This window comes from Entelurus aequoreus, linkage group LG07 (genome assembly GCF_033978785.1).
Source record: "Entelurus aequoreus isolate RoL-2023_Sb linkage group LG07, RoL_Eaeq_v1.1, whole genome shotgun sequence".
Taxonomy (NCBI): domain Eukaryota; kingdom Metazoa; phylum Chordata; class Actinopteri; order Syngnathiformes; family Syngnathidae; genus Entelurus; species Entelurus aequoreus.
Genome location: NC_084737.1, coordinates 68,274,565 through 68,346,653, shown reverse-complemented (window position 1 = coordinate 68,346,653; position 72,089 = coordinate 68,274,565). Strand labels below are relative to the sequence as shown.

The 72,089-nt window shown below is 39.4% G+C and overlaps 2 protein-coding genes across 3 annotated transcripts in view; both read left to right on the top strand.

The window, feature by feature from the left end:
* The first annotated feature begins 25,178 nt into the window (after positions 1–25,178).
* exosc10 (exosome component 10) lies at positions 25,179–47,402 on the top strand. Its single transcript, XM_062052228.1, has 25 exons — positions 25,179–25,416; positions 29,627–29,763; positions 29,927–30,050; positions 30,130–30,234; positions 30,314–30,473; positions 30,561–30,669; positions 32,123–32,198; positions 32,803–32,913; positions 32,995–33,138; positions 33,245–33,435; positions 35,066–35,222; positions 36,108–36,256; positions 36,366–36,416; positions 36,543–36,654; positions 36,729–36,776; positions 36,853–36,928; positions 40,306–40,415; positions 40,490–40,582; positions 40,667–40,735; positions 40,826–40,931; positions 43,594–43,667; positions 46,112–46,289; positions 46,382–46,446; positions 47,038–47,111; positions 47,193–47,402. Exons 1-25 carry the CDS (start codon positions 25,219–25,221, stop codon positions 47,221–47,223), a joined length of 2,748 nt encoding a protein of 915 aa, XP_061908212.1. The 5' UTR covers positions 25,179–25,218; the 3' UTR covers positions 47,224–47,402.
* A 10,177-nt stretch (positions 47,403–57,579) lies between these two features.
* Positions 57,580–72,089, top strand: part of srm (spermidine synthase) — a 24,538-nt gene continuing 10,028 nt past the window's right edge. The window contains exons 1-3 of one of the 2 annotated variants that reach the window (XM_062054348.1): positions 57,580–57,805; positions 60,571–60,691; positions 60,775–60,867. In XM_062054348.1, coding sequence (XP_061910332.1) covers positions 57,675–57,805; positions 60,571–60,691; positions 60,775–60,867 — 345 coding nt within the window. In that variant the 5' untranslated portion in view covers positions 57,580–57,674. The remainder of the gene's footprint in view (positions 57,806–60,570; positions 60,692–60,774; positions 60,868–72,089) is intronic. The other variant, XM_062054349.1, reaches the window with a different exon arrangement.

Sequence of the window (72,089 nt, the reverse complement as noted above, 5' to 3'; positions counted from 1 at the left end):
GAACGATCGTATTGATTACTGCGTCGATGCACGCAAATTTTCGGGACTTTGTGCAGATCCCAAATACACATCAGCAGGTACCAATAGGTAAGAAAAGTTGGTTTTGCATAATACTGCGAAATAAAACGGTAGATAATATGTCTCCTAATAGCTGCCATTTTGGGGTCCTTCCATATTAATACCCGCATGTTGAAGCACAGTACGTCTGACTACGGTCCGACAATAAATCAAGCGGTGCGGCTTCTTAGCTTACAAAAGCCGTGCTAAAACATTTTGACCGATTTTTGAGCGCCGTGTGTAATGTTCTATAATCTCAATGAAACATCAAAGTTTTGGGCTTGCTTTGCCCGGTAATTTACTGAACAGGCGTCAACTTGCAGTCCGCACATATCTCTTCTGTGTGACTGCCATTTACCGGTCACACTTATCATTACACCAAATAAAATGGCTTCCAGGTGGTTAAGCACATCTGGAATAAATCTGTACATTAGGCGCACCAGGTTGTAAGGCGCACTGTCGATTTTTGAGAAAATTAAAGGATTTTAAGTGCACCGTACAGTTCGAAAAATAGGGTAATACTTTAAGATGGCACGAGAAACATTCTTACGGTGCAGACTTACATTTTTTCTTGTCATGGCCAATTTGGGGAATTTCTATCTTTATTCCAAAAATAAAGATAACTAATAAAGGACACATAGTCTGCAGGTGACCAAAATTTCACTTACAAGTTCTCCTTATGTATTTTTTGTCCTGAAAATTGAATCTGACAGTTATGTCCCATAATATCAATTAGCTTGTGAGTAATGGCGAGATTACTGTTACTTGAAATGCCCCCTTTTCATCGCCATTCTCGATATGCCGCCCCCTCTGGTTGTGACGTCATTTACAGAACTGGAGCCCATTTCCCTGCATAGACAGTGTGGGTAAAGACATGTAAGATATTATTTTGATCACTTAATTGCATGTTTTTGTCGCCCTGGTCCATTATTACTCCAAAGCTGATATGGTTAACATTATATGAGCATCTTTAGGAAAACATCAGTAGAAGAGGACGCAAAATAGAATACTAACGGCTTAACTTTTTGTTCTCATTTTTGGGCGCCGGTGTCTGCTGCTTTGTCGGAAAAAGGTAATAGTTGCTATTTCTGCTAAAACAATGGTGATGACAAGAAAAACGTGGACTAACATTATTTGCGTCAATGTGAACTTCCTCGCGCCGTAATTGTCTAAATCAGGGGTGTCAAACTCATTTTAGATCGGGGCCCACATGGAGAAAAATCTACTCCCAAGTGGGCCAGACTGGTAAAATCACGGCACGATTGTTTTCTTTGTTTGAAAATAAAACAAGCACATTCTGAAATTGTACAAATCATAATGTTGTTGTTTTTTTGCGGTTAACAGTATATATACTTTATTTGTCGTTATTTATATTTTCTGAATAAAATATGTGATAATGTTCATCAGTCAACTCATTGGCGTTAATTTTCAATCTATTAAGATTTTTTTTTAAATATCAAAATCTAATTATTGTAAGTTATTTATGTAGTTTGATCATTTTCCTCGACTGATGTACTAACATCATGTGGTTTATTTTGTACATATGTAGCGTTATCTACAAAGATACAAAGAATTGCTATTGCTACATCCAGTGGACACATTTAGAACAGCTGTTTCTTTCATTCAAAAATTAGCAAACTCATCCCGCGGGCCCGATAAAACCTCTTCGCGGGCCTGATCCGGCCCTCGGGCCGTACGTTTGACACCCCTGGTCTACATGCTTTGCTTACTGTCCGTTTATATGCAATGTGAACTTCCATATTCTGCTAGTGTATCCATGCTTACTGGTCAGAAAACACAATGAAATACATGTTTCAAATATTTACTTACTTGTATGTGTGAGAGTCCAGTCCATAGTGGATCTAACATAATAGTGTGAGAGTCCAGTCCATAGTGAGGCCAGCAGGGTATCATCTTGAGTGGAGACAAGTCAGCAGCGCAGAGACGTCCCCAACTGATGCAAAGATGAGTGGTCCACCCCGACTTTGGACAGCTAGCGCTTCATTTGTGGGGGGCAGAGCAGAAAAGAAACGGCAGATCAACTGGTCTAAAAGGGGGGTCTATTTAAAGGCTAGAGTATACAAATGAGTTTTAAGATGGGACTTAAATGCTTCTACTGAGGTAGCATCTCTAACTGTTACCGGAAAGACATTCCAGGGTACTGGAGCCCGAATAGAAAACACTCTATAGCCCGCAGACTTTTTTTGGGCTCTTGGAATCACTAATAAACCGGAGTTCTTTGAACGCAGATTTCTTGCCGGGACATATGGTACAATACAATCAGCAAGATAGGATGGAGCTAAATCGTGTAGTATTTTATACGTAAGTAGTAAAACCTAAAAGTCACATCTTAAGTGCACAGGAAGCCAAATAAATAATAAATAAATAATACAAAATAAACTCAAACTCAACTCAACTCAATATACCATGGTAAGCAAACAAATATTTAATGCGATCTGCATCTGGCAAACATATTTGATATTTCCTTTAAAGAAGGGGTGTCCAAAGTACGGGCCGGGGGCCATTTGCGGCCCGCAGCTAATTGTTTACCGGCCCGCCACACATTCTGGAAATACTATTGTAAAAATAAAAAAGAACATTAAAAAAAAAGTGGAATGAGGTGAAATCTAACGAGAAAAACTTGCAATGTTGACACAAAAGTTGCCATGCAGGCTGTTTTTTTTTCTTTTGTCTTTCTTTATTTTTCTTTTTTTGACATTGCTCCAAAAAAAAATAATAATGAAAAAAAATCCATGTTGTAATGAATTATTTTCAGGGCTCCAATTACTTCAAATATTTCACTTTAAAATGTTTTATGTGGTAAAAATTGCATATATTGTGTAGTAGCCATATAAAAAGATCCAAGTTTTCTTTGACAAAAGCACATAAAACAAACAAAAAAATAGTTCCAGCATAAAATTGACAGATCTATCTGAAGTTGATCTCGTAACTTAAGTGTTGAAAGTAAAAGAAAAACCTAATAAAAATGTATCACTTTATGAGTGGGGCACCTTTTGGATCCCAAATATATTTAGTGATTTTTTATTTATCTTTTCACTGTGATTACTCAAAAATATGAAAGAATTAAAATCAATGGTGTCCTGCATTATTGATCTTTTAGGGCTCTAATTACTAAATACTGCATATTTCAGTTTTACTATAAAAAAAACTAAGTTGTTTTTGAAAGAAAAGCCATAAAACATTTTTTTAAATTTGTATTACTTTATACCAACTTGAAGTTGATATAGAGATTTACTGTAAGCGTTAAATAATTTAAAAAAAATAATAAACTGACTTGTTTTTAACATTTTAATGACTGAGACCCTATATGGTCCCCGGGACTCCTAAAGGTAAAATAAATAAAAAATGCATATATTTTGTTATGGTTTGAAAATGAAAAATATCAAAATGGCCCCCACATGCTTTAATTTTTCCGTGTGCGGCCCTCAGTGGAAAAGTTTGGACACCCCTGCTTTAAAGTCTGCACCAAAATGTCATGATTCAGGATTAAGATACTACCAATTATCCTCTGCATTTGACCCATCCCTGTGTTCACCCCCTGGGAGGTGAGGGGAGCAGTGAGCAGCAGCAGTGGCCGCACTCGGGAATCATTTTGGTGATTTAACCCCAATTCCAACCCTTGATGCTGAGTGCCAAACAGGGAGGCAATGGGTCCCATTTTTATAGTCTTTGGTATGACTCGGCCGGGGTTTGAACTCACGACCTTCCAGTCTCAGGGCGGACACTCTAACCACAAGGCCACTGAGCAGTAGTGTATTTAGGGTGTTTTGTCCTAAATCTAACCATCAGGCTGGAATTTAGACCAGCTATAGCGGGAAGACACATGTTTGTGTGTCTCGTTGGATGTATACATGAGGAGGCCGTGATGAAGGACGTCCTAAAAATGTTGCAAAGCGACCATTTCATTGTGTCTTCTCAAAAGTGGAACAAAAAAGTGAGGATGCTTAGCTCACGTTTGGCGCTCATCAAGCTATTTTGTGTTGAGAAACTGTCAGAATATCATTAAGCCTTCACATGTTACATAAGAGGGCACCTTTAAATCTAAATATGTGCAGGTGGAGGATAACTCGTTTCCGAGGCAATAGCCGGCTTTTTGTAGATTCTTAAGCGTCAAGAAACCAAAATGTAACCAGTCGGTGGTTTCTCTCAAAGAACCAACATTGAGTGCATCACATTGTTTTTGTAGCTTTCTATGCTCCTCATGTGTGTACATTATTGCATCAAGGAATGTCATTTATTGATCGAAACAATGTTTACATAGGGGACAACTTTCCGTTTTTATTATGAATATATTTAACGGTATGAAAAAAAAAAAAAAAAAAAAAAAAAAACATTTCTCATTTTAAATGTGTTTTTGGGTACCGAGAAGCAATGGCCACCTCATTGTTGTGTAAAGTAGCAGTACTGTGGCGATGTTTTGATGACTACTGTAAGTGTGAGCGCTTCAAAGCTCTTGCACAATATTGTTTTTTGTAGCTTTTGATTGGTTTACAGTTTGGTTTTCTTCAACAATTCTGCACAAAGGTCAAGTGTTGCTAAAAACAACAACACGAAGATTATGTACACTACCGTTCAAAAGTTTGGGGTCACCCAAACAATTTTGTGGAATAGCCTTCATTTCTAAGAACAAGAATAGACTGTCGAGTTTCAGATGAAAGTTCTCTTTTTCTGGCCATTTTGAGCCTTTAATTGACCCCACAAATGTGATGCTCCAGAAACTCAATCTGCTCAAAACAAGGTCCGTTTTGTAGCTTCTGTAACGAGCTAAACTGTTTTTAGATGTGTGAACATGATTGCACAAGGGTTTTCTAATCATCAATTAGCCTTCTGAGCCAATGAGCAAATACATTGTACCATTAGAACACTGGAGTGATTGTTGCTGGAAATGGGCCTCTATACACCTATGTAGATATTGCACCAAAAACCAGACATTTGCAGCTAGAATAGTCATTTACCACATTAGCAATGTATAGAGTGTATTTCTTTAAAGTTAAGACTAGTTTAAAGTTATCTTCATTGAAAAGTACAGTGCTTTTCCTTCAAAAATAAGGACATTTCAATGTGACCCCAAACTTTTGAACGGTAGTGTATATTTGTGGCGATTTCAAGCAAATGTCCCCCAACTTTTTTCATTCATTTCTTTTAAAAAAAACAAGCGAAAAGTAACACACACTCTTTGAATGCAAGCACTATCTGTTACAAGGTAGTATGACCAAAGCACACTTGATAAGAACATGTGTAGTCTTTTTATACCAATGCAGATTTCTCCTACTGTGACTATTTTGAGGATTCGAGAGTCAAAATGTGTTACGATATGAGAAGTTGCAATTCCCCTCCCTAAGAGAAACAAAACAAAAAAAACATAACAACGCTTGGCCTTTCTGTTCGATCTTCTCCGGTATTTTTGATCTCTGTGAGATTGTCGCAGTATAGTGTTTTCACATTGAAAAGTCATCAGCCGATCTTGATATGCTGAACCTGTGCATGTATAATATTGTTTGGTGCATTTGTGTTTTCTAAAGCAGGAAGTTAATAAAAACACTCAAACCCAAATGACAGCTTTTGAAAATGTTTTTTTTGCTTACATATATAAATATATGTACAGTATATACAAAATATACACACAAAGCTACTCTCACAGTCATTTTCAGCGCCAGCAGCTTCATTGTCTTTCAATGCAGGTAGAATAAAAATGACGCCTTGGGGGTGCCACGGAAGCAATAAAGTGCAAAATGTTTTGAAAAGGCTTATAAATGAGATTAAATGGCAGCCATAATGTCCTATTCAGTGGATGGGGGAAAAAAGACCATTAACCTAAACGTGGTGGTCATTTATATATTGCTGTCCTATTATGAGGGAGTTCATCACATACAGTTGTGGTCAAAAGTTTACATACACTTGTAAAGAACATAATGTCATGGCTGTATTGAGTTTCCAATAATTTCTACAACTCTTATTTTTTTGTGATAGAGTGATTGGAGCACATACTCGTTGGTCACAAAAAACATTCATGAAGTTTGGTTCTTTTATGAATTTATTATGGGTCTACTGAAAATGTGACCGAACCTGCTGCGTCAAAAGTATACATACAGCAATGTTAATATTTGGTTACATGTCCCTTGGCAAGTTTCTCTGCAGTAAGGCGCTTTTGGTAGCCATCTACGAGCTTCTGGCAAGCTTCTGGTTGAATTTTTGACCACTCCTCTTAACAAAATTGGTGCAGTTCAGCTAAATCTGTTGATTTTCTGACATGGACTTGTTTCTTCAGCATTGTCCACGCGTTTAAATCAGGACTATGGGGAGGCCATTCTAAAACCTTAATTCTAGCCTGATTTAGCCATTCCTTTACCACTTTTGACGTGTGTTTGGGGTCATTGTCTTGTTGGAACACCCAACTGCGCCCAAGACCCAACCTCCGGGCTGATGATTTTAGGTGGACCTGAAGAATTTGGAGGTAATCTTCATTTTTCATTGTCCCATTTACTCTCTGTAAAGCACCAGTTCCATTGGCAGCAAAACAGGCCCAGAGCATAATACTACCACCACCATGCTTGACGGTAGGTGTGGTGTTCCTGGGATTAAAGGCCTCACCTTTTGTCCTCCAAACATATTGCTGGGTATTGTGGCCAAACAGCTCAAGTTATGTTTCATCTGACCACAGAACGTTCCTCACGAAGATCTTATCTTTGTCCATGTGGTGTCAGATGAAACAACAAAAATTGAGCTGTTTGGAAACTCAATACAGCCATGACATTATGTTCTTTACAAGTGTACACTGTAAAAAAAAAAATCTGTAAAAAAAACGGTCATCTACTGGCAGCTACGGCTGGCAAACGAAAACCATAAAATTTAAGTAAAACATTGTAAACCAAATAATGATCAAAAGCATTATATTTACAGAAATTTTCATGAGACGTTTTGCAGAAAAATATCGTAATTTTACAGATTTTTACTAAATTATTAAGATCAACCACCTTTAATAAAGTGACGATGCAAACAGTTCTGCAGAAAAATACCTTTTATTCTACAGAGTTTTTCCAAATTATTACGATCAAACACCTGATGAAGTGACAATGCTGGCAGTTCCACAGAAAAATACCATTATTTTACAGATTTTTTTCTGAATTTTTAAGATCAACCACCTTTAATAAAGTGACGATGCAAACAGTTCTGCAGAAAAATACCTTTATTCTACAGCATGGGTGTCAAACTCTGGCCCGCGGGACAAATTTGGCCCGCCGTGTAATTTCACTTGGCCCTTGAGGCGATATCAAATTAACACTAAAGCTGGCCTGCAGATCCTCCCAGGAGTCTTCCAAACGCCAGCCAGCCAGCCAGCTGGCGGGCCAAATTTGTCCCGCGGGCCAGAGTTTTACACCCATGCTGTAGAATAAAGGTATTTTTCTGCAGAACTGTTTTCATCGTCACTTTATTAAAGGTGGTTGATTTTAATAATTTAGTAAAAATCTGTAATATTACGATATTTTTCCGCAAAACGTTTCATGAAAATTTCTGTAAATATAATGCTTTTGATCATTATTTGGTTTACAATGTTTTACTTTCATTTTATGGTTTTCGTTTGGCAGCCATAGCTGCCAGTAGATGACGGTTTTTTTAACAGAATTTTTTTTTACAGTGTAGGCTGCCCACTAAACAGCATTGAAGAGGTGGCAGACAGAAGGATGGTGACAAAGTTGACATCCACAATGTCCAATCCCTCTCACCACATGCATGACACTGTGGAGGCGCTGAGTGTTACATCCACAGCTACCGCAGCTCCTTTCTACCCACAGCCATAAGACTTTACAACACCTTATGTGATTACTGTCATCTTTTTTCCTGATGTGCATTACTACGGGTGTCAAGATAGTGATTTTAGTTTTTTTATGTATACGTAATGCAATTGTTAGTGCGCAAAATGTACCATATATTCCGGACTATAAACCACTTTTACCAAGTTTTGGACCCTGCGGCTTATACTAAGGCGCGGCTAATCCATCAAATTTTCTTCGCTAAGGGCTAAATTGTGGAATAGATTAAGCAAAGAAATCAAACAATGTACTAAAATTATCTACTTTAAGACACTGTTCAAACTTAGTGTTAACAAAGTAAAAATAATCCTGATAAATATATTCAGTTCAGTTTCAGTTTATTTCAAACATGCATACAATACAATGTTATTCATCACACATGTCCAGTTGTTTCATTACAGCACGTCCGAAAAGGAGTAGGAAGAAGCAGAGTTTATTTAATCCTACTCCTTTTCATACCATAGCAATTTTTGTCCAATTTTCTTGTTCTTTGTAACAGAACAGTGAACAAATAAATAATAAATAAATAATATACCATAGTAAGCAAACAAATATTAAATACATAAATAATCTTTGTCTCAATAAAAAAAAAAGAAAAGAAAAAAAAGAGTTCAAGATGTTCATCATAATTCTTGTTCTGTGTACTGTGTGAACACTTATAGTTTGAACAGTCTCTTAAACTGAATCATATTGGTGCTTTGTTTGATTTCTTTGGTTAAAGTTTACACAGCTACCACAACAACGATGATAATGGACTCTGACAGAAAACAAGCACCTAAATTCAGCATCGGCACTACTATGTTCCAAGGGACGACTAAACAAGAGGACCTAGATTCAGGATTGCATCCACCTACACTTATAGAGATTATTGAAACAACATCAAAGTTTGTTGAACAAGAAAATATGGAACTAAAAAATTTCTGCAACAAAGATCACAAAAACCAGGATTTGGAAAATGATATAGATCCAGATACAAATTTTTTCTCCCACATCAGTAATAGTTGTTTTTATTATACAGATGATCAATATAATAGCAACATTGAATGTGATAACAAATTGTCAATTATTCATTTTAATAGTAGAAGCTTGTATGCAAATTACAACAACATTAAGAACTTTTTGGAACACATCAACGAACCCTTCGAAGTGATTGCTGTCACAGAAACATGGATTGATGATAAAAAAGGAATAGATTTTGATCTGGAGGGATATGAACTAAACTACATTAACAGAACCAACAAAAATGGAGGAGGAGTAGCTGTGTACGTGATGAAGAACCTGAACTACAAAGTGGTAAAAAACATGTCATTTGCCATAGATAATATCTTAGAATGTATAACCATTGAAATATGTCAGGAAAAAAGCAAAAACATATTCATCAGTTGTATATATAGATCACCTAAGTCAAGTATAGAAACATTTGAAGAATGGATCAAGGCAACTTACATGGACAATGGTCAAAGAATAATGTTCTTATGTGGTGACTTTAATATTGACTTATTGAACCCCAACAAGCAAAAGTCTATTGATGACATCATTGATACAATGTACAGCATCAGTCTATATCCTAAAATCACAAAGCCAAGCAGAATCACAGGACAATGTGCCACGCTTATTGATAATATTTTTACCAATGATTTTGATAATAACACTACAAGTGGTCTACTTATAAGCGACGTTAGTGATCATCTGCCAGTTTTTACAATATATGATGGAAACTACAAGAAGAACATGGAAGACAAAATGACATTTTGAAAACTATGCACAGAGAAGAGGATGACTGCCTTCAAAATTGAGCTACAAAAGCAAGATTGGGACAATATGTATAATGAAAAAGAGGTTGATGAAGCATATGAACATTTCTTAAACAAGTTCATAATACTTTATGACAAATATTGTCCATGGATACAACTCAGTAACAAGCAGAGAAAGAATAATCAACCATGGATGACAAAAGGATTAAAAAATGCGTGTAAGAAGAAGAATACACTATATAGAAAATTTATAGAACAAAGAACTATAGAGGCAGAAATTAAGTACAAAAAGTATAAAAACAAGTTAACAGACATACTACGATCATGTAGAAAAGAATATTACAGTGAATTATTGGACAGGAACAAAAATAATATGAGAGCAACATGGGGCATCCTCAATAGCATTATTAAAAATGGAACTAAGAGGGACTACCCTCAATACTTCTTAGATGAAAATAAAAAAAATGACAACATAAAGGAAGTAGTTGAAAGCTTCAATAATTATTTTGTAAATATTGGACCAAAATTGGAAGAAAGGATTCCAGACCCAGTTCCAGTTGAGGACTATAATGATACCATAGAGCGAAATCCCAACTCCATGTTCCTCAGTAATGTGACACAGGAGGAAATAGTTACAATCGTGAAAAAATGTAAATCCAAGACTTCAACTGATTGTAACGGGATTGATATGGAAACGATAAAAAAGGTTATTGAAGAGATCTCAGGACCATTAATGTATATTAGTAACCTATCATTTCAAACAGGTACATTTCCAAACAAAATGAAAATAGCTAAAGTTGCACCAATTTATAAGACTGGAGACAAACATCAATTTACAAATTATAGACCTGTTTCTCTACTTCCACAATTTTCTAAAATCATTGAAAAACTGTTCAATAACAGATTAGAAAGTTTCATAAATAAAAATAGAATACTCGAAGAGAACCAATATGGATACAGAGCTAATGTTTCAACTTCAATGGCTTTAATTGAAATTACAGAAGAAATTACCAATGCAATAGATAGTAAAAAAATGTGCGGCAGCGGTTTTTATGGATCTAACTAAAGCATTTGACACAATTAATCACAATATTTTAATCAAAAAACTAGAACGATATGGCATCAGAGGGTTAGTCTTAAACTGGATAAGAAGTTATCTAACGAACAGGAAACAATACGTGAAGCTAGGCGAACACACATCTACAACACTAAATATATCCTGTGGTGTACCTCAGGGATCAATACTAGGACCTAAATTATTCAATCTCTATATAAATGACATTTGTAAAGTTACAAAAGATTTAAAGTTAGTATTATTTGCGGATGATACAACAGCGTTTTGTTCAGGAGAGAACACACAGGAGATAATACAAATAATAACAGAAGAAATTAACAAATTAAAAAGATGGTTTGACAAAAACAGACTATCGTTGAATCTTAGTAAAACTAAAATAATGCTATTTGGTAACAGTAGAAGAGAAAGTCAAACACAAATACAAATAGACGGAATAGAAATTGAAAGAGTAAACGAAACCAAATTTCTAGGTATAATGATTGATGATAAATTGAACTGGAAATCTCACGTAAAAAATATACAACATAAAGTTGCAAGAAACACGTCAATAATGAATAAAGCAAAACATGTTCTAGACCAAAAATCCCTTCATATTCTCTACTGCTCACTAGTGTTACCATATCTGAGCTACTGTGTAGAAATATGGTGAAATAATTACAAAAGTACACTTCATTCATTAACGGTGTTACAAAAAAGATCAGTTAGAATAATACATAATGTTGGATATAGAGAACATACAAACCCTTTATTTATTGAATCAAAAATACTGAAATTCCACGACATAGTGAATTTGCAAACAGCTAAAATTATGCACAAAGCAAACTATAACCTGCTACCCAAGAATATACAACAATTCTTCTCAAAAAAAGAGTAGAAATATAATCTTAGAGAAAAACGTAATTTAAAACATTTGTATGCACGTACAACACTTAAGACCTTCAGTATATCAGTATGTGGAATTAAATTATGGAATGGATTAAGCAAAGCAATCAAACAATGTACTAATATGATACACTTCAAGAAACTCTTCAAACTTAAAGTGTTTACAAAGTACAAAGAAGAAGAACCATGACAAACATTCTAAATTTATTTCATCCATCCATTCATTCATTCTTAAAGTAATCTTACTTATCTCATCATATGAAATATGACTTACTTCACCAATTATTATTATTAAATTCTTACTATTATTTATTTATTTATTTTTATTGTGATTACTTATGGAGTTTATTGTGAAAAAATTGTGAACAGGAAGTGAACAAAAAGTTTTGCAACTGTTATGTAAAGAAAAGGGGTAGGATTAAATAAGCTCTGCTTCTTCCTACTCCTTTTCGAACATGTTGAAAAGAAACTGGAAATTGTGATGTATCATGATGTATGCTTGCATGTTCGAAATAAACTCAAACTCAAACTCAAACTCAAACTCAATCCATTCCATAATTTAATTCCACATACGGTTATGCTAAAAGTTTTAAGTGTTGTATGAGCATACAAATGTTTTAAATTAGATTTTCCTCTAAGATTATATTTCTCTTCTTTTGTTGAGAAGAATTGTTGTACATTCTTGGGTAGCAGGTTATAGTTTGCTTTGTACATCATTTGTGCTGTTCGTAAAGTCACCAAATCGTTGAATTTCAATATTTGTGATTTAATAAATAAAGGGTTTGTATGTTCTCTATATCCAACATTATGTATTATTCTAACTGATCTTTTTTGTAACACAGTTAGTGAATAAAGCACACATTTGTAGTTGTTTCCCCATATTTCTAACTCTATAACTCAGATATGGTAACACTAGTGAAGTGATTTTTGGTCAAGACCATGTTTTGCCTTATTATGCATGTTATTCATTATCATCATTCATAATCTTAAACCTTATTAACAAAGGAAAAAACATATTCATCTCTTGTCGATCGTATTTGTGCTCAAGAATATCTGCCCTTCTCTTGCTTCCACCGACAGATATCGTCCTTGTCCTGCTCAGAGTAGGAAGGAGGACGTCTCCTTTGAGCCCTCATTTGACTTGGGTTCCCATGGCAACGCATCCTGACCTAGGTTGTGTGACGGGACCTCGGCATCTGGCATTTAGTCATTACAAAATGCTGATCTTAGAATTAATAAACATTGAGGTCTTTGCAGGGCTGTCTTCAATACCGCATTATTTTGGACAGTAAGGCTCACTGTTGATTTGTGTCTATTTTTGTATAAAAGGCGCATAAAGGGGTCATACTATGATTTTTTTTTTCTAAATTTAATACACTTCCTTGTGGTCAACATAACATGTAATGGTGGTTCTTTGGTCAAAATGTTGCATAGATAATGTTTTACAGACCATCTTCAAGTCACTTTCTGACCGTTTCTTTAGGATGCAATGTTTTCTGGGCAGGTCATATTTACGTGCCTCCACTTTGACAGCGTCTTCTCCCCGTCATCTTTGTTGTATCTGTAGTACTGTATGCTACTTTGCATTAGCAAATTCAACAGCGGAGGATGAATGCCCCACAACAGGAGGATACAGAAAAAGAAGGAGCTTATTGACTATGGCACGGACTACACTGGCAAATTTTCGGGACTTATGCAGATCCCAAATACACAACAGCAGGTATCATCAATACTTAAGAAAAGTTGGTTTTGCATAATATGTTGAAACACAATGCCAGATAATTTCTACCAATAGGTGCCATTTTGTGGTCCTTATACACACACCATAATAATACCCGTATGTTGAAGCACAGTACGTCTGACTACTGTCGCCATAATGCACCGACAATCCATCACGCGGTGCGGCTTCATAGTTTACCAAAGTCGTACTAGAACATTTTGACAGATTTTTGAACGCCGTGTGTCATGTTTGGTTTTCTCAATGAAACATTGAAGTTTTGGGCTTGCTTGCTTACCAGTACTTCACTTGCTAACGTCATTTATTGAACAGGTGTCAACCTGCAGTCAACACGTATCTCTTATGTGTGACTGCCATCTACTGGTCACACTTATCATCACACCACGTACCACAGCCAGAATAAGTGCAACCAGAATTAATAAATATATATGGCGCACATGGTTATAAGGCGCACTGTAGATTTTTGAGAAAATTAAAGGATTTTAAGTGAGGCTTTTCGTCTGAAAAATATGGTAGTCGAAGATACGTTTCAGAGGAGTCTGATTCGACTACCTTGCAGTCGAATCGTCGGACATTAAACTCCGTGGGATGTAGGCGAAGTTAAAGGGGAACTGCATTTTTTTTGGAACTTCGGCTAGCGTTAACAATAATTATGAAAGACATGACAACGGATGGATTTTTTTAAATATGCATTCTAAATATGAAATAAATGTGATCAAAAATTTGCTCACAGCCATTCAATTCTGCCTTCAAAACCCCTAAAAACACATCCAAATACCTCCTTTAATTAAATTAAATTAATGAAATTAAAGTACCAATGATTGTCACACACACACTAGGTGTGGTGAAATTTGTCCTCTGCATTTGACCCATTCCCTTGTTCACCCCCTGGGAAGTGAGGGGAGCAGTGGGCAGCAGCGGTGGACGCGCCCAGGAATCATTTTTGGTGATTTAAAACCCAATTCCAACCCTTGATGCTGAGTGCCAAGCAGGGAGGTAATGGGTCCCATTTTTATAGTCTTTGGTATGACTCGGCCGGGGTTTCAATTCACAACCAATCGATCTCAGGTCGCACACTCTAACCACTAGGCCACTGAGTAGGTTAGGGCTTTATATACATGATGTAAGTATATATGTAATGTAGTAACGAGCACTTTCATAATAACATTTGATATTTACGTATTTTGATCATTTTAAGCATAAGCAGCGCATTAATTTAAAAAACGCATCACAACGGTTGCTTTTTGTTTTCTTCATCACTGATTACTACTCACTGCAGACTTTATGAGAGCCAACACCCATAATAAAACATCACTTACTGTACAAGGTCTGCTGTCATTAGGATGCAGACTACTTGGATGTTCCTATATTCCCATTTAAATGGGAATATAGGAACTATATTCATACATATTCCAGGTCCTATATGGCTGTCAACGTGTCCCAACTTGTCGGATTATATCAACAGCCACCTTCTGTCCAGGTGAGAGGTATGAGCAGGGAAACGAGGAAGCAGCTGATCAGTCGATGATGTAAACATCTGCACACAGGAAGTGGTCACGGCACCACTATAAATAGTTTGTCTGCGTTAGCGCTTATAATAACAATATCACTAATACTTGGTTAATATTCTAATATTAGAGGTGACAGAGCTTTCGCCGCTGCTGCTCCCAAGCTCTGGAACGACCTACCTCTTGGTGTTAGACAAGCCTCCTCTCTTCCTGTTTTTAAATCTCTCTTAAAAACATACTTTTACACTTTTAACACTGAGTGATATCCATCCTGCAATGGCGCCCCATAATACACCTGCTGTGAACCTGTTTTTATGTTTTATTTATTTTATTTATTTTATTTATTTTATTTATTTATTTTTTATCGTGTTCTGTTTGTGTTGTGTTGTGTTTGCTCGGTTCTCGTATTATCTTTTAACCTGCCCATTGTACAGCACTTTGGCTACCCCTGTGGTAAATTTTAAATGTGCTTTATGAATAAAGTTGATTTGATTTTGATTTGATTCAAGTCACGAAATGTAAAAGGAGTATTGTTGGCACTTTTTGAATGGTTATTTTTCTGATTTTATAATAGTGCACTGCAAAAAGTCAGTGTTCAAAAAGAAGAAAAAAAATACAAAAATTTGGGGTATTTTATTTGAACTAAGCAAAATTATCTGCCAATAGAACAAGAAAATTCGGCTTGTCAAGACTTTCCAAAACAAGTAAAATTAGCTAACCTCAATGAACCCAAAAATACCTTAAAATAAGTATATTCTCACTAATAACAAGTGCACTTTTCTTGGTAGAAAAAAAAAAAGAGACCTTTTCGCTCAATATGTTGAAAAATATTCTTAAATTAAGCAAATGATAGTGCCATTATCTTGAAATAATGATATGCGCTCGGCATCATGATTCTTTTTTCATGCTTAAAGTAAAAAATTATTACTTTAAAAAAGTAGTTTTATACTTGTGAGTGTTGATGACACAGCTTTGCATCAGTTGATGTTCTAGTTTCAAGCATGTTTTACTCAATATAGGTCATAAAATCTCAGCTACAAGCTGCAATATCTTACTGAGATAATTTAGGACCAAAACCCTTAAAACAAGTAAAACACTAACATAAAATCTGCTTAGTGAGAATAATTATCTTGTCAGACAGAAAATAAGCAAATATCACCCTTATTCGAGATATTTAATCTTACTTAGATTTCAGTTTTTGCCATGTGGAGCTCCCGTTGGTTCTACTGTAAAAATACTTTTATTTACGATTATTTAATATTTAAAATGCTTTTTTTTTTTTTAAATCCATCTGCCGTCATGTCTTTCATAATAATTGTGAACGATAGGCAAAATTCCCAAAAAAAAGTGCATTTACCTTCTAAGTACCTGCTGAGGCCCCGCACAGCATGTGTGGGTGAATGGATCATTATTAGGATTGCCGTCGGCACCGGTGCAACTCACTGAAAATTGGACACAACGCAAAACCGGACATGCTCTGCAAGTGTAGCTCTTTTTGCTGGCAAAGGTAATGATCCTTCTGCGGGTTCACACACAGAATAACTTTGTCATGGTGGTACTTGGTAAAAAAAATAAAAAATTATGTGGATTTGAGACCCGTCGAGGCCATGAACTATTTGCGTTTGTTTTTGTTATTGATTTAAAGGTGATTTGTGATGAACATTTTAATCCCTTATTTCCTTGTAATTGTCCATATTTTAAAATGCAAATGTTAGATAGGTATGCAGTGACCCTATAAGATCTGACCGAAACATCCAGAGTCTTACTCGCTAGAATTGGCTTATAGTTAGAGATGGTAATAACTTTGTTTTCCAACCTTGGGAAGGAAGAAAGTGAGGGTGAAGGAAAGTGCAGAGAAGAAGAAGTGGATGATCTTCATTGAACTAAAGAAAGAAATCATCCAAAACATGTCACTAACTTGGCAAAGCAATTTGAGCTTAGCACTGCTCGTGGGAAATTTGTCATAACTCCTGCATTAAAAGGAAGAATGACATCTTGTTTCTTTTTCTTCCTCTTACTTTCATGACTGCACAACATACACACTCAACCAATGTGTTCAGTAATGTTGCTACTTTTCAAAGCTTCTATTTCGTCTTTGCTCTCCTGTCAAGTGATCTAAATTAGCAACACGTGTGGTCTAAATATGTCACTTGACATAACTATGCAATAAATCCAATAAATAAATCAACATAGCAAATATCATATTAAAAGCATATTTTTTAACTGCAATACTGCTAGTCTGCATTATGCTAAAGCAGCAGAATGAGTCGAATGACAGACAAGAATGTTAGAATATGTAAACAGCGGACATGTATCCATTAAAATATGGAGAAGCTGCTGATGATGTGTTTGACAGAGAAGCAGCTCACAGTAGATACTGTAGAAGTCCACCCTTTAAAGTAAATGCTGTACAATATTATTACATTACTTCATAAAACTACTGTAGTTGTTTGTAGTACATTCTATTGTATTGTTTTAATACAATATTTCTTATTAAAAAAAATGTTTTTCATAGGATATGTTACAAGTTAGATTTGTGCTGTTTCAGGGAGGGCACCAATTAAATTGATTTCGATTCATGTCAATCAAATCAAACAATTGTTTCGAGGTAAGGTATCAATTAAACTCGTATCCATTTTTGAATGTTTTTTTTCATTGATGCATTTTTTGTGTTTTTAATGTAGGAATTGACAGTTGAGTTATTATTAAGGGGTGGTTTTGGTACCATAGTCACTTTCATGATACTGAAAACAAAGACATGTATCCAATGTCCTCTCTGGTGGACATGTGGACTTAGTACTATTAGTTTTTCTTATAAAATATTGAAGATGGTTGATGGTTGTCGGACCATTTCAAAAAGACAATAGCGAACAACTAGATGAGGCAATTCCTGAATTAGTTGTGTGTGAATGCTCCAATGCTGAAGTTGAACTGAAATCCTGGATTTTTTTAATTGTTGAAGTAGGGCACACAATTCCAAAACAAGCTGAATATTTCGAAGTTGGAACAGTTTGAATTGATGAATGATTTACATGGACCCTGACTTAAACAAGTGGAAAAGCGTATTGGGGTGTTACCATTTAGTGGTCAATTGTACGGAATATGTATTGAACTGTGCAATCTACTAATAAAAGTTTCAATCAATCAATCAATCAATTTGAATCAGATGAAAAATTTAGAAGTTCTGGAATTCTGAAGAATGTCCCATTGATTTCAATGGGAATATCTGAAAAATGTGGGAATTTCGGGAAAAGCGGGAATTTTTTTGAAAATGATAAAAAAAAGAAAAAACTTGAATGGTCTGAATGAGTTGAAATGGTTGGTGTTGGAATTTTTCAAATTGGTCAAGAAATGTTGAAGTAGTAACATGTTGAATTGAAAAATGGTATTAAGGAATTCCTGGAATTTCGGGAAAACCGGGAATTTTATCCAGTTCAAAAAAGGACTTTGTTTTTTGTCCTGATTAAGAGAAATGTTTTGACGGTGAAACGGTTGAAATGCGTTGAAAAATGTGGAAGGAGTAGTTGCCAGAAAAAAGGGTGGAAATAGGGCTTTGGAAAACCAGGAATTCTGGAAAATCCTGGAATTGTTTTTAACTTGGAAAAAAGGATTTCCAGGATGGTGGAATGTGTTGAAGGTGGAATGGTTCGAATCGGTTGTAAAATGTGGAAATGGTGGAAGTTTGAAAAACGGCCAATTCATTTTGAATGGGAAAAATGTCCCGGAAAACCTGGAATTCTGGAAAATCTGGGGAATTTTTTGAATTTGTCAAGGGAAAGCCCGTGATTCCCGAATATGCTGAACAGTTTGAAGTTGGAACGGTTTGAATCGGGTGAAAAATGTGGAAGGTAGAGCGCGCCAAAAATCTCGAGAAGAAGAAGACGTTGAAGAAGTTTAATAAATAGATGCATTTTGGTGTATAAAACCATGTGTGTCAATGCTTTGGAGCATTCACACAATAACTAAACAAAACAAAAAACGCAATTGGCTCCTATTTCTTGTGTTTGTCAACAACAACAAAAAATTAAAAAAAAAAAAATTTGTGATAATGAAAAATATCAATCTAATCACTGTAGTGTCGACCATACTCTGATACTACAGTGCTGTATACTTGGTATACTGTCGTTATTTGTATCCACCTGCCCACACTTTACATGCAAGAGCTCTAGCTTAGCGGTTTGCTATGTTTATTGTAATCCCCCAATGGCCGAGCTGGGCAAATATTTTGACTCGGGGCCCGGGGCCACATTGAGAGAGAGAAAAAAATGTGTCTGGGTGGGGGCCAATGTGTCTGGGTGGGGGCCAACGTGTATGTGTGTGTAAATTATATATACACATTTATCTGTAAAAATCTGCTGTACAGTATGTGTGTTTGGGTGTCTTTTTTTCAGGATCACTATTACCAAAAGTCACAATGTTCTAAAAACGTTATGACAGACCACCTCAAAAAAAAAAAAAAAAAAACGAAATGGAATGGAATTTTACAGTTTTTTACTGAATGGGACACCTGAAATGTACATGAAAATAAAGAAAGTGGGATTTACAATGTTAACTATGAACAATAAAAAACTGAATATTAACAACTAGAGATGTCCGATAATGGCTTTTTTTGCCGATATCCGATATTCCGATATTGTCCAACTCTTAATTACCGATTCCGATATCAACCGATACCGATATATACAGTCGTGGAATTAACACATTATTATGCCTAATTTTGTTGTGATGCCCCGCTGGATGCATTAAACAATGTAACTTTACCATGAAATGATTAACGTGTACCCTGACTTAAACAAGTTGAAAAACGTATTCGGTGGTAACATTTAGTGGTCAATTGCACGGAATATGTACTGTACTGTGCAATCTACCAATACAAGTTTCAATCAATCAATCAAAAACAAGGTTTTCCAAAATAAGAGAACAACTTCAACTCCAGTTATGGAAAAAAGTGCCAACATGGCACTGCCATATTTATTATTGAAGTTACAAAGTGCATTATTTTTTTAACATGCCTCAAAACAGCAGCTTGGAATTTGGGACATGCTCTCCCTGAGATCATCCTGATACCCACTACAACTATGGGAAATACTATACTATGACTTTCACAAAGTGCATTATTTTATTTATTTTTTTAAACATGCCTCAAAACAACAGCTACAAAAACAATGAAGGCACACAGCTTCAGTCCAGAGTATACTAGAGCATACTTGCCAACGTTGAGACCTCTAAATTCGGGAGATGGGGGCGGGGTTTGGTGGTAGAGGGGGGGTGTATATTGTAGCGTCCCGGAAGAGTTAGTGCTGCAAGGGGTTGTGGGTATTTTTTCTGTTGTGTTTATGTTGTGTTACGGTGCGGATGTTCTCCCGAAATGTGTTTGTCATTCTTGTTTGGTGTGGGTTCACTGTGTGGCGCATATTTGTAACAGTGTTAAAGTTGTTTATACGGTCACCCTCAGTGTGACCTGTATGGCTGTTGACCAAGTATGTCTTGCATTCACTCATGTGTAAAAGCCGCATATATTATGTGACTGTGCCAGCACGCTATTTGTATGAAGGAAAAGCGGACGTGACGACAGGTTGTAGAGACAGTGCCTTTAGGGCACGCCCCCAATAATGTTGTTCGGGAGAAATTCGGGAGAATGGTTGCCCAGGGAGATTTTCGGGAGGGGCACTGAAATTCGGGAGTCTCCCGGGAAAACCGATACCGATAATTTCCGATATTACATATTAAAGCATTTATCGGCCGATATTATCAGACATCTCTATTAACAACATATGAACACTGCTCGGTGGCCTTGTGGTTAGAGTGTCCGCCCTGAGATCAGTAGGTTGTGAGTTCAAACCCCGGCCGAGTCATACCAAAGACTATAAAAATGGGACCCATTATCTCCCTGCTTGGCACTCAGCATCAAGGGTTGGAATTGGGGGTTAAATCACCATAATGATTCCCGAGCGTGGCCACCGCTGCTGCTCACTGCTCCCCTCGCCTCCCAGGGGGTGAACAAGGGGATGGGTCAAATGCAGAGGACAAATTTGACCACACCTAGTGTGTGTGTGACAATCATTAGTACTTTAACTTAGTTGACTTAACTTAATGTCGCTCCTCTTTTACTTCTTAGACCAGCTCCTCGATAGCTGTGTATCTTTTGCAATCAAGCAAAACACAACAAAAATGTAAAAAACAGCAAAATATGAATGCAAAGTGTAATAAACACCTACATTATGATATATTATCACGTAAAAATGTGTTTCCGCCCCGCCCACTCTGCTTTGCTCCTGGTCTGAGCTGCTGTGACATAGATTACCGTAATAACTCGTATAACACCCAAAAGCGCAGATTTCGACAATTGAAATACTTTATATACACTACCGTTCAAAAGTTTGGGGTCACCCCAAACAATTTTGTGGAATAGCCTTCATTTCTAAGAACAAGAATAGACTTTCGAGTTTCAGATGAAAGTTCTCTTTTTCTGGCCATTTTGAGCGTTTAATCGACCCCACAAATGTGATGCTCCAGAAACTCAATCTGCTAAAAGGAAGGTCAGTTTTGTAGCTTCTGTAACGAGCTAAACTGTTTTCAGATGTGTGAAAATGATTGCACAAGGGTTTTCTAATCATCAATTAGCCTTCTGAGCCAATGAGCAAACACATTGTACCAGAACGTGGCTCTGAAAATCTTAACGGGTCGTATTTTTCCCAGGACTGCCCTTTGGTGTGTAGTGTAGCATGTTTAGCTATTCCTCGTCATCTACTCCTCCAGTGATAACACTACATGTACGAAACATAGTTCATTTTCCGCCATAGAGGTGAGGATTAGTTAGGGAATGCCTCCGTTCTCTTGTCGAAATTTGCAGGCCGCAGCTGGAAAGTGTCGTCAACATGCATAATCATGACATGACAATAGCATTAAAAGCTATATCGTCGGCCAAACAGATATCACGTATGACTTATGCCACAGGTGTCAAACTTAAGGCCCGGGGGGCCAGATCTGGAAAAACACGTCATTTAATGTGGCCTGCCACATCATTCTAGAATAGAATAGAATGGACTTTATTGTCATTATATTTGCATATAACGTGATTAACAACTTCAACTTAAGGTGCGGTAGTGGGAACAAATATGGGGTAAAAATACATTACAGAAGAGGTAATAAAGAAAAAACTAACAGTTGAAATAAACAGACGACTATCCAATAAAAATAATAACCAATCCTGTACAATATACAAAACACTATAGAAATACAAAATACTGTACAATATCCAGAACAAGACAAGAGTACCAGAGTAATAAATAACAATCAGTGTCGGACGTATTGCACTCGAAGGCTATTATTGCACAGTAGGGTATTAGGGTAGGATATTGTATAGGGGTGAATTATTAGTATAAGTTAGAGTTCAAGATGGTGACAGCTCTGGGAAAGAAGCTGCCTCTGAGCCTGTTTGTTCTGGCTCTGATGCACCTGTAGCGCCTGGCCGATGGTAGCAGGTCGAACAGGTGGAAGCCAGGGTGTGTGCTGTCTTTGGTGATACTTTTTGCTCTGTTGAGACAGCGGGAGTTGTGTAAATCCTTCAGGGAGGGGAGGGGGCAGCCGATGATTTTTTGTGCAGACTTTATGACCCTCTGAATTTCCTGTTTGTCTGCTTCAGTGCAGCTGGCGTACCACACTGTTATGCAGTACGTCAGCAGGCTCTCGACAGCCGAGCGATAGAAGGTCACCATCAGCTGCCTCTCCAGTCTGTTCTTCCTCAGCACCCTCAGGAAGTGGAGTCTCCGCTGGGCCTTCCGGATGACCGTAGTTGTATTTTGGGTCCAGGAGAGGTAAGCAGATATGAGGGTGCCGAGGAACTTGAAGGAGCTGACGCTCTCCACCTCCTCGCGGTTGATGTAGAGGGGGGCGGGGTCTGCAGTGTTTTTCCTGAAGTCAAAGATGAGTTCCTTGGTTTTTGTGGTGTTCAGTGCCAGATTATTCACTGAACACCACGCTGATAGTTTCAGGACCTCATCTCTGTATGCAGACTCATCGCCCTCTGTAATGGGACACACCACCATTGTGTCATCGGCGAATTTGATTATGGTGTTCTCCGGGTGGGCTGGACTACAGTCATGGGTGTAGAGGTAATACAGCAAAGGGCTCAGCACACAGCCCTGTGGAGAGCCGATGCTGAGTGTGCGGGAGGAGGAGAGATGGGGGCCGAGTTTCACTGTCTGAGGTCGGTTGGTCAGGAAGTCCTTAATCCAAAGACAGGTGGGTGTGGGGAGGCCTAAGTCCAGCAGTTTGGTGACCAGGATATCTGGAATGATGGTATTGAAGGTGGAGCTATAGTCGATGAAAAGCATCCTGACATAGCTCCCCCGGTGTTCCAGGTGGCTCAGTGCAGAGAGTTCTAATGTGGTCCACAACATCCTTTTATTGTTGAGTTGAGTTTGTGTTTATTTGGAACATAATACATGATACAACATCATACATCACAATTTCCAGTTTCTCTATTCAACATGTTCGAAAAGGAGTAGGGAGAAGCAGAGTTTATTTAATCCTACCCCTTTTCCTTTACATAGCAGTTGCTAAAACTTTTGTTCACTTCCTGTTCTCAATTTATTCACAATATACTCCATAAGTAATGACATCAAAAATAAATAAATAAATAATGAGTGAGGTAAGTTATACTTCATATGGTGAGATGAGTAAGATTATATTGGAAAGGAATGGATGGATGAGATAAATTCAGAATGTTTATCATGGTTCTTCTTCTTTGCACTTTGTAAACACTTTGAAGAGTTTCTTTGCTTAATATTCCATCCATCCATCCATCCATCCATCCATCTTCTTCCGCTTATCCGAGGTCGGGTCGCGGGGTCAGCAGCCTAAGCTGGGAAACCCAGACTTCCCTCTCCCCAGCCACTTCGTCCAGCTCTTCCCAGGGGATCCCGAGGCGTTCCCAGGCCAGCCGACCGTAATTTAATTCCACATACTGATACACTGAAGGTCTTAAATAATAATAATAATAATAATACATTTTATTTGGTATAGCGCTTTTTAGAGTACTCAAAGATGCTTTACAGGATAAAAAATTAAAATATAAAACAGCTTCAAAGTAATAATATAAAATACAGGAAATATAAAAGCAGTACATTGTAAAATACATAATAATACTGGACATTTACAAGACACAGAACACTAATCACTGGTTAAAAGCAGATCTGAAGAGGTGTGTTTTGAGAAGCCTTTTGAAGGTAGGAAGGTCTGAGTAGTCACGGATGGGTTTGGGAAGAGAGTTCCAGAGGTGTTGTACGTGCGTACAAAAATGTTTTAAATTACATTTTTCTTTAACATTATATTCATCCTCTTTTGTTGAGAAGAATTGTTGTATATTCTTGGGTGCAAGGGAACCGATTTTTTATGTGGTCCGCCACATCATTTTACTGTGGTCCACCACATCATTTTACATGGCCTGCTAAGTCATTTATGTGGTCCACCACTTCTTGTATGTTGTCTGTGAAAGGCTGGAAGTGCATAAGCTTTTAAAAAAACATATTATCTGCCAAATAAAAGACTTTCTCTGCCTTCCAGAAAGCCTTGCGTTGTTTTAATTTTTTTTACCCGCACATTCACGGTCATCTGCACCTTAAAGCACCATCTTAACAATTTTGCAGCTCTGCTGTTGGAGTCTGAACTGACAGCCTTGCAAGAGCGCAGTTTCATCAGAGCGTAGATGTGCTGAAGTCCACATATACGTTCTGCTAAAACAACACAATGACACGGAAAGCTGCCGCGAAGTATCGATCGAGCCAGTGTTGCAGAAATGCTTTTAAGATAATAAGAAGAAGACCCTGTGAAGAGATCAATGCGAAGAGGAAGTGAGGTTTCTCCCCACACACCACAGATCATCCATAATGAGCTTGGGGTGTCGATACTTCAGCAATGGCTCCTCACCTCCTTGTATTGACCTCTTGCATGCACGCACCAAGAAGCTGCAACTTTCTTCTCGACTGCAAAAAAAATAAAATGGAAAGTGAGAGGACCCCATTTAGTATATGTAGTGCTGAATTGCATTCTAGGAGCATTGGCCGAGACGTGATTGGTGCATAGGCCAATAAAGCAAACAGGGAAGCTGCTGTGCTTAAATAGCAGCACAGAGCAGATGTCAACACTGCCACCTTGTGGGCCCATCGCGTTAGTTCAGCACTGCGATTAAAGCAATGAGAGGGTGAAAAATCATTAATAGACGACGCATCTCAAGCATCTGTTGCTCAATCAAAACATTATATCATAAAAAAATATGTATATGGGGATTGTAATTTGAAGTATTTAAATTGAGCTGCAGTTTCCTTTAGCTGCCCGTGCACTGCGCGTCGCTCGATGGCGGAGACGCCACATGAGCAGCCGTCGAAGAAGAAAACGCGGAAGTCGTCGCCCGGCCAGCTCACATGTACACAAATATAATAAGGCGATGGATTCTCTCAAGGCGAATAAATCTGCGACCAGTCGGCAGCGAGATTCAGACCTCAACGCCGCCGACGAGGAAGAACAAGAATTTTGCCCCGGTTACAAAACCGCCGATGCTTTCGTGAAAGTAAGTTTTAAGCAAACGAAGGATTAAAAATGGTCAAACTAGCTTAGCATAGCTTTACCATGAATTGATTAACGTGGACTCCGACTTAAACAAGTTGAAAAACTTATTCGGGTGTTACCATTTAGTGGTCAATTGTACGGAATATGTACTGTACTGTGCAATCTACTAATTAAAGTTTCAATCAATCAAGCAGGCAACGTGGGTGTGCGTTAGCTCTCTGCTTGAGTTATACTTCATATAGTTAGCTAGCGATTGAAATCTGTTTAAAAAAAATACATAAAGGTATCTTTAACAAAAATCTGTCGGGTTGGATTACAATAATGGGTTAACCAAATAATTCTAGCTAAATAGTTATTATCGAATAAAACATAATCCCTTTATTGTCATTATAGTTAACAACGAAATGTGTGTACTATCCATTAGTGCAATATTTAAAAAAAACTAAAATACAAATAGTCATTAAACCAATCTTTACACACACTCCCTCATAATCAAACATGTTGCACGTTATTATGATATTGCATTGATCAGTGGTTCTCAAACTTTTTTTATTCAATCAATCAATGTTTATTTATATAGCCCTAAATCACAAGTGTCTCAAAGGGCTGCACAAGCCACGACACCCTCGGTTCAGAGCCCACATAAGGGCAAGGAAAAACTCACCTTGAGAAACCTTGGAGTGGACCGCAGATGTGGGTGACCCCGCCTTTCTAGGGGAGACCGGATGCAATAGACGTCGAGTGGGTCTAGCTGCTAGACCCACTCGACGTCCATTGCATCCTCGACTTTTACAATATTATGCTAGACTCTAGCATAATATTGTAAAAGTCCAGTCCATAGTGGATCTAACATAATAGTGAGAGTATAGTCCATAGTGGGGCCAGCAGGAGACCATCTCAAGCTGAGACGGATGAGCAGCACAGATATGACCCCAACCGATGCACAGGCGAGCGGTCCACCCAGGGTCCCGACTCTGGACAGCCAGCACTTCATCCATGGCCACCGGACATGTGCCCCCCCCCCCTCCACAAGGTAGAGGGGGGCAGAGGAGAAAAGAAAAAGAAACGGCAGATCAACTGGTCTAAAAAGGGGGTCTATTTAAAGGCTAGAGTATACAAATGAGTTTTAAGATGGGACTTAAATGCTTCTACTGAGGTAGCATCTCTAACTGTTACTGGGAGGGCATTCCAGAGTACTGGAGCCCTAATAGAAAACGCTCTATAGACCGCAGACTTTTTTTGGGCTCTGGGAATCACTAATAAGCCGGAGTTCTTTGAATGATATTTCTTGCCGGGACATATGGTACAATACAATCGGCAAGATAGGATGGAGCTAGACCGTGTAGTATTTTATACGTAAGTAGTAAAACCTTAAAGTCACATCTTAAGTGCACAGGAAGCCAGTGCAGGTGAGCCAGTATAGGCGTAATATGATCACACTTTCTTGTTCTTGTCAAAAGTCTAGCAGCCGCATTTTGTAGCAACTGTAATCTTTTAATGCTAGAAATAGGGAGACCCGAAAATAATATGTTACAGTAATCGAGACGTAACGAACGCATGAATAATGATCTCAGCGTCGCTAGTGGACAAAATTAAACAAATGTTAGCGATAATACGGAGATATTACCAAGTACCACCTCAGAAAACACTTGGCTCTCCAAGTACCACCATTATGATCAACATTTAAATGCAGTAGCGTAGTAGGCCTAAATATTCATGAAAAACAAGATCAAGGTTTTATTTAATATTTATATTTCGAGGTTTCCCCTAGATCAGTGTTTTTCAACCCTTTTTGAGCCAAGGCGCATTTTTTTCTTTGAAAAAATCCGGAGGCACACCACCAGCAGAAATCATTCAAAAAATGAAACTCAGTAGACAATAAAAAAGTTGTTGCAATTGTTGGATATGAATTTAAACCATAACCAACCATGCATCACTATACTTGTCTCAAAGTAGGTGTACTGTCACATCACACCGTGACTTATTTTGAGTTTTTGGGTGTTTTCCCGTGCGTAGTGTTTTAGTTCTTGTCTTGCGCTCCTATTTTGGTGGCTTTTCCTGTTTTGTTGGTATTTTCCTGTTGCAGTTTCATGTCTTCCTTTGAGCGCTATTCCCCGCACCTGCTTTGTTTTAGCAATCAAGAACATTTAAGTTGTTGCTATCTTTTTTTGTGTGGACGTTGTTGATTGTCATGTCATGCACGGATGTACTTTTTGGACGCCGTCTCTGCTCCAGACGCTGTAAGTCTTTGCTGTCGTCCAGCATTCTGTTTTTGTTTACTTTATAGCCAGTTCAGTTTTAGTTAGGTTCTGCATAGCCATCCCTAAGCTTCAATGCCTTTTCTTAGGGGCACTCACCTTTTGTTTATTTTTGGTTTAAGCATTAGATACCTTTTTACCTGCACGTTGCCTCCCGCTGTCGCCGGCATATTGTGATCACGACAAACCATCATCGTCTCACACAACCTGTTCCCGACATCTACAAAGCAATTAGCTACCGCCTGCCACCTACTGATACGGAAGAGAATAACATGGTTACTCTGCCGAGCTCTAGACAGCACAGACACTCAACAACGTTGCAAAAAATATTTTTAACCCAAATAGGTGAAATTACACATTTTCCCACGGCACACCAGACTGTATCTCACGGCACCCTAGTGTGCCGCGGCACAGTGGTTGAAAACACTGCCCTAGATTGCCACTATATATATTTAGCGGTGGGGGCGTGGTCAATATGACATCATATATGATGTCAAAAGTTTGATTTGCAATGATGCATATATTGTCCTAAAAACGGCTACACATGTTTCATGTATCTTTGACAATGTGTTATTAGTTATTGATAACATATTTTAATATTTTATCAGAATTACTTTATTGGCAAAATATGCTTAACACACAAGGAATCTGAATTGGTGTTCTCTTTGGTCAATGCGATTTAAATTGTTGCAGCTTATTGTGCAATGTAACAAAAGCTACATTATATTCTGCCCTACCTGATTGAATGTTGCAATTTAGTTTGCCATATATACATAGTCGTTTGAATTACAAATGAAAAAACTAACCTGAGGTGTTTTGTTGATTATCTCCACAATGCAGTCACTGTAAAACTAACCACAGAAGGGGAACGTACATTATGTATACACATGAAGTGCATATGCATGTAGGAAACACGTTAAATTAATGATATAGTTTGGAATAAACTGAAAGAAGCAATACAATTATAGAGGATGAAGCTCTAATGAAGCTAGCTTAATGCTAACGTACAATGGACTAGCTCATTGACAAGCTAACCAAAATTAGCAGGGCACATATAGACAATCATTCATACTCACATTCATACCTACAGCATGGAGAATTTGCAGTCTCTGAGACAACCTGCACACTCCACACAGAGAAAATGCACACGGCGTAAAGTTAGACATTATTGTCGGTCGTAATATCAAAATAATTTATTAAGGTAGTTTTCACAGGCTTTGACAATAAATACATTCATTAACTTGCAATACCTTTCTCTTCAACTTTCTCTCTACTTTTGCCGCGTGCCAACTGCTGTTTAGGTGTGCGACCAGCTGTCTCGCTCCTGACAGGAGATTTAGATGCACATTTGTTTTTGTTGTTTTTTTTTCCAAAATAAAGCTTAGACTTAGAGGAACATTTATATGACATTTGAGATGTTTTTCAAGCCCATTATGGCCAATAGTATGTAAATAATAAACTACAGTATATCCATTCACACAATATTACTAAAATTGGATTTTATGTAAAAAAATGTAACCTATTTTGAAGGTGCAGCGGCATTTATCTTGCAGTGTCGGTGCGCCACAATCAATTACATGTGGGGTAAACCTTAATATTTTTGCCCCGACTGTAACATGGCTCTCAGTTTGAACAGTAACACTGTTTGAATATTTAATTAAGTGATTTTATGGCGTACCACTAGATGGAGCCCCACACTTTGAGAATCACTGGCATAAGTGTTATACAGTATTTGTAAGAAATGAAACATTTGACAATTTAAAATTCTTAAATTGCACACATTTTTTAGAAAAATTTCGCCAAATTAAACTTTTACAGCAGTAGGAAAAACAGTTTATGTTGATGTCACTGTACACTAGCAGCCCTTCTATTTTGAAAGGCTTTGCAGTAAATTCATATTGTAAAATCTATATAAAGTGTATTTTAAATGTGGTTAATATCTCTTCTGTGCAGTATGGATTGGGTTCAGTATTGTCTGCCACAAAAGCAGCTAGCGGCTTGCCTCAAGCTGGAGACGATTTTGATTTCTATCGCAGCTTCCCTGGTTTCCAGGAATTCTGTGAAGTTCAAGGAGATAAGCTGCTGCTCTGGTGAGTTCCTCGCTTGTCGATGCGTTTTGTGACTAAATGTACATTCAATCTTGAGCCTGTCCAGGCACCTATTAAACGGCAACAAACAAAACTTTACGTAAATTGCTACTGTTGCATCTAAAAATGTGTTATCTTGACACGTTCCACCGTGTTTGTGTGTTAGTATGAGTCAGATAATGCAACATCACAACTGCCGATCTCGCATGAGAGACCGTGATAAGATCACCGGCCTGGAGGAAAGGTTTGACTTGGTTGTGGACTCCAACGATGTCATCCTTGAAAAAGTGGTATGAGCTCTACCTTTAGTGTTATGCTAATTGCTTCATGAAATTCATACCAAATAAGCTATTGCGTATGCTCCATAAGGGGATTCTTCTGGATGAGGCTGATGGCGTGAACAGGAGCCAGAAGCCTGTCATGCCAGCTGGCTTTCAGCCTCCCAAGATTGTCGTTTCCAGCTGGAATCGCAAGGTTGGTTGATTCGACTCTCGTAGTCTAGATACCTGTCTGTAATTCTCACCTCAGCTGAAACAAAGCTTGTATTGATCAGGCTTTAGGCTCTGGAAGTCGTGCTGAGACTTTCCGGCTGCTCCATGCGAAGAATATTCCACGGCCGCAGCTGAAATTCAAGGAAAAAGTTGACAACAGCAACACGCCGTTTATTCCCAAGCTCTTCATCAAGCCTAATGCGCAGAAACCCCTTCCCTCTTGTAAGATGATGTTAACATGAAATCAAATTCTTGTTGATTTTTATCAGGTGTACAATTTCTGACCTCGCTCTACTTTCCTGTCTGTAGATTTCACCAACAAACAAATCCGCAAAGAGAGACCAGAAGATATTGATGTCCCAGCAGCATTAGCAGACTTCATTCACCAGCAGAGAACTCAAGAACACGTAGAAGACATGTAAGACTTAGCTGTCATGTTTTTGCCTTTTTATTAAAAAGAAAAGTGACTGAAAGAGCAAGATTGAACTCACAAGTGGCCCAAATGAGTTTCCTCCGTAAGGTGACAGGACTCATACAAGGAGATAGGGTGAGAATCTTGATCGTGCTGGAGGAGCTTAGAGTAGAGCCGCTGCGCCTTCATATATTTTCCCGTGTGTGTGTGTTTCTCTATGCGCTTAAAGTTACACACGTTTCTCTTATTCGTATTCTCGCATCCAGCCTCTGGACATGCCAGTCACGCGTAGGGATGGAAATTTATAAGATTTTTCCGGTTCCGATTCCACATTCAATTCTGCTTAACGATAAGGGTTCTCTTATCAATTATTTGGGGAGGGGGGAGAAAAAGGGGTTGATTAACATCAATTTTGTTTAGCTTAGAGGTAACATGACCTTACAAAGCCTCTCACTCTGTATTAAGAAAGCACAGCATGTAGGTTTAATGTACACAATTTGAGTTGCTCAGACAGTAATGTGTTTATATAAGTTTAGATTGGGGTATGTCGTTTCTTAATGGGAAAAGACGTTAATGCCTCTTGTTTTCAGGTTTGCATTTAAGCTGGCGAGCTAGCGCCAGTCCATCTGTAAGTTCATCAAAATGCAGCTTTCAATCACAGTTTTTCGATAACTTCAATTTCAAACCGCAATAAAGACTGTCAAGTGTTTTACCGGGGTTATCATTAATACCATTTATCGATACATCCCTAATGCACGCTACAAAAGATTTTTCTTCCAGGCCGGATATGAATAATAATGTAGTGTATTCCCGCTGATGTTATTTGTGATGTTAAGAGTTCTGTTTGGTACGACTGTTTGTGAAGCCGTGACTCGTCAGAGGAGCTTGCATGGACTGTGTGTGAGCATGAAGTGCGTGTGTGAGCATCAAGTGCGTGCGTCAAGTGCAATATGATGGTTCACTGGAGGCTGGACTTATTCCAGCCTCAGAGGCGCCTAAAACAAAGTACTTAGGTCAACGGGAGAATACAGGCAATTCCAGATTTTACAGGGAACACCCACATTTGAGAGTTGCGCCACCCAGAGTGCGTATCTTGGATGAGGGCGCACAGTGACAGACTTGGGTCGAGGGGGAGAATGCAAGCAGAATTCTGCGCAATTGCACTTTTTTTATTTTTTATTTCAGCACATGAGAAAATAGGGCCCATCGAAGAGCTAGTTCAGATAGCTGAGGCATCTGGTCCGGATGCCTCCTGTGCCCCTCCCCGGTGAGGTGTTTTGGGCATGCCCAGCTGGGAGGAGTTCCCAGGGTAAACCTGGCACACGCTGGAGAGATTATGCCTCACAGCTGGCTGTTAAATTTGGGTTTACCAACTGAGACTGCAGCCGCCCAGGCCTATGGGTGGATAGATGGATTTTTGTTTGGATTGTGTTTAGGTCTAAAATGTTGCTCTCTATAGGTTTGCACACCCATACCAGTATGAATTGGATCATCTTATGGTACCAGAAACCCTTCTGTCCAAGCCGGAGCCACAGGTACAATGTAAAAAGCTACATCCTCACAGAAACTGCTGCTTTTATTTTTATTTTTGAAACACTGACTTTTGGGTGCAGACTTACAAAACAATATTTCAATGTCAGCATGTAGATAGGAAACACTAACTTTTTCTATCACTTTTAAATAACTTATAAAATGGATTTATCCTTTGAGTTTATCAACATTGTGCCGCCTTGTGAAATTACTTTGTAATTAAACATTTTAATTGTAATAATCAGGTTTATATCCGAATCCGCATCACTGAAAAATAGACTTGTGTAGTAAATCCTTACATGATGTCACTATGATGACTGGTTGATTTCCAAGTTTTTGGTTGAACCTTCAAATTGTTTGACTTCAGACATGTTGGACTTTGGAGCTCCCTCTGTACTGACTTTTGGCATTCTGATGTGTTAAAATACATCCACCCACCCACCTCACTACATTGAGAAGCTGTGTCAGAGGGTGTAATAAACAAATATGTATTCTATGATATGAGGTTTCGTTAAAATATCACTGGGGTGGAGGGAATGTTTTTAAAAAACTGAATATTTTACTGTTATGTGACCTTAACTTTACCTGTCTTTTGTGGGCCCACTGTAGATGTACAAGCCACTGGAAGAGACAAGCTGCACCTTCATTGACACACTGGAGGATCTGGTGGCTCTGAATGAGAAGCTCGACCAGGTGTCTGAATTTGCGGTAGACCTTGAGGTACAAGCACTATAATGTGTCATTTGATGTCATTTATCGTGCTCCATCTTGGCAACTAACTGATCCCCATTTCCACGACAGCATCATTCCTACAGGAGCTTCCTGGGAATCACTTGTCTGATGCAGATATCCACCAGAGAGGAGGACTTCATTATCGACACCTTGGAGCTCCGTAGTGAGATGTACATCCTCAACGAGGCCTTCACCAATCATTCTGTAGTCAAAGTAATGCAACTGATCTACTAACTGGTTTCTGGAATCCATAGTGATTTGTAGTTGATGGGGATATTCACAAGTATTAATGCTTATATTTTTTCTCTACGGCTGTCAGGTGTTTCACGGTGCCGATTCTGACATGGAGTGGCTCCAGAGAGACTTTGGCTTGTATGTGGTCAACATGTTTGACACACACCAGGCCAGTCGAGCGTTAAACCTGGCCAGACATTCGCTCGACCACCTGCTCAAGCACTTCTGTAGCGTAGAGTCAGACAAATGCTACCAACTTGCTGACTGGAGGATTAGGTATTTGCAGTTTGATTTTTATTTCAGGCGGAACTTAAAGCTTGAACAAAATACCTCTGATGGTTTTATTAATACCAATTTGTTCATGTTTAAAATCATTTTCCCCTATACAAAAATGGAAAATAGGGTTTTCAGATGATTACACATTTTAATCAGACTAATCACAGGGTTGTCGTGGATTAATTTTGATTAATCACAATCAAATATGAATTTTTAATTTATATTATTGCATGGCTTCCCCTACATGTAATTGATCGTGGCGACCCGCCACATCCAAATAAAAGCTGCGGTGTTGAAGCAGTGTGTCTATTGACTTTTATGGGGGACTTCAATAGTGTGTTGTTTCACTGCAGCAAAACTAGACAATTGTTGGATAAATGCTTGGCTTTGTCCAACCCACGTACACGAAATGTCTCCGGAAGTGAATGGAAAGTGGGCTTGGCCTTGACTGGCCTGGACACCGGGCTTCCGCATGATGATCAGAAGATCTGTCTTAGGCTGAATCACTTTTTGATTGACAGCAAAATGAGTGAACCAGTAATCTTGAAACATAAACCACTGCCAGCGCATTCTTCAACTTTCATTCCGTTGTTCCAAGTTTATGAGGAGAAATTTAAAGTCTTGTAAGTGGCATTTTCTTGGTAGAGTCGAGCATCTTTATATTTATATTTTGTGTCTTGTATTGTCCAGTGTTATGTATTATTACTATGTACTGCTTTTATATTTCCAGTATTATGTTTTATTACTTTAAACTGTTTTATATTTTAATTTTTATCCTGTAAAGCGTCTTTGAGTAACCTGAAAAGCGCTATACCAAATAAAATGTATTATAGTATATATTTTATTTGTTATTGGAGACTGTATTTGTGTTTAGAGAGTAGCTAAAAATGAGCTTCCCCTACTTGAAAGACCAGCAGCCGTCACTGGTCTCCAATAACACCTGAAAAAGATATGAGATTTGTTACTAGTTGTTTTTAATAAAGAAAATCACAAAAAGGAATTGGAGAAGTTGGTTTGGTGGGTAAAATAACAGTCGTCCCTTGGCACATTACGCTTCAAAAATTGCGTCTTCACAACCTTGCATATTTTTCTCATTTTATTTTTTAGTATACTCTACAATATTTTTGCCCCAAATTAAGCCTTTTCAAGCATACAAATGACTAAATGAACTAAAAATATCAATATTACCAATCAGATCACACTTCAGTATAGTGGCCTTTGATTGGCTCAGCCTCTGGCAGAATAACTATATTGGATTAAAAGAGGGTGAAGGTGACTAAAGCGCGTTATTTCATGTCTAGGGGGCTCATTATATTGAAACATTTATTTAAGACGAAAACAGTTGTTTTTATATGTTCAAGCTATGAAAATATTCGATTTACTATTAATAATTCATAATTAGCGGAAATTAATTTATCGCGGTCATGATCGGAACAAATTAACAATTATAAACGAGGGATTGCTCTATTTGGACAAACTGCCTCAAATGCATTGTCAGAGCTGTTTCTGGGTTTTTGAATCATTCTGTGCTGCAGATGTTAACTGTTTTGATTTTTAGAAAAATCAAATTTAAGGTTACGTTATTTAGAGACGTTACTGTAATAATGACCTGCTATATTATCTCCTATAGGCCCCTGCCAGAGGAGATGGCGTTGTATGGTCGCTCTGACACCCACTATCTCCTCTACATCTACGACTGTGTAAGGGCACAGCTGTTGGACTCCAACCATGGTCAGCCTGGTCTGCTACAGTCTGTCTGGAACAAAAGCAAAGATCTTTCTCTCAAGGTTTGCTCAATTGTTTACTTTTTTCTCATTTGAATTTGAGATTAAAATGACACCGGTACATCCAGGCATGTAAAAGTTTTGCGAAAATGCAGAAATCCACATTTAAAACATTTAAATTCTAGTCAAAATATAATTTCAGTGTTTTTTTTAATGAAGTATCAATAAAAATATGATCTAGACCAAATAAATGGAACCCCCGGCTTAGCCGCAGGTACACGCTCTTCCTCTTCCCTAAATGCCACACTGAGTTGCAGGATGAGGAAATGATCAGGAGAACCAAAGCTCGGTAGTAAGCTAACCATCTAGCTATCTTACTTGTCGCCGCCATTCGCTCTATGAGCCACGTGACGTGACAGATTGTAAACAGAGGTCACAACACCGGAAGTATATAGCCCAAGGTGGTCTAGCTACAGGATAGGGAAACGTTTTCTGAGTTCTCTGCATGCATGTTATAGAATTTTACATTACATTTTTCAATGATAATAATGTTAATAAATTATCTACGGAAAAAAACTAAACATTCTGTTGTATATTACATGGGACATTTAAGTGTCAAAAAGACAGCCAAAACAGATTGGTAGATGAAAATAAAATCTAAAGGTAAAATATAGTGTAGAAATGCGCCCAACTGCATGAAATGTAGTCTTAAGTTTCAAAATTTTCTTTTGGGGTTTGCATAGCAAATGTTCCTCTATTTTCTAAATTTTGTTCTTCTTTTTGTTTTTCCAAAGGGTGCTCATATCCCTGTACATAATTTTCTTTGCTCTTGCTCCATCGAGATGATGTTCTTCTTTTCTATCCCTTTCATATTTTACAAACCCCTCTTGCATTTTCTGACATTTCTCACAATTCCCACCGTGTGCCCCCGTGCCTCCTCCCACACAGAAATATGCAAAGCCAATATTCACAGAGGAGTCGTATCTGGAGGTGCAGAGAAAGCAGAAGAAGTCTTTTAACACCCAGCAGCTGACTGCCTTCAGACTTCTGTTCGCCTGGAGGGACAAGCTGGCTCGACAGGAAGATGAAAGCACCGGGTAGGCTGTTTGGAAATGGATGTGAACTGTTTCAGCCAGGTTTCCACATCCCTCATTTTCAGTATGAATCTCAGTTTGATGTGTTTATTCATTTATTTATTTATTTTAGATATGTCCTGCCTACTCATATGATGAGCAAAATATCTGAAGAGCTGCCAAAGTAGGTTGACTCAATCTCCCAGATAATCTATTGAGTCCATTCTCACCACTCTATATAAGACTTTTGTGTTTTATTCATAAACGCAGCCCAGTGATTTTTTTTTTGTTTTTTTTCCTCTCCACTCAGAGAGCCTCAGGGCATAATTGCCTGCTGTAACCCTGTTCCCCCACTGGTGAGGCAGCAGGTCAATGAGCTCCATTTGTTAGTGCAGGAGGCTCGAGAAATGCCACTCCTCAAGGTAAGAAACGATCTCCCGCTTGAACTATTGCCATGTTTGTGCTGTTTATCACGGCTTTGATTTTCTGCCCACAGGCTGAGATTCCAGTGCAAAAAACAAAAGGACTGACGCCAATCAAAAAGGTGAGGAATTTGTCACTCAGCAAGTTGTAGACAGTAAAGATTTGGAGTGAGTTTGAGTGTGTTTGTTTTTTTATAGCCCGAGGTTACAATGTTTGGTCCGCATGATACATCTCGGGTCCCTGAAAGCAATCCCAGCCACTTCTCTGCAGATGGTAAGCTTAATACTCACAGTACGGTATATTTGTTGTATATTTGTATAAGGCGTTTTTTTTTTTTTCAAAGCATTTAAATTGGGACATTTTTCACAATAGACATAAGTGCACAACAATGAAAAATGTATACTTTCATGTATAAAATAGGAACAGTACATATTAATGGACATATACAAAATATGTCAGATTCTAGCCAAAGGCTAAATTCCGTCTGCTGCCCCTGGGCAGGTTGATCTTATCAAGCAAAAATATACCAGAGTTAACAAGACATATAACCTGCACTAGACATGGTCAGATTTAAAACAAAACAAGGACATACAGGAGGCGCAGGTCATTTCTGATACACAGATTGACATTAAAGACCAGCTAATAGGTTCCGGTCATATGTTTTGTCTTTCTGTGCATCATTTGTATAGCTGCATTGGAAATAAAAGTGCAACAGTGAATTTAATCGATAAGGTGCAAAAATGTATTGCAAATAGTCCAATAAATACAATAAATAATTATAAAATTGTGTTTCTTCAGTTTGGTGGGTGTCTGACACTTTTAAGACTGGGTGTTATGGGGTGTATCTTGCGAGGTTTGTTCTGGCATTCACTGCGCCAGCTAGCGGTGGGTAAACTCGCTTCTCCTCCTCCTTCTCACAAAACACATACAACACCGTTAGTCCTTGTTCTCTACAAAAACACGACAGCCACTTGTTAAGCGAGACTAATCTGCAATACCTTTTATCATTGCCTCTCGCGGGCAGGTGGCCAGAGACATGTACTCAATGCCGAGTCATCTTTCTAGCAATCAATCAAGGTTTATTCGTATAGCACCTTACAACATCACAATGGTGCACAAAGTGCTTTACAGGACAAATAGGTTAAAAGCAATTAAAACCACACATATTAAAATGGTAATAATACTGTATATACTTATGGCAATTGTTTGTTAAAATCTATTTTAAACAAATATGTTTTTTGTTGAGATTTGAAAACTTCTAGCTCCGTGATGGCTCGCAACTGTTAGTGCTGGGAGTGCGGATGCGGGAAAAGAACGATCACCCCATTTTTTACCTCTAGTCCTTGGTACTTCCAAAGATGTGTGTAAAGATGAGCGCAGATTCCTTGGTGGGTGGCGAACAGTTAAAATATGAGCCAAGTATACGGGGGCCAGACCATTGATGGCCTTAAAAACAAAAGGAAGGATTTTAAAATGTATTCTAAAATATACTTGGAGCCAACGGAGAGCAAAGAGAACGGGGGTAATACGGGCATGTTTTGGAGCATAAGTGAGGAGGCGAGCAGCTGCATTTTGTACTCACTAAAGCTTGTGGAGGAGTGACTGATTTAGTCCACTTTAGAGGGCATTACAGTAGTCCAGTCTGAGGAGAGCATGAATGGCTTTTTCAAGGTCTGCCCTCTGCAGAAAAAGCTTCACCTTTGTCAAAAGCCTCAGCTGGAAAAACCTGAGAGTTTATTTGTTTTTAAAATTTAAGTTCGCTGTCAAATATCACACACAGATTTTTCACAGCAGGAGGGTTGGCGTGCTATAGCTGGGTGCACTGACGTGCATCAGGACTAAAAACAATGACTCTGTTTCTAGCGAGATTACAAGTCCGAGCAATGTTCCCCTTTGTAATCTCTGACTGTCTCATCCTAGTGTCATTAGAGCTGATGTGTACAACTATGTCCGTGTAGCTCAGTCCTTCTCAAATAGTGGGGCGCGGTGCGATGCCAAAGGGGGCGTGTGTGACCACGGGAAACATCTTTTTCCTGCCCTACCAGAGTATGATAAAGCGTACGTAGCACTTTGCTTCACTGTAACCACGGTGGGAGATGAGGAAAGAATGGTGTGTTGTTTCCTTTAATGTTAATAAGCTTACAATGTTATTATACAGGGGTATAGTTATCACAATTTTATAGACAAATTATACTATTTATAGTCACAGTGGAGAGTGGGGGGCGCAACATATTTTCTTCTTCCTAGGGGATGGCGGGACAGAAAATAATTGAGAAGCACTGCCGTAGCTAGTGGTGCGATTGGCCTGTCAACCTATCAATGAGAACGGTGCACCAAGGGCAGGGAGCCATAGTCGCGTTGTTTTTTTCACCGAGCCGAGTTTCAGCTGTTATTGGAGCAATAGGAGAAGAGTAGTAGCAGCGTGAGGGAGCAGACGCCTTCGGAGCACAGTTGCTTTGGACCGGGAATAGTTTTGCTTAGCAGCTAGCGAGCTGAGAAAGAGGCGGTGAAACAGAGAGTGGGTGCTTTGTTAGTTTGATAAGACTACTAAATATGTTGGCAAAGGAATAAAGAAAGCTGTATAACAATTAGAAGCACACAGTTTAAAAGATAGTACTTAGCTTTTGCGCGGCAGCAGACTTTTCCGAAGATGACGTCAGGGTTGAAATACCCTTACGCACATGTGCGACAGTTTAAAAAAAAACAAAAATATTTTTAGGCGCATTTGCGAGTAAATTTGTTGCACCGTATGGCACTGCAGGGGACGCTGCTTCGTTTTTCATCTTCCCACGTGGTGCGTGCGTGCGTCGCAAATGCGATAACACAGCCAGTCAGTCCAACAAAAGCCAACAAACAACAGGTGTATGTTAATGAGAGACAGGGAAGGAGTTTGTCTCGTCTTCGCTGCACTGTTGTCCTCTAGGATAACCGCAAAACAGTGACATTGCCACGTTGCTTGCAGCCAGAGAAAACAATCCAGATTGAAATGTTTGTCTTTGAGCACTAATTGTCTAATTTTGGTCCTTAAATTTATCATACTTTGCCATGCAGAGCAGACAGCATCTCCAAGATGTTGTCCAGTTTATAATTTTGTCCATAATTTACAAAAAGTCAGCGTGCCTGGAGTTCTGCCCGCATCCTCCAAACTTGTGTGGCAGCTTTACGCTACTTTGAATGGCTGCCAGCATCTTGAAATTTGTCGATACACCTGAGCAATTAGCAGATATTCTGTTATTATGATTCCGAATAGGTAGATATCTTCACTGTCCTCGACTTTAAGGGTCGCCAGGCAACAACAGTTTGGTCAGGACAGGCAGGTTCCCCCGAACCTTAGGTCTTGTCAATTTCGTTGAGAGTCCAGATGATCAATTACATTGTTTAGATTTTGGGGAGCAGTGCAAAAAAAGGGTACAAGAAAGTTAAGACGAGACAAAACAAAGAAGCAAGCAGGAGAGATAAGGAAGAGGGGATGGGAAAGCGTCCGCTTTGATGAGTGCCAGAGAGAAAAAAAGTGACTCTACACTAACTTTATGCAAAATTTACACCAAAGCATATATTATCTAGACCACAAAGGTGTGTTTTAAATGTAGATAAAAATCACCCTATTTCCCCTTTAAGTATTTGTCAATCATTTATTTTTTTTCCCTCAGAACTACCTGTTAAACAAGGAGTGCTCTTCTCTGATGATGACCACACATCTGATGCAGATGGTCAGAAAAAAAGCCATCTTGTGGCATCTGCCAAAATCACACTGTTCGAGGTAACAATAGGGTTTACTGTAAATGTTTCAGTGTGACTGTAGTGCACCTGTTTTGATATTTGTATTTCTTAAAGGAGCCAGAAACAAGAGAAAGCCAAGATTCCCTCACTGTGGCGCAAAACAAAGCCAGGCAAATCAATGAGTCTTTTGAAAACCCTTTTAGGATGGTAAGAGTTATCCATCCACTCACCCTCCAGAATGGTTTGTAAGCTGATGAAACAATAATGAGTTATGTTTTTTTATGATTTCAGTACCTGCCTTCTAATGGCGTGCATATCAATGAGAATGCAAAGTTTGACCCTTCGTCAAAGATTTTTGAGGTACAACAAAGCGCTTAAACATTCAAGAAGCCACGGCCTATGATGAAGACTAAAAGTGCAACTCTAACCAAATTGTCTCTCTAATTTCAGATCAGTAAAAGGTGGAAACTGCAGAGTATGGAACAGCAACAGAAGGAGCTGGAATCAAAGAAGAAAACCAAGAAGGAGGCAAAGGAAAAAGCAAGGAAAGCAACAGGTAATGTGGTAAAGATTCCTGGAAGTCTGGAAAATTGATTTATTTAAATATTTTTGTTAGTTTTTAACAACGTTCTTGGGATTATATATTGAAATGTTAATTGAAACTGGCACAAACCTGTACAAATGTTATAGGATACTTTGTTGAAAATGTTCCGGTTCGTTCATACAAGATTCAAGAATTTCCTTCTTACCTGATTGGACACAAGAGGCAAAGATAACACAAAGTAAAAACAAATGTGCAGGGCAATATAGGATAGGGCTACACTAAAACAAAACACTAAACTAGGTAGAGAAAATAAGTTTCTTTCATCAATCAATCAAACTTTATTTATATAGCCCTTAATCACAAATGTCTCAAAGGGCTGCACAAGTCACAAAAACATTCTAAGCTCAGATCCCACATCAGGGCAAGAAAAAACTCAACCCAATGGGAACAATGTGAACCTCCCCCCTTGGGTGACCGGTACAATGGATGTAGAGTGGATACAGTTAATAATGTGAGAGTTCAGTCCATAGTTTTGCCAGCAGGGATTATCTTGCATGTAGACAAGTTGGGGTGCCGAGACGTCACCGACTGATGCATAAGAAGTGGTCCACTCCGGGTCCCGACTTCATAATGTGAAAGTCCAGTCCACTGGGAGGCCAAAAGGGTATCATCTTGAATAGGGACTAGTCAGCAGCGCAGAGACGTCACCAACTGATGCACAGATGAGTGGTCTACCCCGGGTCCCGACTTTGAACAGCTAGCGCGTCATCTGTGGTCACCTGATAAGAGGTGAGGCAGAGTAGAAAAGAAAAGAGACGGCCGATCAACTGGTCTAAAATGGGGGTCTATTTAAAGGCTAGAGTATACAAATTATTTTTAAGATGGGACTTAAATGCTTCTACTGAGGTAGCATCTCTAACTGTTACCGGATCTAACTGGAGCCCGAATAGAAAACGCTCTAAACCCTGCAGACTTTTTTTGGGCCCTGGGAATCACTAATAAGCCGCAGTTCTTTGAACGCAGATTTCTGGCCGGGACATATGGTGCAATATTATCAGCAAAATAGGATGGAGCTAGACCGTTTAGTATTTCATACGTAAGTAGTAAAATCTTAAGTCACATCTTAAGTGCACAGGAAGCCAGTGCAGGTGAGCCAGTATAAGCGTAATATGATCAAACTCTCTTGTTTCATGTCAAAAGTTTGGCAACCGCATTTTGTACCAACTGTAATTTTTTAATGCTAGACACAGGGAGACCCAAAAATGATATGTTACAGACGAGACGTAACGAATGCATGAATAATGATCTCAGCCTCGCTGGTGGACAAAATGGGACACATTTTTGTGTCATTACGAATGTGAAAGAAGGCTCTTTTAGTAACACTATTAATGTGTGACTCAAACGAGAGAGTTGGGTCGAAGATAATACCAAGATTCTTTACCGAGTTGCTTTGTCCTGCGGTCCTCTCCAAGGTTTCTCATTGTTATCCCACTGGGTTGAGTTTTTCCTTGCCCTGATGTGGGATCTGAACTGGATGTTGTGGCTTGTGCAGCCCTTTGAGACACTTGTGATTTAGGGCTATATAAATAAACATTGATTGATTGATTTATGACCTTAACATATGCTGAGGTCACATTGTTATGGGAGACGCACTGCATCCTGTCAGTAAAATAGGAGTTAAACCAAGAAAAGGCTAAGTCTGACATACAATATATGTGTTACATTCTAATAAAATGTTATGATTGACGGTATCGAAAGCAGCGCTAAGATCAAGTAGCAGCAAGATGGATGACGCATCAGCATCCATCGTTAGCAATAGATTATTAGTCATTTTTGCGAGGGCTGTCTCCGTAGAGTGATTTGCCCTGAAACCGGACAGAAAGGGTTCACAGAGATTGTTAGATGCTAAGTGTTCATTTAGCTGCTGTTCAACAATTTTTTCGAAGATTTTCAAGATGAGGGAATGTGGGACTCCGGCCGGTAGTTTACCATGAGGTCAGGATCGAGGTCAGGTCTTTTGAACAGAGGATGAATAACCATTTTTTGGAATGCTTTGAATTCAAGATAAACTTTAATTTTTACTGCCTGTATTTTCTGACACGTACTTTGTTTTGATCCAAGATAACTAAACGTTTTCAGCTATAATACCTAAATTAGGTATGTGGTTGCCCTCCTGGACCCAAACTTAAAATGTATTGCAGTTTTATTATATATCCAAGAATTATTTCATTATTAAAAAGCAATACTGACAAGAATTTAACACATAAATAAATAAAACGTTTTGCCGTAAAAAAAATGTGAAGCTTGCTTGACAACTAACCATTTTTTGGGGGGTAAGTTTGGCATTGTAAGCCTCGCTCCAAAAAGCTCCTACTTTCTGGGGCCTATTTTCAGTGTATTGTCACTGTAAGAACTAGCAATACATGTTAACATAACTGAAGTTAGCGGTCCGGATTAAATAATAAAATGTTTTTCGTTATTTTTCACAAGCTGCTATGCCTCCCCTGAAGTGTTATATAACGTAATGCAATATAAAATTGTAAAGTGCTAGGAAGGCTGCAAATTTAAATGTGAAAGTGTTTGACATTGGAAAGGGTCTATGACAATTGCGTGTACCGTAAAAGCCCTTAAATTTGTCGTAAGCCTAATTGCGCTTTATTGTTGTTTCCCGCAGAGGACAGAAATAAGTCTCAGGAAAGCTACGAGGAGTCTCTGAAGAATGTACCCACTGTGCGCCAGCAAGCAGCGGTGAGTGATTTTCTTCTCTTGTCCTTGGTCTATTCTGTTCCACTTCAGATAGGCCTTACTGTCCATGTCCCTTTTGGGACACTTTCACCCACCAGAGAGCCTGGCTTAGGTCGTTAAAGTTTGCTCTGACTGTAATAACCTGTCCCCCCCATCATCCATTTTCATGACACATGGCTTTCAGATCAAATTGATGACTCGTGAACGAGTGAAGTGTTTCTGTTGGTCTTTTTATAATATTTTTCTGTGGGGGTGTAACGGTATTGTAGATAACGCTGTATTTTGGTCTTTACAATTTTTTCCGTGACACCTGACGGTATCAAACAAAAACTTGGTGTGTAGTTTCTCCACCGCTTTAGCGTAGGCTGGGTCTGAAAATAAACTACGTCGCCCAGAATCCTCAGCGCAGCGCGGGTCGCCAAGGTGGAGGCATGGGACACCGTAAGCAGGAAGTAAAGTCTGTTCGTAATCGATGAGAGGAATGGTTTTTTTGGACATTTCCTGAAAAATTTAATCAAAATCAATCCATAACTATTTGAGTTATGTTGCTATAAGACAGATAAACCCTGGCGAAAACCTAACCTCTTTGGCGAAGGAAAGAAAGTCTGCGTTCTGCAAAGCAATGTGTGCCACTTTCGTCCCGAGCGTTTCCAAAGCGACGCAGCCAGTTGGTCCCGTCACACCGCACGGAGGTATTTACCAAAAAAAAATGTTCAACGCGGGAACCTTTTCCTGGATTATTTTAAGTAACCCAATGTTTTTTCCTGTGAGATTTGGCGACCCATCTGTGGTAAGGTTAACTAGCTTACTCCAAGGCAGTTTGTGCCTCATGACGACTTCCACCACGCTGTTAAATAAGTCCTCTCCTCGCGTTTTTCCTTTAGGGATTCCATGGCCAAAAATTCCTACATTACTTTAAAATTGTCATTAATCCCTCTGATGGCAATCAAAAGCTGAGCGGTGTCCCGAATGTCATTACTTTCATCCAGTGCCAATAAATATAATGTAAATGACTCTGTTTTGTTGTTGAGCTTGCCAACTAAGTCTTCGTCAATTAGCTCCACACGGCGAGTCACTGTCCTCTGCGCAATAAGATATTTTTTCAAATGTTCTCTTGCTCTCAGGGCAAAATACACCTGCTGTCTTCACCACGCACTCTTTTAGAAACTCTCCTTCGGAAAAAGGCTTACTCATCTTGGCTAATTTGAATGCCAGTATATACAGTAACTTGCCTTTGTGCTTGATTCTTGGATGGTAGTTTGTCGGATAAAGATGTTTTGCTGAGCCTGAAAATTAGCTTCCAACTTCTGAGCACTAACGGTACGTTCTTGCATTGACTGGTAGTTTGCATAACTAGCATGGTTGGTGCAGAAATGACGACTTACGTTGTATTCCTTCAAAACCGCAACGGTTTATTGGCAAATAAGACGTAGAGCCTTTGACTGGACTTCAGTGAAAAAGTATTTAGTTGTCCGTTAGTTGCTGCCAACTTTTCTCATTGTTGCAAATTTTTTCTGCTGTCAGAGCATTAGCAATAGAAAAACTGTACCTCTGCTGTGCATTCAATCAAGCATACTGCAGTCCTATTGCGCCACTCTGTGGAATTACTTGGTATTACAGGACAATTAATGTGGTCCTAATTATTACACAATGTGCTCAATTCCGCTTTATTTTTTGGCGGGCCGGATGAGGCCAACCCCAGTCATAAACTGTCACCCAAAAAAATATATTTAAAGCCAGTGAAGCCAATCATCAGTTTTTGAGGTTTTAAATAATTCAAAGTTAAATTGTTAGTTAAACAGTATATTTCAGACTAATATAAACATGTCCACTGTGAAGGACACTGCTTCTCAGAAAGTACAAAATGAAAGACACTAACATGAACATTGTTTTACACTGAATGTTTATATTGTCACTTTAAAGACACGCAGCTGTTAGTTTTTTTTAATGATATTTGCTTGGAACAGTGGATGTCCCTGCACAATTCTTTGCATATTTGTCGTAATATACTGTATATGATTAGATGGATAGAACATTTAGCATTATGTTTGTGTTCAATTGCAATATGTGTGTTATCCCAAACATTCCTGCCACTGCATTTTACACACTACAATTTGTAAGTCTTTTTACCATGGCCTTAATATCGTACCGTTAGATTTTGATACCGTTATATCCCTATTTGTCGGTCATATGGAAATACAACTATAAGTTAGCCATTATGGTTTGTGATGCGTGTCCTCCTCCAGAGAGGTTACTTCTTATTGTTCGTTTAGGCAAAATGTCTTAGTTTTCACCTCCAGTCTTCAGTGCACTGAACAGTCCAAAGCTTAATTTACTTTGTGAACAAACACTGATCCATCATACACCTGTGCTCCCAGTTGTACTCTGCAATACTTGACAGCGATATTGGTAAATTATATGTACATTTATGGAGTATTTGTTATCAGGAATGTACAAAACCGGAAGGAAAGAAGCGTGAGAGGGTCCCCAGTGAGGCTGCAGAGTCGACTCCCAAGCCAAATAAGAAACTAAAAACTGCAGCGAAGACCCAAAAGCCCGAACCGCCTCCTCAGGAGGGCTTCGAACCCTTTGACTACAGTCAGTCAGACCTCAAAGTGTTTGCTGGTATGGTATTTTGATAACTTGTAAAACCTTTGCTTCAGGGTCCAGAGATGTGCAACATGCTTTGATAATCTTTTGACTGTTTCTATTCACAGGTACCAAAGCAAAGGACAACTCGCAGTTTGATCCAAACCGACAAAGTCATGACTTTAAGAAAAAGGTATTTGTTTTGGTTCCCTATGCTTCATAACATGTACACTACCGTTCAAAAGTTTGGGGTCACATTGAAATGTCCTTATTTTTGAAGGAAAAGCACTGTACTTTTCAATGAAGATAACTTTAAACTAGTCTTAACTTTAAAAAAATACACTCTATACATTGCTAATGTGGTAAATGACTATTCTAGCTGCAAATATCTACATAGGTGTATAGAGGCCCATTTCCAGCAACTATCACTCCAGTGTTCTAATGGTACAATGTGTTTGCTCATTGGCTCAGAAGGCTAATTGATGATTAGAAAACCCTTGTGCAATCATGTGCACACATCTGAAAACAGTTTAGCTCGTTACATAAGCTACAAAACTGACCTTCCTTTGAGCAGATTGAGTTTCTGGAGCATCACATTTGTGGGCTCAATTAAACGCTCAAAATGGCCAGGAAAAGAGAACTTTCATCTGAAACTCGACAGTCTATTCTTGTTCTTACAAATGAAGGCTATTCCACAAAATTGTTTGGGTGACCCCAAACTTTTGAACGGTAGTGTATATTATTTCTGTGCTTTGGTGTTATGTGTTTTTTTTTTGTCTTGCAGAATTTTGCAGGCGGGAAAAAAAATAATTTTGGTGCTGGAAAAAGTTTGTCATACATAGGTGGAAGATCTGACAGGTATAAGTACTGTATTTTTATGTACATTTTTGAGTATTACAGTTTCACTGCTTGTTAACTATTTGTATGTTATTCTTACAGAGGATTTCGCCACAACTGGCCCAAAAGATAAACCAAGTTGAGGGCATTTTTTCTCTGAAGTTCAACAATTTTTTCTTTTATTGTCGCCCTCCCTCCCATTTTAACCTTTGGACTGTCAACATTTAAGTAATTTCAAAGTTAATTTACCCTCCCATCTGTGGAAATGTTTATCCTGTAAATATGCAGAACAGCAGTCCACTCTATTAAAGATGGTTTCAAGAAAATGGTCATGTTGGAAGAGTTGTGTTTTTTTTTTTTTTTAAATAGTGCTCGATACCGTGGTAGAGCGTAATATGTATGTGTGGGGAAAAAATCACAAGACTATTTCATCTCTACAGGCCTGTTTCATGAGGGGTTTCCTCAATCATCAGGAGATTTCAATGGAAGCATTCACATACCATGGTTTATATAGGGCACAGAGCGGGTGGGTACAGGCAGGCGTGGGGGCGTGGTGATTGGCTCATGTGTTACCTAGGAGGTGTTTCCTTCTGTGACGGCATGCTGATACAATTTCGCTGCGCTTGTTGAGGGATGACAGGTCTGGACGGTATATAATGAACAGTTTCTCTTTTAAGCATAGGTTGCATCTTTTATTACCACTGTTGTAAGGTGTGCTGGATGCAAGAATTTGCCATGTTATTGAATATTCAACATTATTGTCTTTGAGATTCCAAATGTGTTTGCTGAGTTATGTAGTGTTCCGCAGGCTTTTGCTTCTGAAAGAAGCATTGTGATTGTTCCATCTGGTTTTGAATTCTCCCTCAGTTAATCCTACATATGTGTCGGATGTGTTAATGTCCTTGCGTGTTACCTTTGCTTGGTAAACGACTGATGGTTGTAAGCACCCCCCGTTGAGAGGGCAATCAGGTGTCTTGCGGCAGTTACAGCCTTTGTCAGTTTTGGAGTCGTTCTGCCTGGTGGTGGACGGCTCCTTTTCAATTGCTTGGTTGTGGTTTGAAATGATTTGTTGTATGTTGTTAATGCAGCTGTAGCTCAATTTAATGTTGTTCTTGTTGAATACTTTTCTTAGGGTGTTGCCTTTGGGGAAGTGTTTGTCGATCAGGGTGAGGAATTTGTGGCCAATATTAGTTGAGACGTTTTTACTGTATGGGGGGTTGTACCAGATAATGTTGTTTCGTTTTCTGCTCCTTTTTGGTTGGTTTCCTGGCGTGGGTTCGTAGGGGAGGGTGAAGTTGTATCCGCTTTCATCAAGTGCTTTTTGGTACGGGAGGGTTGCTTTGTCAAATTCAGCTTTGCTAGATGACAGCATCGATAGTCTTTTATTAATTCCAGTAGGTATTCTTTTCGTGCTGGTGGGTGGGTGGTTGCTGTCATAGTGCACGTATTGGAGTGTTGTGTTGGGTTTCGTGAATGGTTGGTAGCTGTTAATTGTGACGTCGAGGAAGTTGACGGTTTGCTTGTTGGCTTCAATCGTGATCCGTAGGCCGTTCTCTTTGAAGATTTGGCATATGCGCTTCTTGGTATTCTCGCTGCTCCTTGGCGAGGCGCGACACACTGCCAGTCCGTCATCACGGTAAATACCAAGGTTCAGGTTGAGGCTAGCGAGCTGGGAGAGGAGGAAACTCCCAACAAGTTTGCACGTTTCTGCTCCGTCAAAACTCCCCATAGTGACGTCGAATGTTGAATAGTTATTTTTTTGCCATGGTGTACCGTTGCGGATGAGTATGGAGTTCTTTGCGTGGATGATGATGTTTCTTTCGTTGCCTGTGATTGAGTCGTAGTCCGAGGCAAAGTCTAGTGCTTGAGTCAGTAGATCTTGCGTGATGGAAGGGTAAAATTCTTCGACATCGAAGGAGATAAAGTTGTGCTGTTGTTCATCACATTGAAGGACCACAAACTTCGCAAAATAACCCATCATGCCGACTAATAAACCCAACTAAATCCGAAATAGGAAAAATCAGCAAAATAATCCTGGACAGAATCAACACAAAAATCAGGGACAAAACACCACTCAACCAATGGAGAAATACAGCAGCAGTAATCAAATGGTTTAGCAACATCCAAGACAAACAACAGCACAACTTTATCTCCTTCGATGTCGAAGGAAACCAACCAAAAAGGAGCAGAAAACGAAACAACATTATCTGGTACAACCCCCCATACAGTAAAAACGTCTGAACTAATATTGGCCACAAATTCCTCACCCTGATCGACAAACACTTCCCCAAAGGCAACACCCTAAGAAAAGTATTCAACAAGAACAACATTAAATTGAGCTACAGCTGTATGAACAACATACGACAAATCATTTCAAACCACAACAAAGCAATTGAAAAGGAGCCGTCCACCACCAGGCAGAACGACTCTTAAACTGACAAAGGCTGTAACTGCCGCAAGAAACCTGATTGCCCTCTCAACGGGGGGTGCTTACAACCATCAGTCGTTTACCAAGCAAAGGTAACACGCAAGCACATTAACACATCCGACACATATGTAGGATTAACTGAGGGAGAATTCAAAACCAGATGGAACAATCACAATGCTTCTTTCAGAAGCAAAAGCCTGCGGAACACTACAGAACTCAGCAAACACATTTGGAATCTCAAAGACAATAATGTTGAACATTCAATAACATGGCAAATTCTTGCATCCAGCACACCTTACAACAGTGGTAATAAAAGATGCAACCTATGCTTAAAAGAGAAACTGTTTATTATATACCGTCCAGACCTGTCATCCCTCAACAAGCGCAGCGAAATTGTATCAGCATGCCGTCACAGAAGGAAACACCTCCTAGGTAACACATGAGCCAATCACCACGCCCCTACGCCTGCCTCTACCCACCCGCTCTGTGCCCTATATAAACCATGGTATGTGAATGCTTCCATTAAAATCTCCTGATGATTGAGGAAACCCCTCATGAAACAGGCCTGTAGAGATTAAATAGTCTTGTGATTTTTTTCCCACACATACATATATATATATATACCTGTATATATATATATATATATATATATATATACACACACACACACAGTACAGGCCAAAAGTTTGGACACACCTCAATCAATGCGTTTTCTTTATTTTCATGACTATTTACATTGTAGATTGTCACTGAAGGCATCAAAACTATGAATGAACACGTGGAGTTATGTACTTAACAAAAAAGGTGAAATAACTGAAAACATGTTTTATATTCTAGTTTCTTCAAAATAGCCACCCTTTGCTCTGAATACTTTTTTGCACACTCTTAGCATTCTCTCGATGAGCTTCAAGAGGTAGTCACCTGAAATGGTTTTCACTTCACTGGTGTGCTTAAAGCTTATCGAGAGAATGGCAGGAGTGTGCAAAGGGTGGCTATTTTGAAGAAACTAGAATATAAAACATGTTTTCAGTTATTTCACCCTTTTTTTTGTTAAGTACATAACTCCTCATGTGTTCATTCATAGTTTTGATGCTTTCATTGACAATCTAATGTAAATAGTCATGAAAATAAAGAAAACGCATTGAATGAGGAGAAGGTGTGTCCAAACGTGTGTGTGTGTGTGTGTGTGTGTGTGTGTGTGTGTGTGTGTGTGTGTGTGTGTGTGTGTGTGTGTGTGTGTGTGTGTGTGTGTGTGTGTGTGTGTGTGTGTGTGTGTGTGTGTGTGTGTGTGTGTGTGTGTGTGTGTGTGTGTGTGTGTGTGTGTGTGATAGATACTGTAATACATCTATTAAAATGGTCTTAATTATATAATCAATCATTGTATTCTTTACTTCAGAGCCAAAACATATTTATATACATCTCTTTGGTGTCTTTTGACTAAGTGCTATTCATATTGCTCCCAAAAAACCCTTATCAAGATATGGCATAATTTTGTTTTTATATAATTTCTCACATGAGCAGATTGACCAGTGTAATGGGTCAATTATGTTAATCATTTTAAGGAGTGTAGAGCATGCAAGTTAAAAAAAAAATATATGGATCACGCACTACAGATAACTGCATGTATAGGCACAATTAGCACCCCAAGGCAATATATTAGGGCCTTTTCTGTTCCTAATATACATAAACGACATGTCATCAGCATGCGACTGTGAATTGTTCTTGTTTGCGGATGACTCTGCCCTGCTGGTATCCGGCAAGGACAAGTCACACGTGGAGAAAATCCTCAGTGCTGAACTCTGTAGAATTTGCACCTGGCTCGCTGACAGCAAGCTATCCATACACTTGGGTAAAACGGAATCCATGCTATTTGGGTCCCACATCAAACTCACTATAAAAGTGGGTGACATTGTTATCACCAGGAAAGATGAGGTCACCTACCTAGGTTCCATTCTAGAGGCTAATCTTTCCTGTGATAAAATGGCAACCAAGGTAATCAAAAAGGTCAACCAACGAACGAGATTTATCTGTAGAATCTCCTCTTTGGTCAACAAAAGCACCATGAAGATTCTAGCGGAAACTCTCATTCAACCCTTTTTCGATTACGCATGCACCTCCAAAACCCTCAAATCTGGACTCCAAACATCCCAGAACAAGCTAGTCAGATTACTTCTAGACCTCCATCCCAGATCACACCTCACTCCTACCCACTTCTCCAAAGTGGGCTGGCTCAGGGTGGAGGACAGAGTAAAACAACTTGCACTGAGCCTAGTCTATAAAATCCGCTACACCTCCCTGATACCGAAGTACATGTCAAACTACTTCCTTAACGTAAATGACCGCCATAACCACAACACCAGGGGGAGCTCCACTAACCACGTTAAACCCAGATTCCAATCTAACAAAGGTCTTAACTCATTCTCTTTCTATGCCACATCAATATGGAATGCACTCCCAACAGGTGTACAGAAAGGGCATCTCTATCCTCCTTCAAAACCGCACTAAAAGAACACCTCCAGGCAACTTCAACCCTAAACTAACACCCTCCCTTCCACATCCCACCTCCCCGGATTGTAAACAATCAAATGTAGATACTTATTATATGCTTTCTGATCTCTCTCTCTAAGTCCACTACTTGCTGTACATATCCTACCAAGTCAGTCCTACACTGTTCCAATGTCCATTTCTCTGATGATGCAATTGTTGTTAGCTTTCACTGTTATGCTGATGACACCCAACTCTACATGCCCCTAAAGCTGACCAACACGCCGGATTGTAGTCAGCTGGAGGCGTGTCTTAATGAAATTAAACAATGGATGTCCGCTAACTTTTTGCAACTCAACGCTAAGAAAACGGAAATGCTGATTATCGGTCCTGCTCAACACCGACATCTATTTAATAATACCACCTTAACATTTGACAACCAAACAATTAAACAAAACGACTCGGTAAAGAATCTGGGTATTATCTTCGACCCAACTCTCTCATTTGAGTCACACATTAAGAGTGTTACTAAAACGGCCTTCTTTCATCTCCGTAATATCGCTAAAATTCGTTCCATTTTGTCCACAAACGATGCTGAGATCATTATCCATGCGTTCGTTACATCTCGTCTCGATTACTGTAACGTTTTATTTTCGGGCCTCCCTATGTCTAGCATTAAAAGATTACAGATGGTACAAAATGCGTCTGCTAGACTTTTGACAAAAACAAGAAAGTTTGATCATATTACGCCTATACTGGCTCACTTGCACTGGCTTCCTGTGCACCTAAGATGCGACTTTAAGGTTTTACTACTTACGTATAAAATACTACACGGTCAAGCTCCTGCCTATCTTGCCGATTGTATTGTACCATATGTCCCGGCAAGAAATCTGCGTTCAAAGAACTCCGGCTTATTAGTGATTCCCAGAGCCCAAAAAAAGTCTGCGGGCTATAGAGCGTTTTCTATTCGGGCTCCAATACTATGGAATGCCCTCCCGGTAAAAGTTAGAGATGCTACCTTAGTAGAAGCATTTAAGTCTCATCTTAAAACTCATTTGTATACTCTAGCCTTTAGATAGACTCCCTTTTTAGACCAGTTGATCTGCCGTTTCTTTTCTTTTCTTTTCTACTCTGCTCCCAACCCGGGGTGGACCGCTAGCCTGTTCATCGGATGGGGACATCTCTACGCTGCTGACCCGTCTCCGCTCGGGATGGTTCCTGCTGGCCCCACCATGGACTGGACTTTCGCTGATGTGTTGGACTTTCACAATATTATGTCAGACCCACTCGACATCCATTGCTTTCGGTCTCCCCTAGAGGGGGGGGGGGGGGGGGGGTTACCCACATATGCGGTCCTCTCCAAGGTTTCTCTTAGTCATTCACATTGACGTCCCACTGGGGTGAGTTTTCCTTGCCCGTATGTGGGCTCTGTACAGAGGATGTCGTTGTGGCTTGTACAGCCCTTTGAGACACTTGTGATTTAGGGCTATATAAATAAACATTGATTGATTGATTGATGACCTAACACCCCCCCCCCCCCCCTTCCACATCCCACACCCTGGATTGTAAATAATGTAAATAATTCAATGTATATACTCTGATGATTATCTTGTGTGATGACTGTATATGATGATAGTATATATCTGTATCATGGTCCCCGACTTAAACAAGTTGAAAAACGTATTCGGGTGTTACCATTTAGTGGTCAATTGTACGGAATATGTACTGCACTGTGCAATCTACTAATAAAAGTTTAAATCAATCAATCAAACTCAAACATTTGATATAATGATGTGTACAGTGTTGACTTTTTTTGCACATAACTTGACATTGTTTTTGGTCAACAATTTTAACAAATCTGAAGGGCCACGTAACTCTAGTATGTAAGCCAAGTACTAATTAAAGAGCAGGAATTCCTATGATTAAATAGCCCCTCCGTCCTGGTTTATTCCAGACTGCGCATGCGCACAGCTACTCTACCTCGCTTTCGTTTCTCGTGGATTTCTGGGAGGCTCAGCTCCTGTGTGTGCGAAGTCAAACAAACTATGCTGACGTAGCTGTGCGTCATGACATCCGGCGGCATCTATTCGCGCATGCTCAGCAGCATGTACGTCATCTCCTTTCAGTTTCAAAACAGTAGATAGATAGGTCAGCGCGCTGTAAGAGCAAATAGAAGCGACGTGCCTTCGGGCGGCCATTTTGGTAGGGGCCACCACCATTTTAATACAATGCAATGCATAAATGATAATGTTATACTTGTATAGCGCTTTTCTACCTTCAAGGTACTCAAAGCGCTTTGACAGTATTTCCACATTCACCCATTCACATACACATTCACACACTGATGACGGGAGCTGCCATGCAAGGCGCTAACCAGCAGCCATCAGGAGCAAGGGTGAAGTGTCTTGCCCAAGGACACAACGGACGTGACTAGGCATACTGAAATTATATTATAACTTGCTTATTGTGTGAATGCTCTAAAGCATTCACACATATGGTTTTCTACACCAAAATTCATCTATTTATTATTATTATTATTATTATTATTATTATTATTCTCCAAATTTTGGCATGCTCTACCTCCCTCATTTTCACTCGATTCAACTTCAACTGTTCAGCCTATTCAGAAAATCGTGGGCTTTCCCTTGACAAATTCCCCAAATTCCCAGATTTCCCAGAATTCCAAGTTTTCCGGGATTTTTTTCCTATTCACAATGAATTTGCCATTTTTCAAACTTCCACCAATTCCACATTTTTCAACCTATTCAAAACATTCCACCTTCAACATATTCCACCATTCTGGAAATGTAAACTACCCTTTTTCCAAGTTAAAAAAAATTCCAGGATTTTTTTCAGAATTCCTGGTTTTCCAAAGCCCTATTTCCACCCTTTTTTCTGGCGACTACTCCATTCACATTTTTCAACCCACTTCAACCGTTCCACCGTCAAAACATTCCTCTTAATCAGGACAAAAAAGGAAGTTATTTTTTGAACTGGAAAAATTCCCGGTTTTCCCGAAATTCCAGGAATTCCTTAATACAAATTCTCAATTCAACATGTTCCTACTTCAACATTTCTCGACCGATTAGGACAATTTTAACACCAACCATTTCAACTAAACCAGATCATTCAAGTATTTTACCATTTTCAAAAAAAATCCAGCTTTTCCCGAAATTCCCAAATGTTTTGGAAATTCCCATTTGAAATGAATGGGACATTCTTCAAACTTCCACAATTCCCACATTCCTCAACCCATTCAAACCGTTCCACCTTCAACACATTCCACCATTCTGGAAATTCAAACTACCCTTTTTCCAAGTTAAAAAAAATTCCTGAAATTCCCTAATACCATTTACTAAATGATAAATGGGTTATACTTGTATAGCGCTTTTCTACCTTCAAGGTACTCAACGCGCTTTGACAGTATTTCCACATTCATCCATTCACACACACATTCACACACTGATGGCGGGAGCTGCCATGCAAGGCGCTAACCAGCAGCCATCAGGAGCAAGGGTGAAGTGTCTTGCCCAAGGACACAACGGACGTGACTAGGACGGTAGAGATTGAACCCCAGTAACCAGCAACACTCCGATTGCTGGCACAGCCACTCTACCAACTTCGCCACGCCGTCCCCTTTACTACTTCAACATTTCTTGCCCGATTTAAACAATTCCAACACCAACCAATTCAGCTCATTTAGGACATTCATGTTCCTAATAATTTTTCCAAAAAATCCCGCTTTTCCCCAAATTCCCAAATTTCCAGGAAGTTTCCTTTGAAATGAATGGGACATTTTTCCAAGTTGCACAATTCCCACTTTTCTCAACCTATTCAAACCATTCCAACATTAACACATTCCACGGTTTTCCTGGAAATTCAAACTCTTCAACATTGAAACCATTGCAACATTCAAACCATTTCAGCGTTTAAACGCTTTCAACTTTTAAATCATTTCTACATTCATCCTCCACCCATTAGCATTTCAATTCAGCGTCAGCTCTTCAACATTCAAACCATTCCAACATTCAAACTATTCTTACATTCATACTACATCCTGTCTGCATTTCAGTTTAACTTCAGCATTGGAGTATTCACACGCAATTCCTTCAGGAATTGCCTCATCTAATTATTTTTCCAAGTTGCACAATTCCCACATTTTTCAACCTTTTTAAACCATTCCAACATTAACACATTCTACGGTTTTCCTGGAAATTCAAACTCTTCAACTTTCAAACCATTCCAACATTCAAACCATTTCGGCGTTTAAACCATTTCAACATTTAAACCTTTCTACATTCATCCTACATCCATTAACATTTCAGTTCAGCGTCAGCTCTTCAACATTCAAACTATTCTTACGTTCATACTACTTTCTATCTGCATTTCAGTTCAACTTCAGCATTGGAGCATTCACACGCAATTCCTTCAAAAATGGCCTCTTCTAGTTATTTAATTGATTTTCATGCAGTTTATTTTACTTTCAACTTATAAACATGTTCTTTTTAATACACATTATTTCTTTTATTAATAGAAAATCTTATCAATGAACTATTATTCCCGGAGTATTTTTTAACCATATGCAGCACGGTATACCGCTATATTCTTTATGTATAATCCCTAGGGCTGTGAATCTTTGGGTCCCCACGATTCGATTCAATATCGATTTTTTTTTTCAATTCAATACGAATCTCGATTCAAAAACGATTTTTTTTCCCGATTCAAAAGATTCTCTATTCATTCAATACATAGGATTTCAGCAGGATCTACCCCAGTCTGCTGACATGCAAGCAGAGTAGTAGATTTTTGTAAAAAGCTTTTATAATTGTAAAGGACAATGTTTTATCAACTGATTGCAATAATGTAAATTTGTTCTAACTATTAAATGAACCAAAAATATGACTTATTTTATCTTTGTGAAAATATTGGACACAGTGTGTTGTCAAGCTTAATTATGAGATGCGATGCAAGTGTAAGCCACTGTGACACTATTGTTCTTTTTTGTTCTTTTTTTTATAAATGTCTAATATGAGATGCGATGCAAGTGTAAGCCACTGTGACACTATTGTTCTTTTTTAAAAAATTTTTTTATAAATGTCTAATGATAATGTCAATGAGGGATTTTTAATCACTGCTATGTTGAAATTGTAACTAATATTGATACTGTTGTTGATAATATTCATTTTTGTTTCACTACTTTTGGTTTGTTCTGTGTCGCGTTTGTGTCTCCTCTCAATTGCTCTGTTTATTGCAGTTCTGAGTGTTGCTGGGTCGGGTTTGGTTTTGGAATTGGATTGCATTGTTATGTTATTGCTGTGTATTGTTTTGTTGGATTGATTAATTAAAACATTTTTTTTTTAAAAATAAATAAATTAAAAAATCGATTTTTTTAAAAATGAGAATCGATTCTGAATCGCACAACGTGAGAATCACGATTCGAATTCGAATCGATTTTTTCCCCACACCCCTCATAATATATGTGCCGTCCGCAACAACGGAACACCCAGGCCTTTTGTTTTGCCCCCACTAGCTTAAACTCGCCCCCACTAGTTTAAACTCGCCGTGGGCACGGACCTGGAAGGGGCGTGGCCAATGTAGCTATATCTATGGCCCAAACGTTGTCACGTTGGCTCAGTTATAAACACGTTTACATGAGCTAGCGGGCAGTCGGCATGGACAATATCAGGGAAGGCTGGTTCACAGAGACATGTACGTTATGGCCCGGGCAGGCTACAAGTCTCCAAGTGGAGGAAGTCCTGTACCACAAGATGTCCACATTTCAGGACGTGTTGGTGTTCAAGAGGTGAGTGGCCAAGGCTCCATGTCTGGGCTAGCCGTGCTAGCTCCGGTGCTACCAGTATACTAGATGTGTGAATGCTCCAATGCCGAAGTTGAAGTGAAATGCGGACAGAATGTAGTACGAATGTAAGAATAGTTTCAATGTTGGAATGGTTTTAATGTTGAAAAGCTGACGCTGAACTGAAATGTTAATGGAACGTAGAGTGAATGTAGAAATGGTTTAAACGCTGAAATGGTTTGAATGTTGATGAGTTTAAATTTCCAGGGAAACCGCAGTTTTGGTTTAAAACTTGGCAAAGTGTTAGTTGGATGAGTGGAATGGTTTGAATTGGTTGAAAAATGTGGGGAATTGTGCTACTTAAAAACATGCCCCATTCATTTCAATGGGAACTTTCTGGGAATTCTGGGAAAAGCGGGATTTTTTTGGGGAAAATGAGTAGGAGCATGAATGTCCTGAATGGGCTGAATTGGTTGGTGTTGGAATTGTTTAAATTGGGCAATAAATGTTGAAGTAGTAAATGGTATTGGGGGATTTCGGGAAAATCGTGAATTTTTTTGGAAAATGGTAAAAAACTTGAATGGTCAGAATGAGTTGAAATGGTTGCTGTTGGAATTTTTCAAATCAGTCGAGAAATGTTGAAGTAGTAACATGTTGAGTTGAGAAATGGTATTAGGGAATTCCTGAAATTTCGGGAAAACCGGGAATTTTTCCAGTTCAAAAAACAACTTTGTTTTTTGTCCTGATTAAGAGAAATGTTTTGACGATTGAAATGCGTTGAAAAATGTGGGAGGAGTAGTTGCCCGAAAATAGCGTGGACATAGGGCTTTGGAAAACCAGGAATTCTGTAAAATTCTGGAATTTTTTTGATCTTGGGAAAGGGTAGTTTACATTTCCAGGATAATGAAATGTGTTGAAGATGGAATGGTTTGAATAGGTTGAAAAATGTGGGGAATTGTGCAACTTAGAAAAATGTCCCATTCATTTCAATGGCAATTTTCTGGAGATTTTGGAATTTTGGGAAAAGCGGGATTTGTTTGGAAAATGATTAGGAGCATGAATGTCCTGAATGAGCTGAATTGGTTGGTGTTGGAATTGTTTAAATCGGGCAAGAAATGTTGAAGTAGTAAATGGTATTAGGGGATTTCGGGAAAATCTGGATTTTTTGGGTAAATGGTAAAAAAAAAACTTGAATGGGTTGAAATGGTTGTTGTTGGAATTTTTCCAAATCAGTCGAGAAATATTGAAGTAGTAACATGTTGGATTGAGAAATGGTGTATGGGAATTCTTGGAAGTTTCGGGAAAACCAGGAATTTTTCCAGTTCAAAAAACAACTTTGTTTTTTGTCCTGATTAAGACAAATGTTTTGACGATGGTACGGTTGATATGCGTTGAAAAATGTGGGAGGAGTAGTCGCCAGAAAATAGGGCTTTGGAAAACCAGGAATTCTGGAAAATCATGACATTTTTTTGAACTTGGAAAAAGGGTAGTTTACATTTCCAGGATGATGAAATTTGTTGAAGGTGGAACGGTTTGAATAGGTTGAAAAATGTGGGGAATTGTGCAACTTAGAAAAATGTCACATTCATTTCAATGGGTACTTCCTGGAAATTTAGGAATTATTTGTTTTTTGTCCTGATTAAGAGAAATGTTTTGACGGTGGAACGGTTGAAATTTTTTGAAAAATGTAGGAGTAGTCCCCCGAAAATAGGGTGGAAATAGGGCTTTGGAAAACCAGGAATTATGGAAAATTCTGAAATTTTTTTGATATTGGGAAAGGGTAGTTTACATTTCCAGGATGATGAAATGGGTTGAAGATGGAATGGTTTGAATAGGTGGAAAAAAGTGGGGAATTGTGCAATTTAGGAAAATGTCCCATTCATTTCAATGGGAACTTTCTGGAAATTTGGGAATTCTGGGAAAAGCGGGATTTTTTTTTTGGAAAATGATTAGGAGCATGAATGAGCTGAATTGGTTGGTGTTGGAATTGTTTAAATCGGGCAAGAAATGATGAAGTAGTAAATGGTATTAGGGGATTTCGGGAAAATCTGGAAATTTTTTGAAAATGGTAAAAAACTTAAATGAGTTGAAATGGTTGGTGTTGGAATTTTTCAAATCAGTCGAGAAATGTTGAACTTTTCCAGTTCAAAAAACAACATTGTTTTTTGTCCTGACTAAAAGAAATGTTTTGACGGTGGGAGGTTGAAATGCGTTTAAAAATGTGGGAGGCGTACTCGCCAGAAAATAGGGTGGAGATAGGGCTTTGGAAAACCAGGAATTCTGGAAAATCATGGAATTTTTTTTAACTTGGAAAGATGGTAGTTTACATTTCCATGGTGGAAGTTTGAAACAATGGCCAATTCATTTTAAATGGGAACAATTTCCCGGAAAACCTGGAATTCTGGGAAATCTGGCAATTTTTGGAATTTGTCAGGGGAAAGCCCGCGATTCCCGAAAAGGATGAACAGTTTGAAGTTGGAAAGGTTTGAATGGTGTGAAAAATGTGAAAGGTAGTGCGCGCCAAAATTTAATAATAAATAGAAATAATTTTGGTGTAGAAAACCATATGAGTGAATGCTTTGGAGCATTCACACAATTAGTAGCCACGAGCTATATATATACGTATATTGGCGTTAACCTACTAAACTAATACATCGCTGAAGTGACGCCTGTTTTTCTGTATATGTATTGTATAAGAACAGTGTTGACTTTGTGCTTGTGTTTTTAGCTCCCAAAATTACTTTTCTAACATGTAAAATTTTCCATTTCAGTAAAACGTACGGCAACGTGTTGGTGTTGGATGGAGTGATCCAGTGCACTGAGAGAGATGAGTTTGCATATCAGGAAATGATTGCTAACCTTCCTCTGTACAGCCACCCTTCTCCCAAGAAGGTACTCGTAGAGGAGATAACTCATGTATTTTAACCATTGCAACTTCACACTGTACTTATTCACACTGTGCTACTATTTACCAGGTCCTCGTCATTGGTGGTGGTGATGGTGGCGTGCTGAGGGAAGTGGTCAAGAATCCTCTGGTAGAGTCGGTGGTTCTCTGTGAGATTGATGAGGTGAGCGGAAACAACACGTAGGCCAGGTCCACAAGAACACAGATACTTAATAAATGCATACTTACAGTATCTCTGTGTAATCGCCTTGAGAAGGGAGATGTTTGAGTATACAAATACGAGGACACAACTTCGTTCTGCTCACGTCTGTATTGACTGCAAGCAGGAAGTCAGGTATCCTCTAGTATAGCTCAGTGTTTCCCATAAACTGCCAAGATACCTGTGGCGGTGGGGGCGTGGTCACCATGACATCATCGAGTAATTTGCATAATTTTCTACAATGATATGATTTGATATGACGGCGTGGCGAAGTTGGTAGAGTGGCTGTGCCAGCAATCGGAGGGTTGCTGGTTACTGGGGTTCAATCCCCACCATCCTAGTCACGTCCGTTGTGTCCTTGGGCAAGACACTTAACCCTTGCTCCTGATGGGTGCTGGTTAGCGCCTTGCATGGCAGCTCCCGCCATCAGTGTGTGAATGTGTGTGTGAATGAGTGAATGTGGAAATACTGTCAAAGCGCTTTGAGTACCTTGAAGGTAGAAAAGCGCTATACAAGTATAACCCATTTATCATTTATATTTATTTATTTTCTCTAAAAAGGCTCAAAAAATGTATATTTACTAATTAATAATAACAGTTTTGTTTTAAACGTCCATCCATCCATTTTACAATATAATTACAACACTTTATGTACATATTTATATACAGATTTGAACAATAAGTTATTCACTGAAATATATTTATTAATTGTGGTTCTTACAAAAAATATATCTTATAAAATATAAAAGCTAAAATGTCTCTTAAAGCTCTGTCCCTTTAATTAGTGCATACTAAATATTTTAACTTTAGCCTACTACTACAACCCTATTATTTACCAGCAACATAAAGTGAAACAGAGGCAGAGGTGTCCTGCCACAGTCAGTAACAAATAAACAGAAAACAGTAGTGGTCAAATACAAATAAGGCAACAAGAGAAGTATCCTACACTTCTCTTTTGTAAAGTAAATCTGAACAGCCTATATGGGCATCTACATCAACTATATGATTTGCCCGAGAAGCTGGACAGGACACACAAAAAATAAAAATATTATTATTATTTTTTATTTGTGGCGGACGTAATTCTTTCGTGGCGGGCCGCCACAAATAAATGAATGTGTGGAAAACACTGTAGCTCCCAGCACAACGCGGCCCCTGCTGGAGCCGTCCAGTACTACAATGGCTCTTATTAATGCTGGCGTTACAATAACATTAGCTCCATATTATACAAATAACGGTGCTTTAATGTTGTAATTAACAATAAACATTTTTAAGTTGTGAATATAAAATGACATAGTAATACAACTCAAGAGCTTACTTTGCTACTTACAATCACTGTATTCTACTAGTAACTAAATTTACATCCTGTCACATACTCCCCCTCAAAATTAAATGTTGTCCTCAACATCCTTACATTTAGCATTAGATTTTTAACCACCATTGAACATGTTCCAAGACAGGTTTACAACCTGGAACTCTTTTGATACATTCTGTTTTTGCACTTCAAACATGAGCAAACATGGATTTACAGGCTGGAACTCTTTTGATACATTCTGTTTTTGCATTTCAAACATGAACAAACATGGATTTACAGGCTGGAACTCTTTTGATACATTCTGTTTTTGCAATTCAAACATGAACAAACATGGATTTACAGGCTGGAACTCTTTTGATACATTCTGTTTTTGTTTTTTTTACTTCCATAAGTCTTCAGCAGTGGTAACTGTTGTAAGTGGGTATCAGTCTACGTTCCGTACAAGTAAAGGCGCTGGTCGTTCCATGACGACACTGGTTGTGTCCATATCTGAGGTCTTGCATAAATGAGTGTTTCAGCAATACTGTAACAAGATGGGGATCCAAATTTATCATATCGGAAGATCTTTGGCGGTCTTCGCTGTCGCTGAGGTCTCTCATATGTCGCTTCTGCTTCGCTTCCTCTCGTGTTGTCCATAATAGGCAGTGGTGCACATTTCCCAGTATCAGGTGAATTGTCACTATGAACATCCTGGTTTTCCTGTTGGTTGTCATCAATGTCCTTTAATGGTACAGGTGTTGCAGCTCTGCTTTGGTCAAGTTCACTAGCGTCGTGTATCATGACAGGCGTCCCTTGAGCTGGTTCTGATTGCTGAGCTGGGAGCTGATGTGGCGAGTCTATGAAATAGTAATCATGCTCATCATTGTCGTCCTCTGAATCCTCTTCCACTTTATCAGTCACTGTCGTTTTCCTTTTTAGTTTCAAAGTCGGACGCACTTCAGCTTCCAGCGGCTGGTGATCACATGGCAAGAGAAGGTTACGGTGAAGGATCCTTGACTTTCCTTTCCCAATTTCGGGTCTCAGCTCATAAATAGGAACATCCTCTCCCACTTGTCGAACCACAGTATGAATAGTGTCTTCCCAGTGATTTCTGAGCTTTCCTGTGCCCCCGCGAAGGGTCATGTTCCGCACTAGCACACGGTCACCTGGGTATAACACTGAACTCCTCACTTTCCCATCATATATCCTCTTGTTTCTTTGGGCTGATTTGTGTGCATTTTGCCGTGCAATTATGTATGCCTCTTGCATTCCTTTTTTCCACTGGTTAACAAATTCTCTGACTACCACTTCCTGTTTCAGTGGGCAAGTTAAACAACATGTTAATGGGTAACCTTGGGGAATGGCCATACAACAAGTAGAATGGGGAGAAGCCAGTTACCTCTGTTCGTGTGCAGTTATAAGCAAATGTTAACTTATTTAGGGAGTCTTTCCAGTTTGCCTTGTCTCTGTCTGCGAGTTTTTAGCATCTGCATTAGTGTGTGGTTGAAACATTCTACTTGTCCATTTCCCTGTGGATGATACGGGGTAGTCCTTGACCCCGCCACACTACAATATTTGCTCAATTGTGAGAATACCGTATTTTCCGCACCATAAGGCGCCCCGTGTTATTAGCCGCACGTTTAATGAACGGCATATTTCAAAACTTTGTTTACCTATTAGCCGCCCCGTGCTATTAGCCGCACCTACGCTACGCTAAAGGGAATGTCAACAAAACAGTCAGATAGGTCAGTCAAACTTTAATAATATATTACAAACCAGCGTTCTAACAACTCTGTTCACTCCCAAAATGTAATGTGCAAATGTGCAATCACAAAAATAGTAACACTCAAAATAGTGCAGAGCAATAGCAACATCAATAACTCAACGTTGCTCATACGTTAGTGTCACACAACACACAAAATAAACATTTAAAGCTCACTTTCTGAAGTTATTACTCATCCACAAATCCCTCGAATTCTTCTTCTTCGGTGTGCTTCACTTGTTTTTTGACACCATCGATGATGTGGACGCGCATGCAGTCGTAGATCAACAGGAACGGCGCTGCGTGAAAAAAGTCACCCGGTGTCTTCGCGTAAACGTCTATCAACCACTCGCTCATCTTTTCTTCATCCATCCACCCCTTCGAGTTAGCTTTTATGATGACGCCGGCTGGAAAGTTCTCTTTTGGCAAGGTCTTCCTTTTGAATATCACCGTGGGCGGAAGTTTCTGGCCGTTAGCATGGCAAGCTAGAACCACAGTAGGACGACTTCTCATTCCCTGTGGTGCGAATATTCACCGTACGTGCTCCCGTTGTATCCACAGTGCGGTTCACATGAATATCAAAAGTCAGTGGAACCTTGTACGCGTGTCTCTTAGTAGGAGACATTTTGTTGTCTTTACAGAAAAACAAATGAAATTAAATATCCGCGAGCTTCTTCTTCTACGGGGGCGGGTGCTCACCTTGGCGGTTGCTTACAGTAGAAGAAGAAGCGCTTCCTCTTCTATGGGGGCGGTTGCTTACCGTAGAAGAAGAAGCGCTTCCTCTTTTACGGGGAAAAAAGATGGCGACTGTTTACCGTAGTTGCGAGACCTAAACCTTATGAAAATAAATATGAATATTAATCCATATATAAGGCGCACCGGGTTATTAGCCGCACTGTCTGCTTTTGACAAAAATTGTGGTTTTTAGGTGCGGCTTATGGTGCGGAAAATACGGTAGTTGGTTTTCAAACTCACCCCCCTAATCGTGATGGATGCGTTTTGGAAATCCACATTTAAGGGCATAATCATGAAATATTTTGTCAGCCACAGTTTTTCCAGATTTGGATGTTGTCGGGTACTCCTGTGCGAAGCGGGTAAAATGGTCCACAACTACCAATACATACTCATAGCCACCTCTGCATCTATCCAGATGAAGAAAGTCCACTGAAACAAGCTCAAAGGGCTGCGTGGTGACAATACTTGTAAGAGGGGCCCTTGTCTCACGGCTAGGTTTTTTCTGTTTTAGGCAAGTACAGTTCATTACATATTGCTCTATGTCTCGCTGCATGTAAGGCCAGTAAAAACGGTCTCTAATCAATGACACGGTTCTGTCAGTCCCTTGGTGTCCCATTTGGTTATGTAGTCCCTTTTAATATAGTAGTTTTGTGTTTTTCAGGCAATACCAGTTGTTTCCTGTTGGTAGTTTTTCTCCATAAAACTCCACTTCCATCTGTCTCCAGTTTTTCCCACTCTCTGAGTAAGCAGCGGCTGTGTAAACTAAATGTTCTCAGTTCTTGGCGCAAGGGTCTTGCTCCAGACACCTTACTTTGCAGCACCGGCCCAATATGGGAGTCATCTTGCTGATCCTGGTATTTCTGCGCAAGTGTTAGTGACACAACTGAGGTATCCTGAGCACCTAGCAGGTTTGTGACAGATATAGCCATTGACCACAAAGCATTTGAATATGGCTGTGTATCTACTGTCTGAGCGGTAGCTCCAACTGCATCATAAGACATTTCTTCCGTGCACTCACTTCACCCTTTGCCTCTGATGGCTGCTGGTTAGCGCCTTGCATGGCAGCTCCCGCCATCAGTGTGTGAATGTGTGTGTGAATGGGTAAATGTGGAAATACTGTCAAAGCGCTTTGAGTACCTTGAAGGTAGAAAAGCGCCATACAAGTATAACCCATTTATCATTTATTTATTTATCACTCACTCATCATAGTTTCTAAGTTAACTGGCATTCTAGACAAACTATCAGCATCAATGTTCTCTTTGCCAGGGCGGTACTTAATGGTAAAGTTGAAATCAGCTAATTCTGTCACCCATCTACTCCCTGTTGCATTTAATTTAGCAGCGGACAACACATAAATCAAAGGATTATTGTCGCTGTATACTGTGAAAAAGGGTGCGTAATAAAGATAGTCGCAAAAACACTGATTGCCCACTTCAGAGCGAGGAATTCCAGTTTACCTGAATGGAGGTTGTAGTTTTTCTCTGCTGCTGACAAGGTACGTGAATCAAATGCTATTACCCGAAGCTTCCCGTCCTGCTTCTGATACAGCACAGCTCCCAGCTCTTTGTTCGTACAAATGGCTGGGAAAAATCCGGGAAGGCTAGGACAGGTGGTTGAACTAGACACTTTATCAGTTGCTCAACAGTTTGTTGATGTGACTCCTTCCATTCAATGGGTGTGTGAGATCACACCACTTTTGCACTTCCTCTTTTTGTCCACTTGCCTTTCTTAGGTCGTGACCTCTCCTCCTTCGCTGGTCCCTTGATCAGGTCGTAAAGGGGACTGGCAATACGAGAGAAGTTCTTTATATGCTGACGATAGTAGCTCAACAGTCCCAAAATCTGTCTCATCTCAGCAACTGTCTTCGGTTTTCTTTCTTTCAGCACAGTTACGGCGGCGGTATCAGCAGGATCCATTTTATTTCCTTCTGCTGATACGATCCTCCCAAGGTAGTGAATTTGAGTTTTGAATAACTCATTTGCTTGGTTTCAGTTTGATCCCATACTGTCGAAGTCTCCGCAATACGTTCCTCACATCATTCACATGACTTTCGAATGTTCTGCTGAACACAAGTGTGTCATCGAGGTACGGGACACATATTTTGTCTCGGAGGCCCTCTAAACACTCTTCCATGTAGCGTTGAAAGGCTGCTGGAGCACTTATCAAACCGAAGGGGATCCTTTCCCATTCATACAGGCCCAACGGTGTCACAAAGGCTGTTAGGTGCTTGCTATCTTTGACCATAAACCCCTGGTGATAGGCTTTTCCCTGGTCTAACAAGTGAGAACATGGTGTTTTCTCCAAGGCCATCCATGATATCCTGGACTCTGGGGATGGGCTGCCTGTCAGGATGAGTCTTTCGGTTTATCTCTCTATAGTCTATACACAAACGCAAAGACCCACACTTCTTTCTTACACAAACAGGTGAAGCATATGATGAGTGTGACTTTTCTACCCACCCCTGTGCAATCAAGTCTAGCAAATAGTCTTTCATTTCCTCATACAGAGGCTTAGGAACTGACATATAAGTTTGTACTACCGGCTCAGGATCTTTAAGCTAAATTTTTAGCTAAAGCTTCTCAATACAGCCTATGTCACTGTCTGACTTAGAGAAAGAATGTGATTCCTCCCGCAGCATGTCCCGCACCACCTGTCTCTGGTTTTCATTTAGATGACTGAGGTCAATAGGGGGATCCCAAGGTTCTGCACTTGCTGGTTGGTCGTTGTGTTGGGCCTGAATAGTATTTACGTCAACAGTTGAGTCTACTTCCTTGGCTACACCAAGAGGATACGCAGTTGTAATTAAATGTGCTGTACCAATAACTACTCTTCCTGTTAGCATGATGTCATGGTCAGTGGGGTTTTGGACACTAAGGATGATGTTTGGTTGTGTCCCTTTTTCGACCTGTAGTGTTTTACAAAATTCAAGTCCCTCTGGCCACTGAGTATTGTCATCAGGTTCAAAGACTAACATGGTGGCTTCTTTAAAGGGTCTGACATTGATTTTGCATTTACTTCAACAGCACAATGGCTTGGCACACTCACTCTTTGACAGGCAGTTTTCACAAGGTACTCACTTGTTCGCTCAACACTCACTTAATGTATTTTTCTTTAGGGTGGGAAATGCCAGGTGAACAGCCTGTATCAGTTGATTCTCCTCTCCACCGTGAGTCTTGTTTTCTTGGCTGTTAACAATAATACATTCAATTACATTGAAGCCTATTATTGGGTGGGACTGTTGGTTACCTTTCATAACAAGTGCAGGAACTTGGATCTCTTCAGAGGCGGCTGCTAGCCTAAAGGTAACTTCTACCCACCCTACATATGGCATTTCTGTTCCATTTGCCGCCTCTATTTGCATGGGGTTATTTGGATCGATGATGTCTCCAATGTCTCTGTGTGATATTGGGTAAGTTACATGCTTTCCATACCTCATCAATCGCTGATACCTGTGAGCCCGTGTCCCAGAGTACTTGTGTTTGCTTCCCCTGCAGGTAGCAGTCGACAAGACATTTTTTCCCAACTAAATCTGTTACTGTTTGCTGTTGACTTATTATTCTTCTTCCTTGGCCAGTTGTTGTGTTGCATGAATATGTTTTGTGTTTACGGCTAACTGTGAGCGGGTGGTTAAGGTTAATGTTGTGTCCTGACAACTTATGAGTCTGACATAGTTCGTTTTTTTTACAGTTTAGTGTATGTTTGGGACATCCTAATTAAATTGGTCACTCCCTGTCCCTCGGGGGCAACCGCCCATCGTTTTAAAGTGGTCCCTCTTGCTGCACCCTGCTGTCCTCTGTATCTTCTGCAGCCAGTGTGGAAGTGCTCACTACTGCCACATCTGTAGAAATGCTGGCAGTACTCCTCACCGTCCTGTTGACACATGAAGCATCTTGGTCGGGGACGTGGTATTGCGTATCTCTGCGGTGCAAACCTCTGCTGAAGCTGTGCAGTCCCCGTCATTAATAATGGGGCCCTGGCTACTGGGTACTCCTGCATGGATCTGCCTAAATTGCTGAAAGACTGCGGGGCTCACACCATTCGGGGACGTGAAATGTGGCGGATGTTGGGCCAATCTGTCCCTTGGCTGACAGGGGGGTACGGTTTTGGTGGGGATTCTGCCTTATGGATGGACTCTCTGATTTGTAATATCTCTGTCTTGAGGTATTTCATGAGGACAATATCTGCTCTGATATCCCTTAGGTCTGACAGCACATCCAGGGGAAATGCAGCAATGTTTTGTTGAGCTGCGTATTTCTTGTCTCCACTTACATCACTCGACTGGACATCATGGATGTTTGTGTGTCGTTGTGGTGCATCTTGCTTCTTTTTCTCCTGTCGTTCTTTCTCATTAGCACACGCCATGTTGAGCCTCTCAAGCAGTAGTTCATCTGAGGTGGTTGGTGTTAAAAGAAAAGGCTGGAGGTCATTTTGTAGGCCTGTTAGTACTGTGTGCATAAACATACTCTGCACTAGCGCTGGATCATACTTGAGACTAGACTTCTTGTGATGCAAACAATATCTTCTGTCTTAAATCCATTGCTCTAATTAGGAAGTTTTGTGGAGTGTCTTTATTATTCTGAACCTCTGTGGTTAGTTGCTTGTACAGCTCAGTTGCACTTCTCTCCTGGTAGTGGAAGCGAAGGATCCTCCGCAGGGTGGGAAGAGACAGGTTACTTTTACCCTCAAGATAGCTTCGCAGTTGGAGGCCAGGTACAATGGCTCTGATAACAGCATCCACTATTTCCGATTCATGGTAACCCTTACCAAGGCCATTCTCAATTTGACGGGCCAAGCTTGAAAATGTCAGTCTGTCCTTTTGCCCAGGTTCACCAATTTGGCCTGCAATTTTATAGTTTTCGCCACAGTGGGTTAGTTACATGGACAGGGGCTGTGCGGACTGTCCTCGTTAACATTACTTGGTGTGGTTTTGTTTGCTAATCCTTGCATTTTTACCTCTTTCTGTTGCACCATAAGTTTTAGCTGCTCTATCTCGCTTTTCAATTTTTCTTGTTCCTCATTATTTTCTGATGGGTCACTTTTACCAGTACGTAACAGGATTGTTATTTTGTCCATCAAGTTCAATAATTCTGACAACCCTTCATCTTCAAATTCACACAGTTCATCACATCACGTTCAATATAGTGAAGGACATGGGAAACTATAGCATTGCGGGTTTTGCCAACTATGTCCTCTCTATTTGTTCCAGAGATTTGAAGAAAGTCACTTACTTGAATTAACTGGTCTATATTCAGTTGAAATAGTGTTCCTTTGATTTCAAATTGCAGCTTCTCTACCTCTGACTCCATCTTTGCAGGTGAGAGACAAGTAAATAGGGGGGTTTTGTTGTGTTGCCTGTTACCGTGGACTTCGCTGCTCCTTGGTGGACACGATGCACCTCAGAATACGCGCTTTCCTTGGCAAGACTTCCACTCCCACCTTAATTGCAGTATCTCCAACCTGAGTTTTTTTTTATATGAGATGGTAGGTGTGCGGTGTCTTCCCTGATTTGGGGATGCCAACCTCACCTCTCTCATCCCAGCGGTGCCTCCAAAATGTAATCGTCCTGAGAAGGGAGATGTTTGAGTATACAGATACGAGGACACAACTTAGTTCTGCTCACGTCTGTTTTGACTGCAAGCAGGAAGTCAGGTGTCCTCTAGTATAGCTCCTAGCACAACGCGGCCCCTGCTGGAGCCGTCCAGTACTACAGTGGCTCTTATTAATGCTGCCATTACAATAACATTAGCTCCATATTATACAAATAACGGTGCTTTACTGTTGTCATTAACAATAAACATTTTTAAGTTGCGAATATAAAATTACATAGTAATACAACTCAAGAGCTTACTTTGCTACTTACAATCACTGTATTCTACTAGTAACTAAATTTACATCCTGTCACATCTGCTTTAGGCCTCTTGTCCACACGCAGACACGTACCTTTTCTTTAAAAATGCAGACTTTCAGGCCATGTGCACACAAACACGGAGAGTTTTAAAAAACACATTTGGGGTTGAAACAATCTTCATCCACACGAGTGTAGTTTCAAAACTGTCTATGTCTACACAAAAACGCATACACCTGCTGTCATGCACATTTTGCCCAATCAGAAGCCTGGAAAAAGCAGCAATATCTGACTTGGTGGCATTACACCTCCTATTATGTTTATTTTGTTCGACTTTAGATGTACAATGACATGTACTTTATCTTTAAAACAGCCTGCACGTAGACAGAGCCTTGGGAACATTATTAAAGAGCGAATGCACGCATGTGCTGCTGAAACAACACTGAATTATAACATGTCCAGCAACATGGCGATATATTACATGTGCAGTCAAGTGAACAATATTTCTAAAATCAGCCTAACTAACGAGCCAAGGAAACCATTTTACATGTTTAAGGGAATTCTAAAGCATTTAATCATGGATATAGTGATATGGTACATGTGTAATGAAGTGTATATTGTCTTTAACATCAGTACGCACTACAAGGAGGACGCTACATTATGTTTAAGGCAATGTTGTTGAGCTTAGAAATGACAGCGCTCAACCGTGACGTCGTCACAAGTCTCCGGTTGTGCCGTGTACATGTATACGCTGAGCGGAGAGTTTTGGATCTCTACACTTTGGCCAGCGTTTGCAAAAGTCTGCGTTTCTAAAGACAAAAGTATGCGTTTTTAAAGACAAAAGTATGCGTCTGCGTGTGGACAAGAGGCCTAAACGCAGAGATAAGTATGCGTTTATTAAGTATCTGTGTTCGTGTGGACATGGCCTTACAAACGCTGGCCAAAGTGTAGACATCCGAAGAAACTCTCCGCTTAGCTTATGTGTGTACAAATGGAGACTTGTAATGACGTCATGGTTGTGCGCTGTCATTTCCAAGCTCAACAACACTGCCTTGCTGCCTTTAAACACACTATAAGAACGCTTAATGTATGTTTGAACGTAAACATGATGCTCTTTTCACTCAACGTTAATAAAAAAAGACACATCAAAATGGGCTTTGCGAAACTCCCGCCAGCGCTAATGACAGTCAGCTGTTTTGGATATGATCACTGTCGAACCTCCACCTGATGGGACAACTGTGACAAGTAAGACTTTTTGCTCTGTGTCATAAGAAAGGTACAACATTATCTTATGTTTTTAATCCTTGTTTAACGACAAATCATGAATTTAACATACGTGTCTTGCTTCCATTTTTGTAGATGGAGCCATGCGCGTACTGATGTCCAAGACAATATACACTTCATTACGCATGTACCATATCACTATATCCATGATTAAATGCTTTAGAATTCCACTAGAGTTTTGCAGCGGTACACGCACGTCCGTGCGCTTTATATAGGCACTTAAACATGCAAAAGCGTTTCCTTGGCTTGTTAGTGTGCCTGATTTTAGAA

Bases quoted from the DNA above. Each gene is read 5' to 3' on its own strand.
- exosc10 (XM_062052228.1), top strand. From the start codon at position 25,219: ATGAGCAGCCGTCGAAGAAGAAAACGCGGAAGTCGTCGCCCGGCCAGC. The intron at 30,670-32,122 runs GTAAGACTTAGC...TGCTCTCTATAG, and splicing joins CAAGAACACGTAGAAGACAT to GTTTGCACACCCATACCAGT. The intron at 36,257-36,365 runs GTAGGCTGTTTG...TATTTATTTTAG, and splicing joins CAGGAAGATGAAAGCACCGG to ATATGTCCTGCCTACTCATA.